Below are 70876 nucleotides of genomic sequence, written 5' to 3'. Positions count from 1 at the left end.
GAACAAAACTTGTAACCCAGGGATGAATCCCACCTGGTCATGGTGGATAATCTTTTAAATGTGCTGCTGGATCCTGTTTGCTAGGATCTTGTTGAGAATCTTTGCATCCATATTCATCAGTGATATTGGTCTGTAATTCTCCTTTTTGGTAGGGTCTTTGTCTGGTTTGGGGATCAGGGTAATGCTGGCTTCATAAAAAGAGTCAGGAAGTTTTCCTTTTGCTTCAATTTTTTGTAACAGGTTCAGGAGAATTGGTGTTATTTCTTCTGTGAAAGTTTGGTAGAATTCCCCAGGGATTCTGTAATGTCCTAGGCTCTTGTTTTTTGGGAGTTTTTTGATCACTGTTTCAATTTTGTTACTACATATCGTTCTATTCAGGTTGTCAATTTCTTCCTGGTTCAATTTTGGGAGTTTATAGTTTTCCAGGAATGCATCCATTTCATCTAGGTTGCTTAGCTTATTGGCATATAATTTGGTAATAATTTCTGACGATTGTTTCTATTTCCTTGGTGTTAGTTGTGATCTCTCCCTTTTCATTCATAATTTTGTTAATTTGGGCTTTCTCTGTTTTCTTTTGGATTAGTGTGGCCAATGGTTTATCGATCTTATTGATTCTTTCAGAAACCCAGCTTCTAGTTTCATTGATACATTCTACTGTATCTCTGGTTTCTACCTCATTGATCTCTGCTCTAATCTTGATTATTTCCCTTCTTGAGTTTGGAGTTGGTTTGATTTCTTGTTGATCCTCAAGTTCTTTAAGGTGTAGAGACAGCTGGTGTATTCTGGATTTTTCAATTTTTTTTTTTATTTGCCAGAAAGAGAGATCACAAGTAGACAGAGAGGCAGGAAGAGAGAGAGAGAGGGAAACAGGCTCACCGCTGAGCAGAGAGCCCGATGTGGGGCTCGATCCCAGGACCCCGAGATCATGACCTGGGCCGAAGGCAGTGGCTTAACCCACTGAGCCACCCAGGCGCCCCAGATTTTTCAATGTTTTTGAGGGAGGCTTGGATGGCTATGTATTTCCCCCTTAGAACCGCCTTTGCTGTATCCCATAGATTTTGGACTGAAGTGTCTTCACTCTTATTGGTTTCCATGAATTTTTTAAGTTCATCTTTGATCTCCTGGTTGATCCAAGCATTCTTAAGGAAGGTGATCTTTAGCTTCCAGGTGTTTGAGTTCCTTCTGAACTTTTCCTTGTGATTGAGTTCCAGTTGCAAAGCATTGTGATCTGAGAATATGCAGGTAATAATGTCAGTCTTTTGGCATCGGTTGAGTCCTGCTTTGTGACCCAGTATGTGGTCTATTCTGGAGGAGGTTCCATATGCACTTGAGAAGAATGAGTATTCTGTTGTTTTAGGATGGAATGTTCTATATATGTCTATGAGGACCATCTGGTCCAATGTTTCATTCAATGCTCTTATTTCTTTATTAATTTTCTGCTTCGATGATCTGTCTATTTCTGAGAGAGGCGTATTAAGATCTCCTACTATTATTGTATTCATATCAATATGACTCTTTATCTTGATTAATAGTTTTCTTATGTAATTGGGTGCTCCCATATTGGGGGCATAGATAATCACAATTGTTAGATCATCTTGGTGGATAGTCCCTTTAAGAATTATGTAGTGTCGGGGCACCTGGGTGGCTCAGTGGATTAAGCTGCTTCCTTCAGCTCAGGTCATGATCTCAGGGTCCTGGGATCGAGCCCCGCATCGGGCTCTCTGCTCTGCAGGGAGCCTGCTTCCTCCTCTCTCTCTGCCTGCCTCTCTGCCTACTTGTGATCTCTCTCTCTGTCAAATAAATAAATAAAATCTTAAAAAAAATTAAAAAAAAAGAATTATGTAGTGTCCTTCTGTATCTCTGACTACAGTCTTTAGTTTAAAATCTAATTTATCTGATATGAGAATCGCTACCCCAGCCTTCTTTTGAGGCCCATTGGCATGAAAGATGCTTCTCCATCCCTTCACTTTCAGTCTGGGTATATCCTTAGGTTCAAAATGGGTCTCTTGTAGACAACATATGGATGGGTCCTGTCGTTTTATCCAATCTGCAACCCTGTGTCATTTTATGGGCGCATTCAGGCCATTCACATTGAGAGTGATTATTGATAGATACGTTTTTATTGACATCGTGTTGCCTTTGAAGTCTTTCTGTCTCTAGATTGTTTCTATATTTCTGTTCAATGACATTCTTATGATTTTTTCTCTTTTATAGGACCCCCCCTTAATATTTCCTGCAGTGTCAGCTTGGTGGTTGCATAGTCTTTTAAGCCTTGCTGGTCTTGGAAACTCTTTATCTCTCCATCCATTTTAAATGTCAGTCTTGCTGGATAGAGTATTCTTGGTTGCATGTTCTTCTCATTTAGTACTCTGAATATATTTTGCCCACCCTTGCTGGCTGGCCACGTCTCTGTGGAAATGTCTGACGTTATTCTAATGGGCTTTCCTCTGTATGTAAGGAGCTTCTTTGTCCTAACTGCTTTTAAGAAGGTCTGTCGTGAAACATAATTCCTCATTTTAACTATAATGTGTCATGAGGACTTTCGAGAATCTAAAATCTTGGGAGGAAATCTCTCTGTCTCTAGTACATGAATGTTGTTTCCATTCGTGAAATTGGGAAAATTTTCATAGACAACTTCTTCCACTATATCTTCTAGACTTCTTTCTTTTTCCTCCCCTTCAGTGATTCCAATAATTCTGACGTTGGAACATTTCATGGCATCATTTATTTCCCTGATTCTGTTTTTGTGGCTTCTGAGCTGTTTGTTCCAGGCTTCCTCCTGATCCTTTCTCTCTATCTATTTGTCCTCCAGATCACTAATTCTATCTTCTGTCTCAGTTACTCTAGCTTTTAGAGAATTTAGATTAGATTGGAACTCATTGAGAGCATTTTGAACATCATCCCTGGTGGCTTTCAGTTTTGCCCTAACATTGTGAACATCATCCCTGGTGGCTTTCAGTTCTGTCCTAATCAATTCTGTTTGGTCATCCATGGCTTTCTCCAACCTAGCTATTGCCTGGATAATTGTTAGTCTGAATTCCTTTTCCGATGTATTGTCTATTGTCGATAGCTCTGTTTCAGAAGGTCCATCCTCTGAATTTTTCTTCTGTTGGGTGTTCCTCCTCCTAGTCATTTTGGTAAGAGATGATTGAACAGATGCAGCTGGATTTATCGATTGTGGTGCAGTCAAGGTGCACCCCGGAACGCTTCTGTGCAATCAGTGTTCCCCACCCAAATGAGAGAAAAAAGAAAAGAAAAAGAAATAGAGAAGAAGAAAAAAAAAAGAAAAGAAAAAAAAAAGGAAAAAAAAAAAGAGACAGAGAGAGACAGAAAAAAAAGGGAAGATAAAAGAGAAGGCTCAGCCTAAATGGGCCCCAAGGTAAGATTTATGAAGTATACAAACAAAAAAAAGACAAACAAAAAGACTGATAAATGTATATGACAAGAGAAAAAAAAAGTATATATATATATATATATATATATATAAGCAAAAAAAGGAAGAACCTCATCAGAAAGAGTCCCAAGTATAAGATTTATATACTATTAGGACAAACACAAATACACTAAAAGACTGGCAGAAGGAAAAGTTGGGAGAGTGGTTATAAATTCTCAGTGTGGGCGAGGAAGGTTATTTTGATTCTTCCTGGATGTATCTTGATGTTTTTGTTAAGGGACTCAACTTTCCTAAGATACAGGGGATTAAAAATTGGTTTGCCTATAGGGGTAGCATTGATTGGGGAAATGAGATTACTTGCAGTTTAACTCTATATGTATATTAGAAAATAAAAATTTAAAAAGAATTAACTAGACTAAACTAAGTTAAAATTTTAAAAAAATTAAAAAATAGAAAAGCAAAAGAAATACACGAGTGTATGTATCAAAATGTTCAGGTTAGAAGTTTATTAAAGAATTTGATATACTGGACATCTCAGTGTGGTGGTAAATAGGTTAAAAATTATCTGTATGTATAAAAAAACAGAATATTGGTAAAGAGTTAAAAATAAAAGTCGAATTTATGAAGTAATGGTGGTTGTTCTCTTGTAGTCTTCTTTTTTTTTTTTTTCTTCCTTCCTGGTTGGTTTTCTGGGGGAGGGCCTGCCACGTGGGTTTTCAGACAATGATGTTCCCTGAGTTAGGTCCTCCCACTCCCCTCAAGGGGTGGGCTCTGAGGAAACTGATTTTTTCAGGCTTTTGTTCTCTGGAGGTTTTTATGTTCTTTCATCTGTTTTCTCTTGCCTTGACAGCTTTTGATGGTTTTTGGAGGTTTAGAGGACAGCAATCAGCACCCTGACCTCCCTCTCAGACAGAAGCCTCAGAATGCTCTGCAAAGCTGCTGGCAGAGTAGGTTCTGAGTCATGGTCCCTGGGGATGCAGGATCTCCTCGTTGTACCCAACCAGGACAGTGGTGGCTGTCTGGGCAGCTCCAGACAGCCAGAGAGTTTCCAAGCATCGATCAGACACTGAGATTTTCCTGCTGTCCCAGGCTGGGAATGTCTGGTTTTTCAGGATGCCAGAGCTCCAGGCTATTACCTGTGAGCACCTCTTCCAGGGAGGGTATGGGAAGCATGAATTTCAGGATTGATGTCTGGCCAGGCTCCCAGCCCCTCACGGGAACCGGACCCCACCCATTCTCATTCTCGGCTGTGCTGGTGGCTCTGGCATGCTGGCGGCTCAGGGACCAAGACCTGATTTCTCTGCTGAACTCTCTCTGGCTCAGCGCCAGGGGAGGCTGTCCTGGCTCCTGGGACTTAGGCCCCTGTCCCTAACTGCCCGGATTCCACTATTTCCGCCCTCAATCCTTTGCTCTTTTTTTTTTTTTTTTGAGTGCTTTCAACCAGACTCCAAGTTAATGCTGGTCCCCAGACACAGGGCACTCTCGTATTGGTGTATTACTTTCCAATGCGTCACCTCTGGTGGCTCCCTCCCCCTTTTATTTATCTTCCAATATCAGTCCTATGTTCCCACTCTGCTTTACCTGCCACTGGCATCTTCTGCTCCTGTAGAGGTCCAGATGTGTATAATTCTGATCTCGGGCTGATTTCATGGGTGATCGGAGTTCTTTGGTAGGTAATCAGCTCACTTTAGGGTACAGGTTGAAAGGGTGCCTCCTCCTACTTCCCCTCCATCTTGACTCCCCTTACTTACTTATTTTTAAAGAATTCATTTATTTACCTGATAGAGAGATCACAGGTAGGCAGAGAGGCAGGCAGAGAGAAATGGGGAAGCAGACTCCCCACCGAGGATAGAGCCTAAAGTGGGGCTCGATTCCAGGACCCTGGGATCATGACCTGAGCTGAAGGCAGAGGCTTTAACCCACTGAGCCACTCAGGTGCCCCTGAATTTATTTTTTTAATCACAAGAGTATTTACCTACATTTGGAAAACAGGGAAAAATATATATGGCCGACATATTTTTTATTCTGCCCCAGACAATGCTTGAAAAGACTATGGTTACATGGATGACTCAAAAACAATTCACTCAAGTAAAAACCAAGTCCCTAATTCACTCAAGTAAATAACAAGTCCCTGTTATGAAATATCTGTCCCCACGAATTTGCAATATGTATTAAAAGGGACCCATCAGAAAATATATTAAGACATAAACTAAGGTTTGAAGGACTAGTTAAGAAATGCTGCTTGTGATCCATTATAAAAGGGTAATAGAAATTACAGTAGTTTGGAGATGACTGTTTAGAAATCTTGAAAAACCTTGTATGGTTACATATTAGTTGCTTTAGGAGTTATGGCTTGATGATGGTAGATTAGGGCTCATGATGAATACATTTGTCATGATTAAGAAAGAAAGCTCCTACATTAAAGGAAGGAGAAAATGCCTTTGTTGCAAAATGCTTGAATAAATTAAGATAATCTCTCTTTATTATTACTTTAATTATACCAGCATCACTTCTATGGCTTTCTTTCCCTAATTTTCTTGTTTCTCTTCCTTTTTTTTTTCTTTCCTTTTTTATTATGCTCCATTAGCCACCATATAGTACACCATTAGTTTCTGATGTAGTGTTCAATGATTCGATAGATGCATATAACACCCTGTGCTCATCACAACACATGCCCTCCTTAATACCCATCACCTGGGTACTCCATCCCCCTAACCCCTTTCCCTCTGAAACCCTCAGTTTGTTTCTCAGAGTCCAGAGTCTTTCATGGTTTGTCTCCCTCTCTGGTTTTTTCCCTGATTTTCATTTTATATTTTAATTAAGGCAGGTATTTGTTGTTTAAGTCCCTCTTTTAATAATTTTTCACAAAGTAAAGTTTTATTTGTTATTAGGATTTATGTTGTGGGAGACAATATATTATATGAGTAGGTTCTTTTTTAAAAATTATTTTTATTTATGTGAGAGAGAGAGAGAGAGCGCACGTGAACCTGCACATGAGTGTGGGGAAGGGGCAGAGGGAGAAGGAGACTCCCCGCTGAAGTGGGTGCCAGACTCAGGGCTCTATCCCAAGACCCTGGGACCATGACCAGAGCAAAAGGCAGACACTTAGCCACCCAGGTACCCTGGAATAGGTTCTTACCATGCCAATAAGTATTCAAATTTTTGGTTTGGGGAATAGAAAGAGGATAAACAGTGAATTTAAGATTTCTAAAAACTATGATTTCATATGTTGGATTGTAAATAGTAAGAACGAATCATATCATGCATGTAATATTGTGCAACTTCCAAAAGGTTTAGTCCTAGATACTTTCAAATTTTCTTTTCATCCCTTTATCTTATCTTTTTTTACTAATGTATGTAATACATTATATATGTAATATATCTAATTAATATTTGTGCATCTAGAATGGCCTTGATCTTAATAAATATATCTTATAACACGTCATCTTTTCTGCCCAACAGATGATTCTCTTAGATTTTGCAAACATATAATCATATTATGAGCATATTATAATAATTTTTCCCTGGATTCACTGATGGGATTTACAATACCTTAGAGTTGTACTGCTGAACAATTTTTAAATAAGACTTATTTAAAAAAAAATCTACCATGCATACAAAACAGTGCATCCTTATAGAGGTAACCACAAACTAGTTTAAGGAACAGAACATTACCTGTATCTTAGAAACCTCCCCTTTGTCCATCTCTGATCACATTCTTTTTTATCCCTAATAGATGAATTCAAGGGCCACTTAGTTTCTGTTTGTACTCTTCTTCAGCCTGCTGTTTGTATGAGAAGGCTGACCAGAATACACTGCATGCAGGAACTCCTTTTTCTGTGGATTTGATTTTTGGTTCAGCCATTGAAAGCCCCTTATAATATCATCATCAACTATTGCATCAAGATTATGCAATTCTCATTTTTTACAATGTGTAGGTACTCCCTTAGCTATGCCCTGAAATGTCTTTGTAGAACTGGTATACATTTCTTAAATATTTGAACCAGTTGTGGAAGTTGTATTTTTTTGCAGAAATTTCAGCACTATTTATGAATTTATTGGCAGAAAAATTTATTTTGGTTTTATGACTGCATTATGTTTAGTCATGTGCATTATATTTCCCAATATAATGGTTGAATTCCTTTTTCCTTTTTCCTTTTTTTTTTTTTCCTTTGGTCACCATTGGGAGAGTTTTAATGATCTCATTAGTCCATTTATTCATTCTTTTGGCATTGCAGGTTTTTAAAAATTTTTTTGCTCATTCTCTATTTGAATATTAGAACACTAGAATATTAGAATATTAAAATATCTTTCTTTCTTTCTTTCTTTCTTTCTTTCTTTCTTTCTTTCATTTTGGGAGTGGGAGAGGGAGAAGCAGTCTTCCCACCTAGCTGGGAGCCAGATATGGGCTCGATCCCTGGACCCTGGGTTGGTGACCTGAGCTAAAGGCAGAAGCTTAACGACTGAGCCACCCAGGTGCCCACGTTATGTTTTTCTTTTATCATATTTTCTGAGCATAAAATCCCTACTGCTGGTAGAAATTATTGATCAACTCAGCCCTAATTAATATTTTCCAGTGAAAATGCTAAGTGTTATTTTTGGGAAGTAGTGAATACTACCTCTATTAGTTTATTTATAACTGTTTTCATTATAAAAATTCAAAAACCAAGTCATTTTACTATTGCATTATGAACTTTTATTTGTATTAAACAACAGTATATAAGTAGTATCCATATTTTTTTCAAGCCATTATACATTCTATTTCCAGATACACATTGAGTGTTTGGACTCCTATCTTTATTCTTGATTCTTTAAAAAGTGGTGTCTTTCTAAACCATGAAACAGACTCTTAACTATAGAGAACAATCTGATGGTTACCAGAGGGGAGGTGGAAGGGAAGATGGGTAAAATACATGAGGGGGATTAAGGGATGCACTTGTTATGATGAGCACTGGTTGATGTACGGAATTGTTGGATCACTGTATTGCACACCTGAAAATAATATGGCACTGTATGTTAACTATCTTGGAATTAATATTTCAAAGAAAGGTATTTCTAAGGGTGCCTGGGTGACTCAGTGGGTTGAAGCCTCTGCCTTCGGCTCCGGTCATGATCCCAAGGTCCTGGGATCGAGCCCCACATCAGGCTCTCTGCTCAGTGGGGAGTCTGATTTCTTCTCTCTCTCTGCCTGCCTCTCTGCCTAGTTGTGATCTCTGTCAAATAAATAAAATATTTAAAAAAAGAAAAGTATTTCTATATGAAAACAATTAACTTTGTGATTTTCACTTTATTATTTCAAGATTCCTAATAAAATAAATTTTAAAAATCTATTTAATAGTTGAACATCAAAAAATATGTTCACAAAATATTGTTAATGAAGTTCAGTAGTACTCATATGTAGAAATTAGATACAAACCCCTTATTTATATTATTTAGAACTGTCTTGGACACCCACACCAGGAATATCCATCAAGTCTTTCTAAAAATGTATTGATATTAAGGAAAGTTTGCCATATTCCACATATTTCAGTTAATTGGTAAAAATTACCATTTGAAATATTTTTACATTTCCATTTATTGAATATTATTGAAAAATATATATTGCATATATATATATACACTATTGAATAATATATAAATATATTATTTTATATATATTGAAAGAGAGAAACACACATGGGTAGTCACTGGTATATAGCAAATAGAATAGAAACTGAAACATCAGATAAATACAAAGAGATAAACATAAATATAAATATGTATAATATAAACAGAGGATACTTACATATTGTCAAAAGATTGATAGTGTGAAATACTGAATGCAAACTAATGTATTCAATTATGTTAAATCAAAAGACAAATTTTAGGCTAATGTTTCATGGAGAAATAACTGTTTTCCCTGTCTTCCCACAAAGCTATACATTTCCTCATAAAAACCTTGATGTTTCATCTCAAAGTATTTAATAAGACCATTTTCTCATGTTTTTCACCACCATTGTCCCAAATCTGGAATCCTGAAATATCCCACCTGCCATATTTCTAGCATATCTTTAGATAAAAGTCGTCAAAGAAAAACAACCTAGAATTATTTTTTGATAAGCTATTTTTATATTTCAGAGATGGACATTTCCATTTATTTTCCTGAGGAAAAAAGTAAACCTAGCACCTTTAATGTGTTTTGCTACAGAAATATATTTCTTTTTACTTTAGAAAACATCCTTTGAGATAAATTCTTAATGACTTTTGGGAAAATAGTAATAGGGTACTGATGAATCATGGACAAGATCAACTTTGGGAGTATATTTTAATTGGTTTATTATAGGACCTGTGTCCCAGGAGAATTCTAAGTAAATTATCCAGCAGGAGATGACCAGGTATTTGGGGGAGGGGGAAACTTCTTAACAACAACAACAAAAAAAAACAATATTTTTAATGTTCAAATTCCTATGACCTGTGTTATCATTTTTAACACTGTGGGGAACCAGTTTACAGCATGAAAGGCAAACTGGTAGAGACTGTGGAGGAAAAAGCACTTAGTTCCACTGCTTGTAAAATAATTTTAGAATTATTGAAGACTTTTGAGATATATCATTTCAACTAAAATTTACTTAAAGAATATTTCTTTTAATTGAACTAAATAACAATTTTACATATAGGGGCATCTGGGTGGCTCAGTTAGGTAAGTGACTCTTGGTCTCTGCTCAGGTTTTGATCTCAGGGTCATGAGTTTAAGGCCCATGCTGGCATTCATGCTGGGCATGGAGCTTCCTTAAAATAAAATAAAAATAAATAAATAAATAGTTTGTATCTAAATTAGAAGCAACTCAAATTTCACCTTTACACTTCTATGTTATTTTCAACATGTTGGTATAAAACCCAAGACATATTTTATTATATAATGTGCACCAAAGCTATTCTTTCTTAGTGAGGAAATTAATCACAGTTTATTCCACTCTGAATAAATATAACACTAAAAATCTTTTTTGAAATAATGTCTTCTTGTTGAAACATACTATATAAATGAAAACTGGGGTATTAAAGTTACTTTTGTATAGCCAATCATGGTACTTGACAGAGATTTAGTTAATAATTTGATTAGAGACTTTACCATTATTGTAGAGACAAGCATAATTGAAGAAAAATCACAACATGAGTATTTTCATTTTAAAAGAGTTGTTTTCATGTGATATATATAATTTAAGCATTTTAGAACTAATTAAGAAATCTTCAGTTTATTTTATTTTGTTTATTTTTTTTATTTCTTTTCAGTGTAACAGCATTCATTGTGTTTGCACCACACCCAGTACTCCATGCAAGGCGTGCCCTCCCTACTACCCACCACCTGGTTCCCCAACATCCCACCCCCCCGCCCCTTCAAAACCCTCAGGTTGTTTTTCAGAGCCCATAGTCTCTCATGGTTCATATCCCCTTCCAATTTCCCTCCACTCCCTTCTCCTCTCCATCTCCCCATGTCCTCCATGTTATTTGTTATGCTCCACAAATAAGTGAAACCATATGATACTTGATTCTCTCTGCTTGACTTATCTCGCTCAGCATAATCTCTTCCAGTCCTGTCCATGTTGCTACAAAAGTTGGGTATTCATCCTTTCTGATGGATGCATAATACTCCATTGTGTATATGAACATCTTCCTTATCCATTAGTCCGTTGAAGGGCATCTTGGTTCTTTCCACAGTTTGGCGACTGTGGTCATTGCTGCTATAAACATTGGGGTACAGATGGCTCTTCTTTTCACTACATCTGTATCTTTGGGGTAAATACCCAGTAGTGCAATTTCAGGGTCATAGGGAAGCTCTATTTTTAAGGAAATCTTCATTTTAAACAATAGTTAGCCATTTGGTTTTCAATAAACATTTCCGGTGTCAATTTTAATGGCTGAATATAGTTTCAGTTTATGGATATGCCATGAGGAATCAAATCTCTCTTTGCCTAGCCTTTAAAATTTTCCCAGGGGACGCCTGGGTGGCTCATATGGTTGAGCGTGGAATCTTGGTTTCCACTCAATCTGCCCCAATTTCATGGGTCAATGAGCCCTGTGTCAGGCTCCACAGTCAGCAGATATGTGTGCTTGAAGATTCCCTCTACCATGGCCCTGCTCTCTCTCTCTAAACATAAATAAATAAATAAAATATTTGAAAAAACATTTACCCAGTATAAATAATTTTAGAATGCATAGACACACATATACCTTTCAGCCTTGTTGTCCTATTACCTTTTGAGAGTTATTTGCAAAAAAGGATTTACTGATCATAATTTTGCATACTTAAAATGTTCATACATATTTACATATTTCTCTAGAGTAATGGTCATTTATGTTTTCTACTTTAATAAATAAGAAGGGCCATTTAACACAAACTCACCATGCAGAAGATTGAATACTTTCAACTTTTATCATGTGGTAGAGAGTAAATGCTACTGCCCCTACTCTTGGATGCAATTGTGTGTGTGTGTGTGTGTGTGTATGTGTGTATTGCCATATAATCTTACAAATCCACTTCTGGATGTATACCCACAATAATTGAAATCAGAAACTCAAAGAGAAATCTTTATTGCAGCCTTATTTGCAATAGCCAAGGTATGGTAACAACCCAAGTGTCTGTTGATAGATGAATGGATAAATAAAATGTGGTGTACACATACAATGTAATAGTTTGCAGACTTAAAAGGGAAGGAAATTAGATCCATAAAGTGCAACATCATATTATGCTAATTTCCATAAGCCAGACACAAAAGGACATATATTGTATGATTCCACTTATAATCAGGTACCTATACCAATCAAAATCATAGAAATAGAAAGTGGGGTGGTTGTTGCCAGGGGCAGTGGGGAGGACATCTGCTATATAATACTGTGCCTATAGTTGACAATACTGTATTGTGCACTTAAAAATTTAAGAGAATAGATCTCATGTTAAGTGTTCTTACCACAGTTTTGAAGAGGGGGCCTATAAACTCTATAGAAGCTCTATAAACAGCTGCACTACAGGGAAAAGGAAGGAAGGAGTGGTGCCAGGGGCCTGAGGATTTTCAGCAAAAGTCATATCTGGATGCCTGCAAAGGAGTGCATACGAGATAGAGAATAAGGCTGAGATCCAAGAAAAAGGATGTGTGTGATTAGTTTAGGATGAGGTTTGGCTCTCCAAAAACATTGTATGGTGATTGGGAGAGGGATGCAGTTTTCTCAACTAGGGGGAATATACATACCACGAATCTCCTTGCTGCGTTTGATATTTTATGTGCTCCCATAAAGTGCTCCTAGTTTTGGCACTCATGCTTTGCTTGGAGAGCATTAATTAGTTTAGGAACCATGACCAGGAAAGAAACAAGCAAGTAGGCAACTTTGTGTATGGGAAGTTAACTGAACTGGGATATAGATCTCGATTTTTTCTGATTCACTGAGTCACCTTGAAGAATGCCCTTCCCTTTCTGGGTTTCCCTTTCTTCATCTCACAAGTGAAAAAGTTCAGTCTATCAGGGATACAAATAAATCTCACCTCTTAGGTCAACACTTACGGTATTAGCACCAAGTTGAGAAGGATTCTGAGGTTATACCTCACTCTTTGAGAGAAAATTATCCAATTTATTTGCAATGATTTCCTATAGCCATGGGAAAGGGAATTTAGTGGCACATCTCTTTCATTTGCTACCCCTGCAGGAGAATGTATTAACAATCCCCTCTACATGGAGAATTCTGTTATTCTAAATATCTTAATAGTTACCCTGATGCTTGAGGTTAGAAAATTATTTTTAGCCCTTCTCAATCATTTTTAGTGATACCCCCTACCAATCTTCTACAGAAATATGGGAATACAGAATCTGTTTTTAGGTATCAAAAGTCAAAATGTGTATAAAGCACAGAGCCTAGTCATTCAAAATTGAGGTTTTCAGGTCCTTCCACTGTGTGCTCTGGTAAGTAAACTTGGCCATACACTAAAATGTACAGTGTGTGAAATCACACACACACACACACACACACACACACAAGCACATACAGACACATACTTTACATGAATGACTTACTCATCTAAGGTTCATGGACCTAACAAGATATTAATAAAATGTTGGGAATTTTTGAAAGCACAACTCTTAGAACTTTGCATATTTTTTTCTGCAACCTCTTCCATAGTTAAAACACATATTCAGATTATCTGTTGTTTTATGAATATTTGCTAATTAATACTGTATCCTAACAGTTTAAGAATAGGAGTGTTTTTATATAATTGCTCATAGTACCATAAATGCATTAGTATCATGTAAGGATATAACTTTTGTCAGTATTTGGAATATTACAATCTTAAAATATTTATGTTTGTCTCATGTTTTTATATTAGAATTGCCCAAGTTTTTTTAGTAATTTTAATTTTTATCAACCTTATTATTTATTTTTATTAATTTCCGTATCATCTCTATTTTCTTTGGTTTTCCACATATTGAATTTTTTTGTTGTTGTTTTCAGGGTTCTGAATTTCATGTAATTCCAGTATTTTTGATCCTATTAATTAAATAACATGAACCTTAGTCTGATTGTTTAAAAACAGCAAAGGCAAGTGGTTTGTCTTTAACTCCCCTTATTTATCAAAGTAATAATAAAATTGTGTTCTCTGACCTTTATGGGCATGTTAAATAGGTGTGTACAAATCCTGGATTGATTTTTAGTAACTTCATGGACTGATTTTTATGATTTCCCAATTCTGTTTTCTGATTATATATCTCTATATATGTATATATATAACATATGTATATATATATATATACATATATATTATATATGTATATATATATACACACACACATATAAATGATTGATTAATTAAGGTCACTGAATGTGGTGCAAAGACAGGCATTCCTAATTACCCAGTTTATAGCACTCATGGAAGGAGATCACCCTCCCCATCAGCTTTAGCCTTTCAATATTCCTGTTTGTTGGGGCGCCTGGGTGGCTCAGTGGATTAAGCCACTGCCTTTGGCTCGGTTCATGATCTCAGGGTCCTGGGATCGAGCCCCACATCAGGCTTTCTGCTCTGCAGGGAGCCTGCTTCCTCCTCTCTCTCTGCCTCTCTCTCTGCCTGTCTCTCTGCCTACTTGTGATCTCTCTCTCTGTCAAATGAATAAATAAAATCTTTAAAAAAAAATCCTGTTTGTTGTTTAACAGGAGTCGTATAGTCTGAAAAGTCATAAACTAATATTTCCAGTGGAGCCTATTAGGTGGAAAAGTAACCTGACAGCTTGAAATAAATCATTTTCACAGTTGAAGATAACTATCAGCTATTTTTTCACCTATGCAGATTTTGACTATCTGATTCAAGAGCATAAGGGGACAAGAGAGGGCAGGAGACAAGAGTTCATTGCTAGAAGTAATCATAAAGCATAGTTATCTAAGCCCTAAAGTTAGGTTCCATCTCATTCATTAACTGTGGATTGCTAAGCATTGAACTTCTGACCATTTCTTTTCAAGTAGAATTTGGCTTGATCTTGTTACTTTCGAAAGTGAAGAACAATGCTTATTTAGATTCATTTCTCATGGTCTTCCTATGTTTGACATGCATGAGACAGATGGCTGTATGGACCTGGGAAAACTACAGAAAAGACAAAAGGAAGAGAATATAGAAAAATATGTTTGAATGAAGAAAAATGAAATAAATAGGAGCTCTAAAATGACTGAAATCTTGACCATTTTATTTAATTTATTTATTCATTTATTTGTTTATTCCTTTATTCATTCATTTATTTAGAAATCCTGTGTGTGAATGGGTCAGCGGGGAGGCAGAGCAGAGGGTAGAAATAATCTGAAGGGCCTATTTCATGACTTGAGCAAAAACTAAAGCCAGTAGCTTAACCCACTGAGCCACCATTGACCACTCTATTTAATTTGGAATCTCTTCTCCTTTCCTTGAAGTATTACATTTCTTCCCCCCACATCACTTGTCATTTACTTAAGTACTAGGAAATTTATTTTTCTATTATGTTGCTTGTTTACTGTGTGTGTCTCCTCACTAGAAATAAGTGCTGCAATGGCAGGAACTTTTGTATCTGTGTGTATACCTACCACAAAGAACAATGATTTGCATTTATGTGTGGTTTATTTATTATTTTAGCTACAGAGTTCAAAATTATGAGTGCTTGTTTGGTAGCATTTTTTTGGTGAAGTCCTTAAGGGCCTGTTTCACCTAGTTCCTTAAAGTGTAAATAAAGTGATTGAGAATGGGAGCAACAGAGGTTTAAGTACTGCTACACCTTTGCTCAAAGGCATACTTTCACAGATGTTTTTACATACATGAAAATGCAACTCCCATAAGAAATGGCAACAACAATCACAGGGAGGAAAAGGTGGAAAAGGCCTTTTTACTCTGCTGGGCTGAAGGGATCTTCAGAATTTTTCTAAGGATGAGTGCGTAAGAATCACCAAGGCCAATGTTACTATGAGTGTGAGTACTGCTAACAAAAGTGCCATGAGTTCTATAAATGTTATGTTTGTGCAAGTAATGAATAGCATAGAAGTGTCACAAGTAAAGTGGTCACTAATATTGGAGTCACAGAAATCCAGTTGGAGGCTCGTCATCACAGGGGGAAAGATAATAAGGAAACAGGCCAGACAGGAACAGATTACGAACCGGTTGCAGATTTTGTTACTCATGACAGTTGTGTAATCTAGAGTTTTGCAGAGAGATTTCAGGGTGCCATTTCTCTGTAGTTTCACTTCTACCATGGGTTCAAGTAAAGTTATTGACTTTTATAAGGGAGAATTGATGACTTTCAAAATCTAAACGAGGGAGTTGATACAGGAAGTTAATAGGATTTTTTTTTGAAGGTACTTATATTGTCTGCATAAGTAAAATCAGTTTTGTTTCTTCCTTTTTAGTATGCATACTTTTCCCTTCTTTTAACTTATTACATAAATTAGAACCATACTATACAATATATATTTTTTAAAGATTTATTTATTTTAGAGAGGCAAATTTAGTTACCTACTAATTTTATTTTATTTTATTTTATTTTTTGACAGAGAGAGAGATCACAAGTAGGCAGAGAGGCAGGCAGAGAGAGAGAGAGAGAGGGAAGCAGACTCCGCGCTGAGCAGAGAGCCTGACGCGGGACTCGATCCCAGGACCCTGAGATCATGACCTGAGCCGAAGGCAGAGGCTTAACCCACTGAGCCACCCAGGTGCCCCAGTTACCTACTTATTTTAGAGCTGAGGTGGAGGAGCAGAGGGAAAGAGTGAGTGTGGAGCCCAATGCAAGGCGTGATCTCATGACCTTGAGATCATGACCTGAGCCAAAGCCGAAATTCTGATGCTTAACTAACTGAGACACCCAGGCACCCCAGAATCTAAGTACATTATTAAGTAGATGTAGCAAGAGTAATAATCCTGGCCTTACTCTTTTTCTTAGGAATAGATGGCTCAGACTTTCATAATGAAGGAAGTTGTTAGCTATATAGCTTAATTATTTTTTTCTTTTTTCTTTCTTTTTCTTTTTATACAACTATATTTTGGACGACCTTTGGTATTTTCCATTTATTAGATCTGCTCACTGGGAGTCTTTTTGTTTCATTTACAGTGTAATATTAATTTCAGATGTACAATTTAGTGATTCAATACTTACATACAACACCCAGTACCCATCACAAGTGCACTTGGAGAGTTTTTATTAGAAATGTATGTTGGATATTTTTCTGCAGCTATTAAGAAAAACTCCACTTGACCAAAATTAATTTAATTTTATATATTCTAGATATATTTGCCTTTTATTTTAAATGCTTGCAGTTTACTCATGAGTGAGATTTGTTATCATATTTTCCTAACAATGTCTATTTCCTCATTTTGCTCTCAGGATAATACTATTCTCATGGGTTGAGTTGGAAAGTATTCTCTACTCTAATGCATTCTGGGACAGTTGCGTATAATTATTAGTATTGCTTTCTTAAATATTTCGTAGCAATCACTGGTGAATGTGGAATTTTCTTTGTGAAATATTTCCTAATTATAATTTCAATTTCCACACTAGATATAGACCTATCATCTATATTTTTTTCTAGAATGGGATTTTATTGTTTTTTTTTCTTGAATGAGATTTTGTTGTTTTTCCATTTCATGTTTTTTAATTAATTGACATAAAGTTGTTAAAAAATTTCCATATTATTTGTTTATTAACTAGAATATCAGTGATATGACTTTGGTATTCTCTGATAATGATAATTTGTATCTTCCCTGTATTTTCCTCATCAACCTGCCAATAAACATCAATTTTGATGATATTTTCAAGAAATCAGATTTGGTTTATTGATGTATTTTTCTTTCTTTTTTTAAAAAATTATTTTATTTATTTATTTGACAGAGAGAGATCACAAGTAGGCAGAGAGGCAGGCGGGGGCGGGGGGCGGGGATCAGGATCCCTGCTGAGCAGAGAGCCCTGTGTGGGGCTTGATCCCAGGACCTTGATCATGACCTGAGCCGAAGGCAGACACTCAACAACTGAGCCACATGGGCGCCCTGATGTATTTTTCTAACAATTTTTTTATTATGTTATGTTAGTCACCATACAGCCCATCATCAGTTTTTGATGTAGTGTTCCATGATTCATTGTCTGCGTATAACACCCAGTGCTCCATGAAATATTGATATTTTCTTATTTTTCTGTTTTCTATTTCACTGATTTCCTCATTGGTTTTTATTATTCCCTTTCATCTTGTTACTGTGTGTTACATTTGCTTTACTATTTTGATGGTTGATTGAGGTGGAAGCTGAGGTCATTGATTTTAGGATTTTCTTCTTTTCTAAATTTAGGCTTAAGTTTCTTTTTTAAGTAATGCTTTAGCTACATCCCACAAATTTTGTTATGTTGTAATTTTATGTTTATTTTGTTCACATAGCATTTTCATTTTTCTTTGATTTCCTTCAACCCAGGGATTATATATATGTTAGTTTCTAAATATTAGTAGATTTTCCAGATATCTTTCCATAATTGATTTTGAAGTTAATTATATAGTGCTCAGTAAACATACTAGGCATGACTGAAATGCTGTAAACTTATTGAGATGCTTTTGTCCCTCAGATTATGACCCATTATGATAATGTTTCATGTAACACTGGAAAGAATGAGTATTCTGTGGATGCCAGGGTGGCTCAGTGGGTTAAAGCCTCTGCCTTTGGCTCAGGTCATGATTCCAGGGTCCTCAGATTAAACCCCGCATGGGCCCTTCTGCTCTGTGGGGACCTGCTTCTTCCTCTCTCTCTGCCTGACTCTCTGCCTAACTTGTGATCTCTGTCAAATAAATAAATAAAATCTTAAAAAAAAAGAATGAGCATTCCGTTGATGTTGGAGGAAATGTTCTAAAAAATCTCAATTTGGTCAATTTGGTTGATAAGATTGTTCAAGTCTTCCATATCCTTACTGTTTTGTGTTTTTAACCTTTTATATTAATTATTGAGTGTATTGAAAAACTTCTGACTCTAAATGTGCATTTGAGTGCTACAGTATTAAATTCAACTGCATTTGTCAAATTGTGGTGGATATGCAAACTTAGATTAGTTATGGAGATGAGTTTGGTAAAAATCAATGAAATCGTTCTGTGAAAATCAACTTGGGACATAGAATTTCCAATTCAGTTTAATGAATGTTTTATTATTATTTGCAAATTATATTAGTAAAATGTATAATATGTCTGTGTATTGTTTTCTGATAATTGTTTTTAAACACTAGCATGCTACTTTTCTCTGCCTATATGCATCGAACATCAAGACTTTATTGAACATCACACTGTTGGAGTTGTACCTGCATCAAGAGATGCAAAGCAAGTATTTAGGTTTATGCAGAATCTCCAAAACAATGAGTGGAAAAATGAAAAGCTTTGTAAAAGAAAGAAAGAAATAAGAACACAATTCTGGAATAGGTGGAAAATTTACATCTATGATGCCTAAGAAGAGAATCTACTGTACTTCCCAATTCTAACTAAAGTTACTGTCAAATTGAGAAAAACACTTTTTATAAGCAGATATAGTAAATATTTTTGCTGAGGCACACTTGTAAATATCACAGACGCCTCAGACATTCGTGCTTTTAGAATTTAATTTTAGCCTGTTATTGATTCATCTAATGAGTGAGAAAGGGAACCAAAGCACGGAGAATTCAAATAAATATTAAAGAAAAATGTTCTGATGGGAAATTATATGATTTCATGTGTTCATACATTGTTTGTGGGAGAGGACAGCAAAGAAGCAAATGGGCAAATACTAAATTGAGTTTCATTCTTATAAGTGTAGAGCAGTAATTAAGAACTTCTTGTAGGAAAGATTTATGTCAAGTTTTGGATAGTGAAAACACACTTAAATCCACACCCTCCAATGTCCATAAAACTCTGAAAGAGCTATTTTTCATTTTTAAGATAATGAAATCCTATGAACACTGGAGAACATTTTAACTTACCATCATCATGCCAGAAATTTTTAGAACTACCTGGGAGATAGAAAACATTTAGTTTTAAGTTCCAAAAAAAAAAAAAAAAAAAAAAAAAGAAGAAGAAGAAGAAGAAGAAGAAGAAGAAGAAGAAAAAAGAAAAGAAACAAAGAAAAAAAGTAAAAAAAAGAGGAAATTGGATCATAGGAAACCAGGTTCCTTCCAAGGGAGTGTCTGATAAGCTCCAGGCTCAGCATCAGCACATTAAAAGAAAGTAATGGGCTGTGGCATAATCATCAGTGTAGTTCACTCAAAATGCTTTGTGTTGAAACTATTAGGATTTTACAGAAATGGCAATGACATACTTGTAGTAACATTGGAATTTAGCCCAAAAATGGCATTAAACAAGCTTTGTTGTAATATTAAAGGATTAAATTCACACTGAAGATATAATGCCTATGCCCCAAATAGCATAGATCAACATTTATAATATACAAACCCTAGGAGATATAAGGACATTAATGGCACACTAGACATAGGAGACTTTACCTCACAGATGAAATTACTTTAATACTGAATGCTTAAGCACTGGGAGAAATAGCTTTTCAGGATTGCTTAGGATTCTACCTAGCTTTGATTGGTGTGCAAAGAAAAAGTTCTCCCAATGATAGTTGAAATTACGTTCTGGCATTCTTATTAAGTGTTATCCTCATTTATGTGACATCAAATCATTCATGCTTAGAAAATTTTTAGGGCATGTAAATGGAAAGGATAGTTGAACTAAGTGAGGTCAAAATAGAATAAATGGAGAATAAGAGTTGAAGTAATGGAAGTTGAATATCATAGTGATTGGAGAATATAACAATGTTAATATTGTGTTAAATATAGGTTCTATTTAAAATTGAGGTCATTTTTCTGCATGTGGCTGTCCAATTTTCCCAGCACCATTTATTGAAGAGGCTGTCTTTTACACCAGACACGAAAATAGACTCAAAATGGATGAAGGACCTCAATGTGAGAAAGGAATCCATCAAAATCCTTGAGGAGAACACAGGCAACAACCTCTTCGACCTCAGCCATAGCAACATCTTCCTAGGAACATTGGCAAAGGCAAGGGAATCAAGGGCAAAAATGAACTATTGGGATTTCATCAAGATCAAAACCTTTCGCACAGCAAAGGAAACAGTTAGCAAATCCAAAAGACAACTGACAGAATGGGAGAAGATATTTGCAAACGACATATCAGATAAAGGGATAGTGTCCAAAATCTATAAGGAACTTAGCAAACTCAACACCCAAAGAACAAACAATCCAATCAAGATATGGGCAGAGGACATGAACAGACATTTCTGCAAAGAAGACATCCAGATGGCCACAGACACATGAAAAAGTGCTCCACATCACTTGGCATCAGGGAAATACAAATCAAAACCACAATGAGATATCACCTCACACCAGTCAGAATGGCTAAAATTAACAAGTCAGGAAATGACAGATGCTGGCGAGGATGTGGAGAAAGGGGAACCCTCCTCCACTGTTGATGGGAATGCAAGCTGGTGCAACCCCTCTGGAAAACAGCATGGAGGTTCCTCAAAATGTTGAAAATAGAACTACCCTATGACCCAGCAATTGCACTACTGGGTATTTACCATAAAGATAAAAACATAGTGATCCGAAGGGGCACGTGTACCCGAATGTTTATAGCAGCAATGTCTACAATAGCCAAACTATGGAAAGAACCTAGATATCCATCAACAGATGAATGGATAAAGAAGAGGTGGTATATATACACAATGGAATACTATGCAGCCATCAAAAGAAATGAAATCTTGCCATTTGTGACAAACGTGGATGCAACTAGAGGGTATCATGCTTAGTGAAATAAGTCAATCGGAGAAAGACAACTATCATATGATCTCCCTGATATGAGGATATGGAGATGCAACATGGGGGGTTAGGGGGAAAGGAGAAGAATAAATGAAACAAGATGGGATTGGGAGGGAGACAAACCATAAGTGACTCTTAATCTCAGAAAACAAACTGGAGGTTGCTGGGGGAAGTTGAGGTTGGGAGAGGGGGAGGAAGTTATGGACATTGGGGAGGGTATGTGCTATCGTGAGTGCTGTGAAGTGTGTAAACCTGGTGATTCACACACCTGTACCTCTGGGGATAAAAATACATTATATGTTTATTAAAAAAAAAAAAAAAGGATGAATACCCAACTTTTGTAGTAACATGGACGGGACTGGAGGTGATTGTACTGAGTGAAATAAGTCAAGCAGAGAGAGTCAAGTATCATATGGTTTCACTTATTTGTGGAGCGTAACAAATGACATGGAGGACATTGGGAGATGGAGAGGAGAAGGAAGTTGGGGGAAATTGGAAGGGGAGATGAACCATGAGAGACTATGGACTCTGAGAAACAACCTGGGGGTTTTGAAGTGGCAGGGGTGGGAGGTTGGGGGAACCAGGTGGTGGGTAATAGGGAGGGCATGTTTTGCATGGAGCACTGGGTGTTGTGAGAAAACAATGAATACTGTTACACTGAAAAAATAAATAAATTAATTAAATAAAAAATAAATAAAATAAAATAGGCGTCATGAATTTCTTTATGATTACAGTTTATTTGAGAAGCATTTGTTGCTTAAGTTCTTAAACGACTGCTTTACCTGCTGGTTCCTTAAGGAGTAAATAAAAGGATTTAGCATTGGGGCAACAGAGGTATTGAGCACAGCTATACCGTTGGTCAAAGCCACTCCTTCTTTTGCAGAAGTTTTGACATACATGAAAATGCAACTTCCATAAGAAATAGAGACAACAATCATGTGTGAGGAACAAGTGGAAAAGGCCTTTTTCCTTTGTTCGGCAGAGGGGATTCTCAGAATCGTTTTAAGGATGAATACATAGGAAAGAACCACTAATATTATGGTTACCATGAGCATGAATACTGCCAGGAAGAATGCCATGAGCTCTAGGAATGTTGTGTCTGTGTAGGAGATTGACAGTATAGGAGAAGAGTCACAAGTGAAGTGGTCAATGATGTTGGAGTCGCAGAAATCCAGTTGAAGTCCTATGATCACAGGTGGAAAGATAATGAGAAATCCAGCTAGCCAGGAGCTAATTAAAAGCTGGTTGCAGACTCTGCTGCTCATTATTGTTGTGTAATGCAGTGGCTTGCAGATAGCTACATACCGATCATAAGACATAGCAGTCAAAAGATAAAATTCTGTTGAGCCAAGGAGTATGAAGAAAAACTCCTGTGCCATGCAAGAATTATAGGAAATGGTCATATCTCCTGTTATAATGCTGACCAGAAATCTAGGAATACAAACTGTTGTGAATGAGATTTCTAGAAAAGAGAAATTCCTAAGGAAGAAATACATGGGAGTTTTAAGGTGAGGAGTTATCAGAGTGAGGGTTATAATTGTCATGTCCCCAGTTATACTCAGTATATATGTGAAAAATAGAAATAGAAAAATCAAAATATTTAGTTTTGGGTCATTTGTTAATCCCAGAAGAATGAACTCTTTCACAGATGTTTGATTTTTCATTTCTTATTGCTGACTTCTTCCATGTCTATAAATGAAAACAAAAAGCAATGATTTTTGTGAGTTCAGGATTTTCTTTTTTGGCACTTCTGCTGGTTTAAAAAACATGTAAGACATATAATGGAGCAACGAATTGTCTGTCAAATTGTATTGTATTTTGAAAATATATTTGAGCCAGCACAAAGAAACTTATGCCTAGTACCTTCCTTTTAGACCACTAGCCATTTAAAGTTGAGTAAGTCACTTGGTAGGTCTCATGAACACATCTCTATATGAAAAATATGCTTATCAAATGTTTTACATTCTTTAAAAATTTGATCATATTTTTTGAAAATTATAATACATAAGATATTATTTTATTTCTATTAAAATATTTTACTATGACCACATGTTATAAAGAATTTTCTTAAAAAAGAACATTTGAAATTTGCTTTTAAAATAGTTTCTACAATTTATTCGAGATGTTTCATATTAGTCCTGCCTAAGTAGAGAATTAATCACATAAGAAAAGAATCAAGGCTACAAAATCTGAAATTTATATAATCCTAAACAAACCAAGAATTAAAACTTTTCCTTTCTGAATTAAATAACAATCTACTACATTTTAGAAAATATTCAAAGAGAAACATTTCAGTGATTTAAGTTACAATTTGATTAGAAAATGGAAAAAAGTAAATCAGGTAAGAAATGAAAAATATATTTACAGTTAAATAATCTTCTGTGGTAACAGTTTGTCTTCTCAAATCCAAATGTTCTGTTGCCTTAGTTTGAGTGTCAGTTTTTGAGGCTTTCCTTCTGGAACATTTTATAGACTTCACAATTTGCTTCTGCCTTTAATTTCATTATGCAAGAAGCTATTTCTGTAGTGTGCAGGTGGAATTTGGCAGGATGATCCTGGTCACATAGGGAAAGATGAAACATATGGAAGAATACGTTTAGGAAAAAGTTTATTCCTGACGTTGGGGAAACCCTCATAGAAAGTTGCACAGCCCCAGGTGCTGGTAGAACCTGCAAGCAAAGTATTCAAGAGGTTCTGTAACTGGTGATCCAGGAAACAGTTGGTGACACAGTGGAAACAGGTTTACAGACTGTTTCATGTAGTCAATCCATGTTTAGTTTGAAAGGCTGAGACTCAAATGGTCTTGCAAAAGTTCTTCATTGGGTAGCAGTATCTCTGGCACTATGCCATTATTTAGGAGTCAAGCCTGAGGTATGGAGAGGGGAGGCCAGCAGCAAAATGGACCTCTGCTCTAAATTTCTGCCTGGTCACATGGAGAACTGGAGACTGAGCTTTCCTGGAATATGGGTAAGACTCCCAAAATAAATAAAAAGTAAAAGAAGGAGAAAAATGTGGGATCGAGGCAGTAGTTACAGTGAAATAGGCAAGCAGAGATGACTAAGTTGTATATTTTGCTGGTTAATGAAGTGAAACTCTTCGTTCAAAAGAAGGAAAGGCTCATGCCATGAGTGATAATCAAGAAATAACAGGTATAAGAAAGAGTTGATCTGCATAAGAATGAAAAAAATTTTGAGAGAGAAAATCCCTGAAATGTAGGGAACTATCCTAAGTTACAGAGTCCAAGAACCAGCATTTAGTATCCCTAATTTTCCAAAATTTCCATAAAAATAAAAATATCCTAACTCTAGATGCTAGGGAGACCTATTAATATAACATTTTACCTGACTCTCAGTAACTTTGGTAAAATAATGATGAATTGCAATTTTGTTAAAAAAAAAAAAAACAACTTATTCTTCCCTTCCAGTGGGAAAAGTTAGTTTTCCAACTCTTGTTACCAAAAGCAGACTGGTTTTATCTGCCCTCCCCCCCTCAAAATAGTCACAGGAGATTCTTGCAGGAAAGCAATTAAATGTCTCTAGAGAGAGATGTTCCTGAGGAGTATATTCTAAAGTTTAGTTGAATAATTTTAATTAGGTAGCCTTGGGAAATGTTTAAAAAAACAAAACAAAAAGAAATGAAATCTTTCCATTTGCGACGACGTGGATGGATAGAGGGTATCATGCTTAGTGAAATAAGTCAATCAGAGAAAGACAACTATCATATGATCTCCCTGATATGAGGACATGGAGATGCAGCATGGGGGCTTAGGGGGGTAGGAGAAGAACAAATGAAACAAGATGGGATTGGGAGGGAGACAAACCATAAATGACTCTTAATCTCACAAAACAAACTGTGGGAAGCTGGGGGGAGGTGGGGTTGGGAGAGGGGGAGGGAGTTATGGACATTGGGGAGAGTATGTGCTATCATGAGTGCTGTGAAGTGTGTAAACCTGGTGATTCACAGACCTGGTGAATCACAGTACCCCTGGGGATAAAAATACATTATATGTTTATTAAAAAATACATTATATGTTTATTAAAAAAAAAATCATCCAGTCCAGGCACTAAGTCCTTTTAATATCTTCTCCTAAAATACTTCTAAGACCTCATCACAGTGGAGTTATACATTACTGAACAAGTCTAATAAAATTAGTCTTGTTTAATTAAAAAACAAAACAAAACATTAAATGTCAGAGAGGTGTAGAGGTACAGAGAATAACAGTGAGGTAAAAAGCAGTCTTGGAATTTTCATATTGTCAATGTTGTGTTTTTTTAAAAGATTTTATTTATTTATTTGAGAGAGAGAGAGTGAGAGAGAACATGAGAGGGGAGAAGGTCAGAGGGAGAAGCAGACTCCCCATGGAGCTGGGAGCCTGATGCGGGACTTGATCTTGGGACTCTGGTGTCATGACCTGAACTGAAGGCAGTTGCTTAACCAACTGAGCCACCCAGGTGCTCAATGTTATTGTTTTTACCTGAGATAAATGTCTGCTGAGGCACTCTAATCCAATTACATGTAAACTTGTGAAGAAGCAGAAAATTGCAAGAAGAAGGGGCCACAAGGATATAAAATGTTCTATGCAAATATTTTGTTAATAAAAATCTATTGACAATAAACAAATAAACAATCTATTGGGATTACACACAAAAAAAAACGCCCACAACTTTTTGCACAGTGAAGGAAACCATTAACAAAATGAAAAGGCAACCTACTGAATAGGAGAAGATATTTACTAATGATATATCGATAAGGAGGTAATATCCTAATACATAAAGAAATTATACAACCTAACATGGAAAACCCCCAAATAACCCAAATAAAAATTGGACAGAGATTTTGAACAGGTGATTTTCCCAAGAGGATGTGCAGATGGCTGAAGGACACATGAAAATGTGCTCAACATCATTAATCATCAGGAAAATAAAAATCAATACCACAGTGAGATATCACCTTACAACTGTCAGAATGGCTAGAGTCAACAAAGCAAGAAACTGTGCTGGTAAGAATGTTCAAGAAAAGAGAATCCTCTCATGCCCTTTGATAGGAATCTAAATTGTGGCAGCCACTATGGACAAAAGCATGGGATTTCCTCAAAGAATTAAAAATAGAAATACCATAAGATTCAGTGATCTAACTACTGCATGTTTATCCAAAGAAAACGAAAACATTAAATCAGAAAGATACATGCACCTCTCACTTATTGCAGCATTATTCACTATAGCTAAGATATGGAAGCAACTCAGCGTCCATTGATAATGAATGGAAAAGAAGATATGATATATATACAGTGGAATACTACTCAGCCAAAAACAAAACAAAACAAACAAACAAAAAAGGAAAAATGAGATCTTGCCATCTGCAACCACATAGATGGACCTAGAGGGTATTAGGCTAAATGAAAGAAGTCAGAGAAAGACAAATACAATTTATATATGCAATCAAAAAAACAAAACAAGCTCTTAAACAGAAAAAACAGACTTCTAACTACAGGAAACAAACTAGTGGTTTTCCAGCCACGGTGGGGAGATGGATGGGGGGATGGGTGAAATAAATAAAGGGGACTAAGAGGTATAAATTTCGAGTTATAAAATAAATAATCCATGGAGAAGAAAGCTACATCATAGGGAGTACAGTCAGTATTATTGTGATAATATATAGTATACTACTTATAGTGATGAACACTGTGTAGAATTGTTGGATGTGTTGTAAACCTGAAACTAATATAACATGTATGTCAGATATGTTTCAATAAAAAATAAGTAAACCAATTCTTTGTGATGTAGAATTTTTAAAATCAGCATATAATTAAGTAGAAAGTTAGGAAATCCTCATGTTTTAGAAGGCTCAATATTTTTAAATTATCAATATTTAACAAATATATTGATAGATTTAACAAAATTCCAATTAAGAAATCATCAAAGTTCTTTTTTTTCTTTTTTGAATAAATTTTGTAGTTAGGACAGTTATAGAACTATGAAAAAATGTGAAGGTAGAGTTATTATATGTCCTCAACACAATTTCTCCTATTAACATGTTAATAGGGTAGATTCCTTGTGATTAATGAACTGACACATTTCTTGATATGTTGTTGGATTGATACATTATTATTAACTACAAAGAACCTAATTTATTCAGATTTTCTTGATTTTTACCTACTGTTTCTGTTTTGTTCCTGGATCTCTTCCAGAATACTACAGTACATTAATTGTCTCTTTAAGAGCCTTCTTTGGATGGGGCACTCTCTCAGAATTTTGACGATCTTGAGAATTTGATGAACTCTGATCAAGTAGTTTGTATAATAGACCTTCATGGGGATTTATAGGATGTTATGCTCAGATTAAATTAGGGTTATGTGTTTTGGAAAAGAAGCCCAGGGGGTTAAATTTGCCATTTTCATCACATCCATATCATGAGTTTTTACTATCAGAATAGTTTATGATTTTCATGGGAACTTTGATCACCTGATTAAGGCACCAATTGTGAGGGTCTTCTACAAATTTGCTGTCCTCCCATCCTGCACTTTCCACATTGTACTCTGTGGAAGGAAGTCACTATGAACAGCTGACATTGAAGGAGTGGGAATTATGCTCTGCATAGAAGATGGGGTATCTGTATAAATTATTTGGAATTCCTTTACATGGAAAATTTGTGTTCTTCCCCATTTATTAATTTACTGATAAATCTCCATTTATTTATATCCAGTATGGACTCATGGATCCTTATTTAATACTTCTGGGTTATATCCAATACAATTTATTTTGTTGCTAAATTTTTCTAGCTTTGGCCATTGAGAGGCCTTTTAATTGGCTACTCTTCCATTTGATATCCAACCACCATAGTATGTTTTTTAAAAATCACTTCCTTGTGTTCTGGTACTATAAGATGTTTCAGGGTCATCTTATATATCCCTTACCAGAGCCCTCTAATCAGACACTTATGCAATAATACTCGGTTATTATTATTGGACCAGGATGGTATTAGAAACCAAGATCTGGGCTCTAGGTGTGTTCATTGCTACCATGGCGTTATTTCTTCTAGACCCTCTAAGGGGACAGAGCCAGGAAATATATAGGATCCTAATAACTTGTATATAAGTACGTAAGTATTACTATATGCAACCTTCTTCCCTTTCTTCTCTGTAAACTCCCATTCCAAAAGTGAGAATCCTGGCTCCACTGATCACCACCCATTTATTTATTGTTGAAGTTCTGTAGTAGGTCTATGATCCATTTTGAGTTAAATTTTGTGAAAGGTCTGTGTCTAGATTTATTTTTTTATATGAATGTCCAATTCTACATTTGTGGAAAAGATTTTCTCTGTTGAATTGCCTTTGCTCTTTGTCAAATACTAACTGTATGAGTGTTGTCCTACCTGTGGAATTTCTATTCTGTTTCATTGATCTTTATGTATATTCTATTTTCAATACTCTGCTGTCTTCATTAATTTATCTTTACAGTGAGCATATTATATTTTTACCTTTAATAATTTCTTCTTCCATGTTCATCCTTTTCTTGTGTATGTAGAGTAAGTTTTCTGATAGGTATAATATTTTTCTGCCTGAAGAACTTTTGAAAAATCCCTTGCAGTTCAGACCTGCTGATAATGAATTCCTTCAGTTTGTTTCTCTGACAAAGTCTTTATTTCTCCTTGACCTTTGAAGTATAATTTAACTGTGTATGGATTAGTGGTTTTTCTCTTTAAACACTTGAAATATTTCATTCTATTCCCCTCTTGCATGCATATTTTCTGACTAAAAGTGTGTTGTAGTTTCACCCTTGTTCTTCTCTAGATAAGCTATATTTTTTTCCATCTTTTATTTAAGGATATTTTTCTGTGTTTTTTTTTTGTATTTTTCTCTAGATAAACCGTGTATTTTCCCATCTTTTATTTGAAGATTTTCTTTGTGTTTTCTGAATTTGATGATGTAATTAGTTCAATTTTGTGCATGTAGTTTATCCTGTTACGTGTACTCTAATTTTCCTGTGTCCGTGTTTTAGTTTCTGTCATTAATTTTGAAAGTTCTGCAACCACTATTTCTTCAAATATTTCTTTTTCTCATTTCTCTCTTCTCTTTCTGGTGTTCCAGTGATGCCTATTTTACAAGTTTGTGTTTGTCCCAAATTCTTGGATGCTCTTTTGTTAATTTTTTTTTCTCTTGGATTCAGTTTGGTAGGTTTTTATGAGCTGTCTTCAGGAATCACTGGTTCTTTCCTCTGCCTTATTCAGTCTACTTACATGACTATCAAAGGCACTCTTCATTTTAGTTATAAGTGGTTTTTTTCCATCTAGTACTTCCTTTGACTCTTTCTTATAGGTTTCATTTCTACACTTAATTTTATCATCTGTCACTGAATGTTTTCTACTTTTTCCTTTAGAGCCCTTACCATATTAATCATAGTTGTTTTCAACTCCTTGCTAGATATCTTTAGCATCTGTGTTATATTTGTTAAATTCTGTAGCTTGCTTTATCTCTTCAGATGGTAGAGTGGTTTTTTTGTTCATTTCATTTTTTTTTCTTTGCTATGCATTGCATTTTTTTATTGTTGAAAATAAGCGGTTGTAAATAGGCTATTAGTATGAAGATTTAGGATAATATTGCTAGGATAATTATGCTAGGATGTGTTTAATATTTGCTGAAGCTGAAGTTGTAGGTTGAAGATGTTTTCATATCTTTTAGTGTCTTTGCTTTTTATCTCCCTTTCTGTAAGTATTCTTTCCAAGAAAGAGAAGAGCTCTACAGCTCTAATCCATTGTAACACTGTATATTGTGTGGTGGTAGTTGTGGGAAAAGGGTAGTGTTTGGAAATCTTATGATTGCCTTCAACATTTTAAGCTTGTGGCTCTAAGATGCGATTTTCAGAAACATTTCTCTAGAGGTATAATTGTCCCAAGCATCCACTGTTGAGTGAGACATAAAGTTTAGAGAGAATTGGTTTGTGAGTAATGTGCTTTGCCCAGTTAGGATAATGATATAGTAAAGTTCACTGAAAAGTAGGTCTTTGTAATGGAGAAAACTCTTGGTGTGTCTTAAAATCTTTGTACGTGTGCATGCATGTATGGATGCTTGCATGTTATTGTCAGGCAGTTGTGGTCTAAATTTTCTGTTTCTTGAAGAAAATCTAAAAACTCTGGTTTCCTTATATCTTTTGTGTATCATATTTTTTTTCCACATTCCTGGTATTTATTTTCTTACACTTGTATTATTTCAATAATACTTAATATGTCCATTTAGAGTCTGTTTTAAAGCTTATTAAAATCTTAAAACAAAGATGATATATTTTTTCCTGTATTTCATATGTGTCTTTTTGAACATTTATGTATGTAAATTAAAAGGGTTTAGAAAAAGTATTGATCTAAAAATTTCCTGTACTCATAGACACTATATTTAATATGTTATGTAGTTTCTTTTTGAATAGTAAAGAAAAGCTTAGAGGTGAGAGAAGATTTTAGTTCTTGGAAACAAAATCTTATGTTCCTTTAATGGAAGAAACAGTTTTGATTGAGATTAAAGAGAGAAAGAAATTATTTGTCTTAAGTAGGTTTACAAATCAAGATTTAAATGATTCTGAGGTTAGTTAGCCTTACTGAACTAGTTAGGACTTCCGGGGAAAAATGTTATGGAACAAATCAATGCTTTCATTGATTTTTCAAATTCCATGTGCTGTTACTTGTGTAAGATAAGTGCAATTTTTTGATTGTGTCCTTCAAAGCTTGTTTCACTTGCTTGTTCCTCAAAGTATAAAAGAAAGGGTTCAGCAAAGGGGCAACAGATGTAGTGAGCACTGATACTCCTTTATTGATGTCCACTTCTTTGGCTGAAGGCTTGGCATAGATGAAAATACAGCTGCCATATGTAATGGTAACAACAATTATGTGAGAAGAACAGGTAGAGAAAGTTTTTTCCTTTGAGAAGCAGAAGGGAATCTTAGAATTGTCCTGATGATAAATGTGTAGGAAAGAATGACACCTATCAGTATAATAATGAATGTCAGCACTGCACAGATTATAGCCATCTGTTCTATAAACCGAGTATCTGAGCATGAAATCTTAAAAAGAGGAGATGCATCACAGCCAAAATGATCAATAGCATTGGAGTCATAGAATTCCAACTGGAGGCCCATACTGAGGGGTGTGATGATGATCATCAGTCCAGAGATCCAGCAGCAGAGGATGAGGATGGTACAGACTTTGTTGTTCATGATGGTCACGTAATGAAGGGGTTTGCAGATGGTCACATAGCGGACATAGGACATGGCTGCCAGGAGAAAAAATTCTGTGGCCCCCAAAAGCCCAATAAAAATATTTGACTAGCACAAGCATTATAAGGAATGGTTTTGTCTCCAGCTTATATACTGTACAGGAATCCGGGAACATATACTGTGGTGATTGATATTTCTAAGATGGAGAAGTTTCGAAGAAAAAAGTACATAGTTGTTTTAAGATGAGAGTCCATGAATGTCAGAATAATAATGGTCAGATTTCCAGTAATACTCAGCACATAGGTGAGAAATAGGAAGATAAAAAGGAAAACTTGCAGTTGGGGGTCCTCTGTTAAGTCCTAACAAATTGAATGCTATTATTGCTGTGTGATTTCTCTTTGCCACTTTTGATGTTTTAGGCAATCTACATGTAAAAAGTCAAAAAGAAATTATCTAAACAGAAGAAAGGAAACAATAAGGGAAATGCGAAGAAACAGAAAACAATAAAGCAAGAGAGAAGTTGAAAGGAATCAAGAGCTGATTCTTAGAAGGGATAAATAACAATTGATAAAACTGTTGTGGGACTGAGCTGGAAAAAAGAAAAGAAAAGATTTATCAGGAATAAGAGCAATAACATCATTAGAGATTATACAGATATTAAGAAGATTCAAATGAAATATTTTGAAAACATCTGCAGAGTAGATTTGGCAACTGAAATGAAATAAATTGTTTGAAAGATACAATTGACCAAAGCTAATTAAAGATGAAATATCTAACCCATACAGGCCTGTATTTGTTAAAGTGAACAAATACATAGTTAAGTTATCCTATAAAGAGAACTTCAGGCTCAGATGGCTTGATTGTAGATTTCTACTAAACATTCAGGACAAACAAAAACACCAATTTTATACAAATCCTTTCATAAAACTGATTGTTGAAAGCAAAAATTATAACATTTTCTGGTGGAGCTTCTGATGTATATAAACATAATATAATTATACCTGCAATAAAAAAGGAAAGAGTGAAGTGTCCTAGAGAGTAATACATTTTCTATATTCTACCTCCAGTGGTAAAAATTAATTCTAAGTGAAATGTTTACTGTGAAACATGTAAACTGTGAAATGTTTACTGTGTATACTATAATTCCCACACAAACTTTTAAGAAATAGTATAGTGAAAAACACATTATATAAAGTAAAATTAAACACTGGGGTTGTTAATGTTAAGGCAGGAAATGGGAAACCAAAGAAAGAACAAGAACAAAGAAAATCAAGTAAGAAAACGATTAACAAAAGTCCAAACGTAAAAGCTAATATTGTATAAGTGATCAATACATACATCACTGGTTAAAAGACGGAGATTATTAGAATTTGTTTTTTAAAAAATTGCGCACCTAAGTGCTATATTTGAACACTTCACTTCAAATATAATGGCATAGATTAACCAATCCACTGAGTTACCCGAGTGGCCCTCAGGAAAAAAAATATTTGACCAAATTCAGTACTTGTTTATGCTGACAATTTCTCATTAAAGTAGAAGCAGAGAAAATGGTCTCAATGTGATAAAGGACACCTAGTTAAAAAACAAAACGAAACTTCAGTTTATATCAAATATAAGAAGAAAAGCCTACAAGCTCTCCTCTAAAATCATGATCTATGCAAGGATGACTACTTCATAGCTCCTGTTCAACAATGTGTTGGAGTTCCTAACCTACAAAATAAGGTGAGAAAAAGATACTTACATTATGATTAGGAAGATAGGAGTTAAATCATCTTCCTTTGATAATAGAATTGGGTTGATAAAGAATCCTGAATGACCTACAAGATAATCCCTGAAAAAATAAGTGGTTAATTGGGTGATGGGCATTAAGTAGGGCACAAAATGTGATGAGCACTGGGTGTTATACAAAACTGATAAGTTACTGAACACTACATCTATGTATTATAAGTTGGCTAGTTGAATTTAAATAAAAAATGAGTTAGCAAAAGCACAAGAGTGTCAATATATATAAAAATTGTATTTCTCTATAACAATGTTGAGCATTTGAACTTGATAATTTAAAAACATCATTTACAACATCATTTAAACATGAAACACTTGGGCATTGATTGAACAAATTATTATAGTATAGCAATACAATGTAAACTTCAAAAAAACTGACATTGAGGTATGTGTGAACATATAACTCATTGGACTAGAACAATGTGTCCTAAAATAGACTAACATAAGGCAAATTGAGGGGAAAATTAATGCCTTCTCACAAACAGTGTTGCTACAATAAGATATACATATGGCTAAAAGTGAAAACAATGAAAAATAAACTTGAAATAGAGCATAGACCTAATTTAAAAATTGGGAGAGGGGGAGGGGGCTATGGACATTGGGGAGGGGAGGCGAACCATAAGAGACTATGGACTCTGAAAAACAACCTGAGGGTTTTGAAGGGTCAGGGGTGGGAGGTTGGGGGAACAGGTGGTGGGTGATGGGGAGGGCACGTTTTGCATGGAGCACTGGGTGTTGTGCAAAAAGAATGAATACTGTTACGCTGAAAAAAAAATAAATAAATAGAAAACATAAACTAAAAAAAAAAAAAAAAATTGGTTTTCAAAAGGTACCATTAAAAAGTGAAAAGGGGGTGCCTGGCTGGCTCAGTCAGAAGAGCGTACGAGTCTTGATCTTAGGGTCATGAATTCAAACCCCACGTGGGGTGTAGTGATTACCTAAATAAATAAAACTTAAAAAAAAAAACTTTTTGTGAGATTAAGAAAAAGTTTTTTTTTTTTAAGTTTTATTTATTTAGGTAATCACTACACCCCACGTGGGAGGTGGGATTGGGAGAGGGGGAGCGGGCTATGGACATTGGGGAGGGGAGGCGAACCATAAGAGACTATGGACTCTGAAAAACAACCTGAGGGTTTTGAAGGGTCAGGGGTGGGAGGTTGGGGGAACAGGTGGTGGGTGATGGGGAGGGCACGTTTTGCATGGAGCACTGGGTGTTGTGCAAAAAGAATGAATACTGTTACGCTGAAAAAATTAATAAAAAGGGAAAAAAAAATTTCAAAAAAAAAAAAAAACTTTTTAAAAGGAAGTGAAAAGAAATGCCCTATACTAAGAGAAGATATTTATAAGACAGGTATTTGACTAAAGATATGTATTTAGTGAGTGTATAGATATAATATGTATTATGGATATAGACGTGCACATATATATTATGGATATATTTCACTTTACATATATGAAATACATATTGATCTATGTTATGTGTATTATATAATAAAGATACAAAGTAACATGTATGAATAAGTATACATACATACTCATATACACACAATATACTAATACAAAGACAGACAGCCCAATAAAACTGGTTCAAGGTTTGAATATATACTTCACTTAGGAAGAAGCATGAATACCAAATGTGCACATTAAAAGATATTCAACATCATTAGTCATTAAGGAAATAAAAACTAAGTGATAATGAAACATTACTGAACATTTGTTAGAATGGTCAATATTAAATGTACTAACAATAGCATGGTGGGAAAACCATGAACCAATTGAAATTTTCATACATTGCTGGTGGAATTATAAAATGGTAAAGCCACTTTGGAACACAGTTTTGTTTCTTATAAAATTAAAAGTGTATCTGTGAAATAACATGTCAAATTCAACCCCAACACTTTACCTAATAGGAAAAAAAAAACTATGTCCTTAGAAAGAGTTGATAATTGCAACTTTATTCATAATAATCAAAAGAGGAACATAATGTAAGTAGCCATTGAGAAGTGATAAAAAGTGGTGTATTTGGTACATAGTAATAAAAGAATAAAGAATTCATCTATGTGACAATGTGATTAAATCTCAAAGTAGTATGCCAAGAGAAAATATACACATTTAAAAGGGAAAATACAATAAGATTTAATTTATTTAGAAAAGATAAACCAAATCTACTATGAAAGATTACCTGGGAAAGAATACAAACATTTAGAAATGATAGAAATTTATATATCTTGATTGTACTATTAGTAATAAAGATGTATACATACATTTGTCAAGACTCAATGGAATGCTATACTTAAAGTAAGTGCATTTTATTGTATGTTAAGTTGTACTTTAATAAAAGTGATTTTTTTTTTAAAGTAGGCTCAATGCCCAGCATGGAGAACTACTTGGTGCTTGATCCTTTGACCCTGAGATGAAGATGTGAGCTGAGATCAAGAGTGAGATGTGTAACTGATTGAGCTGTGCTGGTGCCCTAAAAGTAATTTAAATAAGACAAGTCATGGAGTGTAAGAAGATATTTTCAATTATCGTTAAGGACTGTAACCAGAATTTATAAAATCTACTACAAATCAATAAGAAAAGAAAAATGTAACCTATTAACAGACTAATGTCTTTGCTAAAGAACTTATCTAAAGACTAGCGAACAGAAGAAATGTGAACTTTTTGTACTTAGGGAAAAGGACATTAAATTCACAACTACCGTACAATCCTGAGAATAATGGACATTAAAAATAGATGGACCATCTCATGTATCTTGAAGATTAGAGTGTGCTTTCCTATAAACACTATGAAAACTTTTTGAATGTATTTATTAAGTTGATGTCCTGATATATTTGAAAGAGGAACTTATAACCCTAGGTATTTACCCAATCAAAATGTGTGTATATGTACACTAAATATATGCACGTTTAAGAAAGTTTTAGCCTCATTATTCCCAATAACCCAAAGAACTTGAAACATCAAAGTCCATCAGTGATAGGATCAGTTTTTAAATTGTGATATATTCATAAAATGGAAGGACCTAACAATGAAGGTAAAAATACTATTGCTAAATTCAATACTATGAGAAGTTCTCCCAAGCATAATTTTGAGTGAAGAAGGAAGACACAAAAGAATATATAGAATATGATTTCATTTACACACATTCAAAAATAAGTGAAACTGATCTATGGAGTTAGAAATCAGGACAGTCTTTCTATTCAGGGAGGATTATGAGACATGTATGGAACTGGCCTAGATATATATTTGGCTTAGATGATACAATTCATGTTCATTCTATTTCCATGTCTAGAACTGTGTGCTTAGTTTGTTCACTTTTCTATAATATTAAACTATTGCAAAATTTAACAATTAAAAAAACAGGGCAGACCCTAATACCAATTCATCTGACACTTTAGTATTCTATGATAGTTCCTTATTTCTACACTTCTTAGTAATGCACCAAACCCTTTTTATATATATTCAGTTTACTACAATGTGAAGTCATGCTTGGCACAGATTGTATTCATTAGAATATCTCAGGTGAACATCCAATCACTGAATTTCAAAGACCATGCCATTTCAATGAATTCTCCTAGTCAACATATATATTTTCATCTCATCTCTTCATCTCATCTCATTATCTCTTCTCTTCTCTTCTTTTCTCTTCTCTTCTCCTCCTTTCTCTTTCTCTTCTCTTCTCTTTTTGTACTATGTTAGTCACCATACAATACATCATCAGTTTTTGATGTAGTGTTCCAGGATTCATTGTTTACATATAACAGCCAGTGCTCCATGCAATAGGTGCCCTCCTCAATGCCCACCACCAGACTCACTCAACCTCCTATCCTCTCCACTCTAAAACCCTCAGTTTGTTTTTCAGAGTCCACAGACTCTCACAGTTCAACTCCCCCTACAATTTTCCCCAACTTCAATTTTCTTTTCCTTCTCCTAATGTCCTCAATGTTATTCCTTAATTTCCACAAGTAAGGGAAACCATATGTTAATTGACTCTCTCTGCTTGACTTTATTTCACTCAGCATAATCTCCTCCAGTCCCATCCATGTTGATGCAAAAGTTGGGTATTCATCCTTTCTTTTTTTTTTTTTTTAAGATTTATTTATTTGACAGATAGAGATTACAAGTAGGAGAGAGGCAGGCAGAGAGAGAGAGAGAGAGATGGAAGCAGGCTCCCAGCTAAGCAGAGAGCCTGATGTGGGGCTGGATCCCAGGACCTTGGGACCATGACTTGAGCTGAAGGCAGAGGCTTTAAACCACTGAGCCATCCAGGCGCCCAGGGTATTCATCATTTCTGATGGCTGAGTAATATTCCAATGTATATGTGGACCATATCTTCTTTTTCCATTCATCTGTTGAAGGGCATCTTGGCTCTTTCCACAGTTTGGCAATTGTGGACATTGTTGCTATGAACATTGGAGTACAGATGGGCCCTTCTTTTCACTACATCTGTATTTTGGGGTAAATACCGAGTAGTGTAATTGCCAGGTCATAGGGTAGCTCTATTTTTAATTGTTTGAGGAATCTCCACACTGTTTTCCAAAGTGACTGTACCAACTTGCATTCCCAACAATAATGTAAGATTCTCCAACATTTGTTGTTTCCTGCCTTGTTAATATTTGCCATTCTAACTGATGTAAGATGGTATCTCAATGTGGTTTTGTTTCTTTAAATTTTAATTTCTTTCTTATTTTTTAATAACCATATAATGTATTTTATCCCCAGGGGTACGGGTCTGTGAATCACCAGGTTTACACACTTCACAGCACTCACCATAGCACATACCCTCCCCAATGTCCATAACCCCTTCCCCCCTCCCAACCCCACCACCCCCAGCAACCCCCAGTTTGTTTTGTAAGATTAAGAGTTACTTATGGTTTGTCTCCCTCCCAATCCCATCTTGTTTCATTTATTCTTCTCCTATCCCCCTAACCTTCCATGTTGCATCTCCACTTCCTCATTTCAGGGAGATCATATGATAGTTGCCTTTCTCCGATTGACTTATTTCACTAAGCATGATACCCTCTAGTTCCATCCATGTTGTCACAAATGGCAAGATTTCATTTCTTTTGATGACTGCATAGTATTCCATTGTGTATACATAACAGCTCTTCTTTATCCATTCCACTGTTGACGGACATCTAGGTTCTTTCCATAGTTTGGCTACTGTAGACATTGCTGCTACAAAAATGCGGGTGCACGTGCCCGTTCAGATCACTACTTTTGTATCTTTAGGGTAAATACCCAGTAGTGCAATTGCTGGGTCATAGGGTAGTTCTATTTTCAACATTTTGAGGAACCTCCATGCTGTTTTCCAGAGTGGTTGCACCAGCTTGCATTCCCACCAGAAGTGTAGGAGGGTACCCCTTTCTCCACATCCTTGCCAGCATCTGTCATTTCCTGACTTGTTAATTTTAGCCATTCTGACTGGTGTGAGGTGATATCTCATTGTGGTTTTGATTTGTATTTCCCTGATGCCTAGTGATGTGGAGCACTTTTACATGTGTCTGTTGGCGATCTGGATGTCTTCTTTACAAAAATGTCTGTTCATGTCCTCTGCCAATTTTTTCTTTTTTTTAAGATTTTATTTTTATTTATTTGACAGAGAGAGATCACAGGTAGATAGAGAGGCAGGCAGAGAGAGAGAGAGGGAAGCAGGCCCCCTGCTGAGCAGAGAGCCCAATACGGGACTCGATCCCAGGACCTGAGATCATGACCTGAGCTGAAGGCAGCGGCTTAACCCATTGAGCCACCCAGGCACCCTGTACCTTTAGGTACATACCCTGTACCTTTATAGCATAGACATTTTCACAATGTTTATTCTTCCAATCCAGGAGCATGGAACATTTTTCCATTTCTTTGTGTCTTCCTCAATTTCTTTCATGAGTACTTTATAGTTTTCTGCATATAGATTCTTATCCCCTTTGGTTAGGTTTATTCCTAGGTATCTTATAGTTTTGGGTGCAATTGTAAATGGGATTGACTCCTTAATTTCTCTTTCTTCAGTCTTGTTGTTGCTGTACAGAAATACAACTGATTTCTGTGCATTGATTTTATATCCTGACACTTTACTGAATTCCTGTACACGTTCTAGCAGATTTGGAGTGGAGTCTTTTGGGTTTTCCACATATGGTATCATATCATCTGCGAAGAGTGATATTTTGACTTCTTCCTTGCCGATTTGGATGAATTTAATTTCTCTTTGTTGTCTGATTCCTGAGGCTAGGACTAATAATACTATGTTGAATAGCAGTGGTGATAATGGACATCCCTGCCGTGTTCCTGACCTTAATGGAAAAGATTTCAGTTTTTCTCCTCTGCGAATGATATTTGCGGTGGGTTTTTCATAGATGGATTTGATAATATTGAGGTTTATGCCCTCTATCAATACACTTTGAAGAGTTTTGATAAGGAAGGGATGCTGTACTTTGTCAAATGTTTTTCAGCATCTATTGAGAGTATCATATGGTTATTGTACTTTCTTTTATTAATGTGTTGTGTCACATAGCTTGATTTGTGGATGTTGTACCAAACTTGCAGCCCTGGAAAAAATCCCACTTGGTCATGGTGAATAATACTTTTAATGTACTGTTGAAACCTGTTGCCTAGTAGTCTGGTGAGAATTTTTGCATCTGTGTTCATCAAGGATATTGGTCTATAGTTCTCTTTATTGGTGGGATCCTTGTCTGGTTTTGGGATCAAGGTGATGCTGGCCTCATGAAATGAGTTTGGAAGTTTTCCTTCCATTTCTGTTTTTTTGGAAGAGTTTCAGGAGAATAGGCATTAGTTCTTCTTTAAATGTTTGGTAGAATTCCCCTGGGTAGCTGTCTGGCCCTGGCCTCTTGTTTGTTTGGAGATTTTTGATGACTGCTTCAATCTCCTTACTAGCTATGGGCCAGTTCAGGTTTTCTATTTCTTCCTGGTTCAGTTGTGGTAGTTTATATGTCTCTAGGAATGCATCCATTTCTTCCGATTGTCAAATTTGTTGGTGTAGAGTTGCTCAGAGTATGTTCTTATAATTGTCTGTATTTCTTTGGTGTTAGTTGTGATCTCTCCTCTTTCATTCATGATTTTATTGATTTGGGTCCTTTCTCTTTTCATTTTGATAAGTCTGGCTAAGGGTTTATCAATCTTATTGATTCAAAGAACCAGCTCCTAGTTTCATTGATTTGTTCTACTGCTTTTTTGGTTTTTATTTCATTGATTTCTGCTCTGATCTTTATGATTTCTCTTCTCCTGCTGGGTTTAGGGTTTCTTTCTTGTACTTTCTCCAGCTCCTTTAGGTGTAGGGTTAGGTTGTGTACTTGAGACCTTTCTTGTTTCTTGAGAAAGGCTTGTACCACTATACATTTTCCTCTCAGGACTTCCTTTGCTGTGTCCCACAGATTTTGAACCGTTGTGCTTTCGTTATCATTTGCTTCCATGAATTTTTTCAATTTTTCTTTAATTTCCTGGTTGACCCATTCATTCTTTAGAAGGATGCTGTTTAGTCTCCATGTATTTGGGTTCTTTTCAAATTTCGTCTTGTGATTGAGTTCTAGCATCAGAGCACTGTGGTCTGAAAATATGTAGAGAATGATCCTAATCTTTTGATACCAGTTGTGACCTGATTTGTGACCCAGGATGTGATCTATTCTGGAGAATGTTCCATGTGCACTAGAGAAGAATGTGTATTCTGTTGCTTTGGGATGAAATGTTCTGAATAGATCTGTGATGTCCATCTGGTCCAGTGTGCCATTTAAGGCCTTTATTTCCTTGTTGATCTTTTGCTTGGATGATCTGTCCATTTCAGTGAGGGGAGTGTTAAAGTCCCCTACTATTATTGTATTATTATTGATGTGTTTCTTTGATTTTGTTATTAATTGGTTGATATAGTTGGCTGCTCCCACGTTAGGGGCATAGATATTTAAAATTGTTAGATCTTCTTGTTGGACAGACCCTTTGAGTTTGATATAGTGTCCTTCCTCATCTCTTATGATAGTCTTTGGCTTCAAATCTAATTGATCTGATATAAGAAGTGCCACCCCAGCTTTCTTCTGATGCCCACTAGCATGGTAAATTGTTTTCAACCCCCTCACTTTTAATTTGGAGGTGTCTTCTCATCTAAAATGTGTTTCTTGTAGGCAACATATAGATGGGTTTTGGCTTTTTAGCCATTCTGATACCCTGTGTCTTTTGATTGGGACATTTAGCCCATTAACATTCAGGGTAACTATTGAGAGATATGAATTTAGCACCATTACATTGCCTGCAAGGTGACTGTTACTGTATATTGTCTCTGTACCTTTCTGATCTAATACTTTTAGGCTCTCTCTTTGCTTAGAGGACCCCTTTCAATATTTCCTGTAGAGCTGGTTTTGTGTTTGCAAATTCTTTCAGTTTTTGCTTGTCCTGGAAGCTTTTCATCTCTCCTTCTATTTTCAATGATAGCCTAGCTTTATAGAGTATTCTTGACTGCATGTTTTTCTCTTTAGTGCTCTGAATATATCATGCCAGCTCTTTCTTGCCTGCCAGGTCTCTGTGAATAAGTCTGCTGCCAATCTAATAGTTTTACCATTGTATGTTACAGACTTCTTATCCTGGAGTGCTTTCAGGATTTTCTCATTGTCACTAAGACTTGTAAGTTTTACTATTATGGGACGGGGTGTGGGCCTATTCTGGTTGATTTTGAGGGGGGGTTCTTTGCACCTCCTGGATTTTGATGCTTGTTCCCTTTGCCATGTTAGGGAAATTCTCTCCAATAATTCTCTCCAATAGACCTTCTGCTCACCTCTCTCTTTCTTCTTCTTCTGGAATCCCAATTATTCTAATGTTGTTTCATCCTATGGTGCGATTTATCACTCAAATTCTCCCCTCATGGTCCAGTAGCTGTTTGTCCCTCTTTTCCTCAGCTTCTTTATTCTCTGTCATTTGGTCTTCTATGTCACTAATTCTTTCTTCTGCCTCATTTATCCTAGCACTGAGAGCCTCCATTTTTTATTGCACCTCATTAATAGCATTTTTTATTTCAACTTGGTTAGATTTTATTGCTTTAATTTCTCCAGAAAGGACTTTTATATCTCCAGAGAGCGTTTCTCTAATATCATCCATGCCTTTTTCGAACCCGGCTAGAACCTTGAGAATCGTCATTCTGAACTCTAGAGCTGACATATTACCAAGGTCTGTGTTGATTAAGTCCCTAGCCTTTGGTACTGCCTCTTGTACTTTCGTTTGTGGTGATTTTTTCCACCTTGTCATTTTGACCAGATAAGAGGATATGAAGGATCAAATAAAATACTAAAAGGGTGGCAAAGACCCCATAAAAATGCACCTTAACTTGGGGCACCTGGGTGGCTCAGGGGATTAAGCCACTGCCTTCAGCTCAGGTCATGATCTCAGGGTCCTGGGATTGAGCCCCGCATTGGAATCTCTGCTCCGTGGGGAGCCTGCTTCCTCCTCTCTCTCTGCCTGCCTCTCTCTCTGCCTGCCTCTCTGCCTACTTGTGATCTCTCTCTCTGTGTCAAATAAATAAATAAATAAATAAATAAATAAATAAATAAATGAATAATCTAAAAAATGTGCTGTAACCAAATCAGAAGAGACCCCAAATAGTGGGGGGGAGAAAGTGGATAAAAAAAGGTTCAGAAAGAAATTTATAAAATAAAGAATAAAGAAAGAATATAAAAAAGACAGAAAAAATATATTTTAGATAAAGTAGTCAAAAAATGTTAAAAAAGAAAAGGGTAAAAGTTTTTTTTTTTTTCTTCTTATTTACAGCATAACAGTGTTCATTGTTTTGGCATCACACACAGTGCTCCATGCAGTACGTGCCCTCCCTATTACCCACCACCTGGTTCCTGAACCTCCCACCCCCACGCCCCTTCAAAACCCTCTGGTTGTTTTTCAAAGTCCATATTCTCTCATGGTTCATCTCCCCTTACATTTTCCCTCAACTCCCTCTCCTCTCCATCTCCCCATGTCCTCCATGTTATTTGTTATGCTCCACAAATAAGTGAGACCATATGACACTTGACTCTCTCTGCTTGACGTATTTCGCTCAGCATAATCTCTTCCAGTCCCATCCAAGTTGCTACAAAAGTTGGGTATTCATCCTTTCTGATGGAGGTATAATACTCCATTGTGTATATGTACCACATCTTCCTTATCCATTCATCCATTGAAGGGCATCTTGGTTCTTCCACAGTTAGGCGACCATAGCCATTGCTGCAATAAACATTGGGGTACATATGGCCCTTCTTTTCACTACATCTGTATCTTTGGGGTAAATACCCAGCGGTGCAATTGCAGGGTCATAGGGAAGCTCTATTCTTAATTTCTTCAGGAATCTCCACACTGTTCTCCAAAGTGGCTGCACTAACTTGCATTCCCACCAACAGTGTAAGAGGGTTCCCCTTTCTCCACATCCTCTCCAACACACGTTGTTTCCTGTCTTGCTAATTTTGGCCATTCTAACTGGTGTTAGGTGGTATCTCAATGTTGTTTTAATATGAATCTCCCTGATGGCTAGTGATGATGAACATTTTTTCATGTGTCTGATAGCCATGTGTATGTCTTCGTTGGAGAAGTGTCTGTTCATATCTTCTGCCCATTTTTTGATATGATCATCTGTTTTGTGTGTGTTGAGTTTGAGAAGTTCTTTATAGATTCTGGATATCAACCTTTTGTCTGTACTGTCATTTGCAAATATCTTCTCCCATTCCGTGGGTTGCCTTTTCGTTTTGTTGACTGTTTCCTTTGCTGTTCAGAAGCTTTTGATCTTGATGAAGTCCCAAAATTTCATTTTTGCTTTTGTTTCCTTGGCCTTTGGAGACATATCTTCAAAGAAGTTGCTGTGGCTTATATCGAAGAGGTTACTGCCCATGTTCTCCTCTAGGATTCTGATAGATTCCTGTCTCACATTGAGGTCTTTTATCCATTTTGAGTTTATCTTTGTGTACGGTGTAAGAGAATGGTCAAGTTTCATTCTTCTACATATCGCTGTCCAGTTTTCCCAGAATCATTTATTGAAGAGACTGTCTTTTTTCCATTGAATATTTTTTCCAGTTTTGTCGAAAATTATTTCACCATAGAGTTGAGGGTCCACATCTGGGCTCTCCACTCTATTCCACTGGTCTATTTGTCTGTTTTAAAGCCAGTACCACGCTGTCTTGGTGATCACAGCTTTGTAGCAAAGCTTGAAATCGTGTAAAGTGATGCCGCCAGTTTTGTTTTTGTTTTTCAACATTTCCTTAGCAATTCGGGGTCTCTTCTGATTCCATACAAATTTTAGGATTATTTGCTCCAGCTCTTTGAAAAATACCGGTGGAATTTTTATTGGAATGACATTAAAAGTATAGATTGCTCTAGGCAGTATAGACCTTTTAACAATGTTTATTCTTCCAATCCAAGAGCATGGAACAGTCTTCCATCTTTTTGTGTCTTCTTCAATTTCTTTCATGAGTGTTCTGTAGTTCCTCGAGTACAGGTCCTTTACCTCTTTGGTTAGGTTTATTCCCAGGTATCTTATGGTTCTTGGTGCTATAGTAAATGGAATCGATTCTCTAATTTCCCTTTCTGTATTTTCATTGTTATTGTATAAGAAAGCCACTGATTTCATTACATTGACTTTGTATCCTGCCACGTTACTGAATTGCTGTATGAGTTCTAGTAGTTTGGGGGTGGAGTCTTTGGGGTTTTCCATATAAAGAATCATGTCATCTGCAAAGAGAGAGAGTTTGACTACTTCTTTGCCAATTTGGATACCTTTTATTTCTCTTTGTTGTCTGATTGCCATTGCTAGAACTTCTAATATTATGTTGAACAAGAGGGGTGAGAGTGGGCATCCTTGTCGTGTTCCTGATCTCAATGGGAAGGCTGCAAGCTTTTTCCCATTGAGGATGATATTTGCTGTGGGTCTTTCATAGATAGATTTTATGAAGTTCAGGAATGTTCCCTCTATCCCTATACTTTGAAGCGTTTTCATCAGGAATGGATGCTGGATTTTGCCAAATGCTTTTTCTGCATCAGTTGAGAAGACCCTGTGGTTCTTCTCTCTTCTCTTATTGATTTGTTCTATCACATTCATTGATTTATGAATGTTGAACCAACCTTGCAACCCAGGGATGAATCCCACCTGGTCATGGTGGATAATCTTTTGAATGTGCTGCTGGATCCTGTTTTCTAGGATCTTGCTGAGAATCTTTGCATCCATATTCATCAGTGATATTGGTCTGAAATTCTCATTTGTGGTAGGGTCTTTGCCTGGTTTGGGGATCAGGGTAATGCTGGCTTCATAAAAAGAGAATGGAAGTTTTCCTTCTGCTTCAATTTTTTGGAACAGGTTCAGGAGAATTGGGGTTATTTCTTCTTTGAAAGTTTGGTAGAATTCCCCAGGGAATCCGTCAGGTCCTGGGCTCTTGTTTTTGGGGAGGTTTTTGATCACTGCTTCAATCTCGTTACTAGATATTGGTCTATTCAGGTTGTCAGTTTCTTCCTGGTTCAATTTTGGGAGTTTGTAGTTTTCCAGGAATGCATCCATTTCATCTAGGTTGCTTAGCTTATTGGCATATAACTGTTGGTAATAATTTCTGATGGTTGTTTCTATTTCCTTGGTGTCCGTTGTGATCTCTCCCTTTTCATTCATAATTTTATTAATTTGGGCTTTCTCTCTTTTCTTTTGGATTAGTGTGGCCAATGGTTTTTTGACCTTATTGATTCTTTCACAAAACCAGCTTCTAGTTTCATTGATATGTTCTACTGTACCTCTCGTTTCTACCTCATTGATCTCTGCTCTAATCTTGATTATTTCACTTCTTGCGTGTGGAGTTGGTTTGATTTGTTGTTGATTCTCCAATTCTTTAAGGTTAGAGACAGCTGGTATATTCTGGATTTTTCAATGTTTTTGAGGGAGGCTTGGATGGCTATGTATTTCCCCCTTAGACCGCCTTTGCTGTATCCCATAGGTTTTGGACCGAAGTGTCTTCATTCTCATTGGTTTCCATGAATTGTTTAAGTTCATCTTTGAAACCTGGTTGATCCAAGCATTCTTAAGCAAGGTGGTCTTTAGCTTCCAGGTGTTTGAGTTCCTTCTGAACTTTTCCTTGTGATTGAGTTCCAGTTTCAAAGCAGTGTGATCAGAGAATATGCAGGGAATAATGTCAGTCTTTTCGTATTGGTTGAGTCATGCTTTGTGACCCAGTATGTGGTCTATTCTGGAGAAGGTTCCATGTGCACTTGAGAAGAATGAGTATTCTGTTGTTTTAGGGTGGAATGTTCTATATATGTCTATGAGGTCCACCTGGTCCAATGTTTCATTCAATGCTCTTATTTCTTTATTAATTTTCTACTTCGATGATTTGTCTATTTCTGAGAGAGGCATATTACGATCTCCTACTATTATTGTATTCATATCACTATGACTCTTTATCTTGATTAATAGTTTTCTTATGTAATTGGGTGCTCCCATATTGGGGGCATAGATATTCACAATTTTTAGATCATCTTGGCGGATAGTCCCTTTAAGAATTATGTAGTGTCCTTCTGTATCTCTGACTACAGTCTTTAGTTTAAAATCTAATTTATCTGATATGAGAATCACTACCCCGGCCTTCTTTTGAGGCCCATTGGCATGAAAGATGCTTCTCCATCCCTTCACTTTCAGTCTGGGTGTATCCTTAGGTTCAAAATGGGTCTCTTGTAGACAACATATGGATGGGTCCTATCGTTTTATTCAATCTGCAACCCTGTGTCATTTATGGGCGTGTTTAGGCCATTCACATTGAGATTGATTATTGAGAGATAGGTTTTTATTGACATCGTGTTGCCTTTGAAGTCTTTCTGTCCGTAGATTGTTTCTATATTTCTGTTCAATGACATTCTTAGGATTTTTTCTCTTTTATAGGACCCCCCTTAATATTTCCTGCAGTGTCGGCTTGGTGGTTGCATAGTCTTTTAAGCCTTGCCGGTCTTGGAAACTCTTTATCTCTCCATCCATTTTAAATGTCAGTCTTGCTGGATAGAGTATTCTTGGTTGCATGTTCTTCTCCTTTAGTACTCTGAATATATTTTGCCAGGCCTTCCTGGCTTGCCAGGTCTCTGTGGAAAGGTATGACGTTATTCTAATGGGCTTTCCTCTGTATGTAAGGAGCTTCTTTGTCCTAGCTGCTTTTAAGAGGGTCTGTCTTGAAACATAATTCCTCATTCTAACTATAAGGTGTTGTGAGGACTTTCGAGAATCTAAAATCTTGGGAGGAAATCTCTCTGCCTCTAGTACATGAACATTGTTTCCATTCATGAGATTGGGAAAATTTTCATAGACAACTTCTTCCACTATATCTTCTAGACTTCTTTCTTTTTCCTCCCCTTCAGGGATTCCAATAATTCTGACGTTGGAACGTTTCATGGCATCGTTTATTTCCCTGATTCTGTTTTCGTGGCTTCTGAGCTGTTTGTTCCAGGCTTCCTCCTGATCCTTTCTCTCTATCTATTTGTCCTCCAGATCACTAATTCTATCTTCTGTCTCAGTTACCCTAGCTTTTAGAGAATTTAGATTAGATTGGAACTCATTGAGAGCATTTTGAACATCATCCCTGGTGGCTTTCAGTTCTGCCCTAACATTGTGAAAATCATCCCTAGTTGCTTTCATTTCTGCCCTAATCAATTCTGTTTGGTCAACCATGGCTTTCTCCAACCTAGCTATTGCCTGGATAATTGTTAGTCTGAATTCCTTTTCTGACATATTGTCTATGTCGATAGCCATTAGCTCTGTTGCAGAAGGCCCATCCTCTGTATTTTTCTTCTGTTGGGTATTCCTCCTCCTAGTCATTTTGGTAAGAGATAACTGAACAGATGCATCTGGACTTATCGATTGTGGTGCAGTCAATGTGCACCCTGGAATGCTTCTGTGCAATCAGAATTCCCCACCCAAATGAGAGAAAAAAGAAAAGAAAGTGAAATAGAGAAGAAGAAAGAAAAAAAAGGGAAAAGAAAAAAGGAAAAAAAAAGAGAGAGAGAGAGAAAGAGAGAGAGGAAAAAAAGGGAAGATAAAAGAGAGGGCTCAGCCCAAATGGGCCACAAGGTAAGATTTGTGAAGTATACAAACAAAAACAGACAAACAAAAAGACTGATAAAAGTATATGACAAGAGAAAAAAATATATATATAAATAAGCAAAAAAAAAAAAAAAGAAAAGAAAAGATAAATAAGAACCTCATCAGAAAGAACCCCAAGTATAAGATTTATATATTATCAGGACAAACACAAATTCACAGAAACACTGACAGAAGGAAAAATTGGGAGAGTGGTTATAAATTCTCAGTGTGGGTGAGGAAGTTTATTTTGATTCTTCCTGAAGGTATCTTGATGTTTTTGTTAAGGGACTCAACTTTCCTAAGTGAGAGGGGGATTAGAAACTGGTTTGCCTATAGGGGTAGCATTGATTGGGGAAAGGGGATTACCTTGAAGTTTAAATCTATATGTATAGTAGAAAATAAAAGTTAAAAAAGAATAAAGTAGACTAAACTATGTTAAAATTAAAAAAGAATTTAAAAAATAGAAAAGAAAAAGAAAAACACGGGCGTATGTATCAAAAAGTTCAGGTTAGAAGGTTATTAAAGAATTTGATGTACTGGACATCTCAGTGTGGTGGTAAATAATTTAAAAATTATCTGTATGTATAAAAAAAAAGAACCAGAATATTGGTAAAGAGTTAAAAATAAAAGTTGTATTTATGAAGTAGTGGTGGTTGTTCTCTTGTAGTCTTTTTTTTTTTTTTCCTTCCTTCCTGGTTGGTTTTCTGGGGGAGGGGCCTGCCACGTGGGTTTTCAGACAATGATGTTCCCTGAGTTAGGTCCTCCAGCTCCCCTCAAGGGGGTGAGCTCTTTTTTTTTCAGGAAACTGTTTTTTTCAGCCTTTTGTTCTCTGGGGGTTTTTATGTTCTTTCATCTGCTTTCTCTCGCTTTGACAGCTTTTGATGGTTTTTGGAGGTTTAGAGGAGAGCAAACTGCACCCTGACCTCCCTCTCAGAAAGAAGCCTCCGAATGTTTTGCAAAAGCTGCTGGCAGAGTCGGTTCTGAGTCACTGTCCCTGGGGATGCAGGAGCTCCTCGTTGTACCCAAAACCAGGGCAGCAGTGGCTGTCTAGGCAGCTCCAGACCACCAGAGAGGTTCAGAGCAGAGATCGCACACTGAGATTTTCCCGCTGTCCTGGGCTGGGAATGTCTGTTTTTTTCGGATGCCAGAGCTCCAGGCTAGCGCCTATGAGCACCTATCCAAGGGAGGGTGTGGGACGCGCGTTTCAGGATTGCCCTCTGGCCAGGCTCCCAGCCCCTCACGGGAGCCAGACCCCACTCGTTCTCGGGCACGCTGGCATTCAGGTGCACTGGTGGCTCAGGGACAGAGACCTGATTTCTCCGATGCACTCTCTCTGGCTCCCCGCCAGGGGAGGCTGTCCTGAGCCCGGGGACTTAGGTCCCTGACCCTAACCGCCCAGGTTCCCACTATTACCCCCCGCGATCCTTTGCTGTTTGTTTTTTGAGTGCTTTCAACCAGACTCCAAGTTAATGCTGGTCCCCAGACACAGAGCACTCTCGTGTTGGGGTGTTACTTTCCAATCGGTCACCTCTGGTGGCTCCCTCCCCCTTTTGTTTATCTTCTGATATCAGACCGATGCTCCCAGTCTGCTTTACCTGCCACTGACGTCTTCTGCTCCAGTAGAGATCCAGACGTGTATAATTCTGATCTCAGGCTGATTTCATGGGTGGTCGGAGTTCTTTGGTAGGTAATCAGCTCACTTTAGGGTACAGGTTGAAACGGTGCCTCCTCCTACTTCCCCACCATCTTGACTCCCCTGAAAACTTTAAAAGTTTTTTAAAAAATTAGCTGGAGAAGAAAAAGAAAGAAAAAAAAAATGAAAAAAAAAAGACTAAAGAATCATGGGGAGAAAGCCCTGAGTTCCGTGCTTTGCTTTCTCCTCTGGAATTTCGCTGCTGTCCTAGGTATTGAACCTGTTTTCCTTGATAGATGAACTTCATCCTGGATGGATATTTTGTTGATCTTCTGGGGGAGAGGCTTGTTGTAGTGACTCTTAAGTGTCTTTGCACAAGGCAGAATTCACTGCCCTTACCGGCGGGCTGGACTATTAATCTGCTCGGGTTCGCTTTTGGGATCTTTTGTTCCCTGAATGCTTTCTGTAGAGTTCCGGAGGATGGGAATGAAAATGGCAGCCTCCCAGTCTCTGGACTGGTGGAGCCGAGAGCCCGGGGCCCCACTCCTCAGTGCGCCACCAAAGAACAGCACCAAATCACTCCCGTATCCCCAGGATCCAGCCACGCTCCGAGCTCACCCAGCCTGCAAGGTAACCCTGAGCTGAGAGTTCAGTCCTCGGCTCTGTCTCTGTAGCCGGCTTCTCCTTTCTAATACCTGCGAGCTCTGCGACACTCAGACACCCCCGATCCTTCTGTAACCCTGTGGGACCTGGGGCCACGCTGATCCTGCATGGGCTTCACCCCAGTTTAGCCTCTGGAGCAATGTCCCTCAGTGGAACAGACTTTTAAAAGTCCTGATTTTGTGCTCCATTGTTCCGCCACTTGCCGGGAGCCGGCCCCTCCCCCCGCGGTCTATCTTCCCGTCGTTTTGGATTCTCTTCCCCGCCAGTCCTACCTTTCTGAAAGTGGTTGATTTTCTGTTTCTAGAATTGCTGTTCTTCTTCTCTTTGATCTCCCATTGGATTTGTCGGTGTTTGCAATGTTTAGATAAGCTATTGAGCTGATCTCCGGCTACCTGATGTAGTCTCAGCCTGCTACTTCTCCACCATCTTGACTCCTCCTCTCTCAATGTGGTTTTTTTTTTTTTTTTAAGATTTTATTTATTTATTTGACAGAGAGAGAGATCACAAGTAGGCAGAGAGGCAGACAGAGAGAGAGAGAGAGGGAAGCAGGTTCCCTGCTGAGCAGAGAGCCCGATGCGGGACTCGATCCCAGCACCCTGGGATCATGACCTGAGCCGAAGGCAGCGGCTTAACCCACTGAGCCACCCAGGCGCCCTCTCAATGTGGTTTTGATTTGAATTTCCCTGATGGCTAATGATGATGAACATTTTTTTCATGTGTCTGTTAGCCATTTGTATATCTTCTTTGGAGAAGTGTCTGCTCATATCTTCTGCCCATCTTCTGACCTGATTATCTGTTTTTTGTCTAACCCTCTATCCTTCATTCATTACTCAGGCTACTGAAAGCTGGCATTTTTATCCACTAATCTACAATCACTGCTCTTCCTTAATTCATTGTTGTTACTCTTCTTTTAGAAGGCCTCCTTCTACCCTATTGCCCACATCTGGATAAGGCCAATCTGTTTAGACTCTACACTGAAATTTTTTTAATTTAATTTTTTAAAAATTTTAATAAACATATAATGTATTATTAGCCCCAGGGTTACAGGTCTGTGAATCGCCAGGTGTACACATATCATAGCACTCATCATAGTACATATACTCCCCTAGAGTCTACATTTTTAATGTATTACAAATAGTCCATCTTTTCATTCCATCTGTTTCTACCATACTTCAGATCACTTTGATCTCATTCTCAATATGAAAACTTCATACTCTCACTGGAATTCCTATCTCCTGTTTTGATCATTTTAATACATTTTTCTCAGTGAATATAGAATAGGTTCTGAGATACCATCTCAATTCCTGTAGACTAGGCTTGCTACTTCTCTACTGTGTTCCTATATCCATCATCCCTACATCACAGCTGTACTGAATTGCTTCTTTACAGTTTGTCACCCAATTAGACTGTGACAATCTTGAGAGCAGGGGCCATCTTACTCAGTAATAGACTCAGATCTTATCAACTCAGATCTTATTGCATTTTTGGAATATGATAGTTTCTCAGTATATTAATTAAACACATAGATATTTACAAAGACCAGAATATATTCTTTAGTTCTATTTCAAAATTCCACTTAACAAAAGTGCTGTTATTCCTGTGGTTCATCTAGAAGATACTATACCAATGTTAAAAGTTCTTCCTTTAAAAACAAAAAGGTTCTTCCTTTAATATAAGAATTTGTATCATGCTCCCCTGACAGTTTGGTGGCCTAATTTTTGAGTATTATATTCATCAGTCTGGGTGTTTAATCCTCTCTAGTGATCACAACACCACAGAACTTTTTCATTTAAAATATAATATAGACAATATGAAAAAATTGAGATCATAACAAATAACTATAAGCTTATGAAGTCTTTAAAAAGCTCAGATATGAGGTATTGATAATTTTCTGTTGTATTATATTTACCTGAACCTGTTAGTAGAAAGTCTCTTAACTTTGTGGGGGATTCTCTTCGATTTTACTAACAGCATATAGGGCAAACTTGTTAGACTGTAGTCCAGGTAGACTGTAAATAGCATTTCTATTGGATGATGTGGTATTAGATGGCTAGTTTCAACCAAAGTCTGTTCTTGCATTCCTTGTTTGACAGAATGGTCTCAGATGGAAACTTTGTTACAAAAAGCAACCTTCTGAATTTCTAGACATTATCAGAGAGGACAAACACTGAAATACTCTCATGGGCAAAAAAATTTGTAAATGTTCTGCAGTTGCACACTTGAAAAATTTGCGGTAGCCTACATGAGAAACATGGAACTGTTACCCAGAGCCCACCCTCCTTTCTTCTTACAGTCATCTTCCTTTCATTCCCTATTGTAGCCTCCAACAAAAGTTCCTGCTGATCTTAGGTATTATCTAGGAATGCAAAGCAACCTTTTGTCCTTCTAGCTACTTTCTCAGAAACATGCCTCAGAAACATTCTGACAGGGCGCCTGGGTGGCTCAGTGGATTAAGCCGCTGCCTTCGGCTCAGGTCATGATCTCAGGGTCCTGGGACGAGCCCCGCATCAGGCTCTCTGCTCCGTGGGGAGCCTGCTTCCTCCTCTCTCTCTGCCTGCCTCTCTGCCTACTTGTGATCTCTCTCTCTGTCAAATAAATAAATAAAATCTTAAAAAAAAAAGAAACATTCTGACAAATAAATTATATTGCAGTTGTAACTTACTAATTTTTGTTTAATATAACTAGACAGTAAAAAGCATTTGTTTAAAAAAAGGTTTTCATGGGTGAAATGTCAACCAAAATTTATTAAGTGAAAAGGTGTAATTGTATAATTTAGATTACATGTGTGAGTGTGTGTGTGCACATATGTTGGCAATTAGGGCAATAGATACTGCATTATATGCCTATCAAGTCTAAACATTTTATTGCTCACATATGAACCAGTTCATAAAGCAAGCTTAGAAACTTCTTCATTTGATTCCATGATTAATATTCTTGGAAAAGAAATGGGATTCTTTAAATGAAGTTAATTACTCATATCATTATGAACTGTCTAAATTTTTAAAACTGCACACACATATATAAACATGTGTTTGTATATAAATGTAGAAAGATAGATGACAGATCAATCGATAGATAGATGATATGCACACTTAAGAAAGTGACAAGAAATAATTATTTTTCCAAATTTCATAAAAGAAAATAATTGATTTGAGAAATATGAACATACTTATACTTTGGTGTCTCGTTCATGCTCCAGTTTTTACCTACACCGATCCTTAGTAGAACTCACAGTTAAATAATAAGAACTCTCAGGAATGACATGGATATAATGTAGCCTCACTTTCTCACTTAAATTTCAATCAAAGGTAGCAGTGGAAATGCATACACAAGCTATATAAATTTTTATATCTCTAGGGCTAACATTTATCATGAATTATAATATCTGTCTAAATTGAAAAAGGAACCATTTCTGCATAATCTGATTGCTATATAGAAAGAAAGACTAGTAAATGTCAAAGGAAAACTAGAAATTCTCTTTAATTTTTGATAAGTTGATGGTTTGACCAAGGAATTTTAGCATGGGGAGGGGTTCTGAAAGTTTCACCATGATAGGATTGAGGATGATTTACATATTCAACCTGTTATGTAGGTAAGATCAACTAAGTTAAAAGGAAAAGTGTCTTTGGTAACCCTAATTTAAAGACACTCAAGGATGTAAAATGTAACTAATATAGAAAAATAAGACAAAGCAAAAGCTAGCTGATGCATGTGGGAATTGGGATAGTGTCCTTGGAGATTAGAAGATGCATTAATAATACAAGAGTCATTATCAATGTATTGTCTTTGCCAATATGATGATCCAAATAATATTTTGTTCTTTTGTTCACTTTAATTCACATTTTTGATTGCTAACGATATACAATAATTTTTGATGTGTTTATTGGCTATTTATGTTTTATTTATGAGCATACTATTACTCTCCTTTCATTATTTTTGAATAAAAGTGATTCCTTATCCTTTTCTAAAATATTCACATATATTCAGGATATTAAGTCTGTGCAAGTCTTATCTATTACAAATCCTATTTAATGATTTGTTATTTGACATTTAATATAATTTAGGGTGGTGGTGGTATACAGAAAATTTGGTTACTGTGTGCCAAAATATATTTCTTTTATCTTATTATTTCTGAATCTGTTGCCATTACTTGAGAAACTTTACTTATTCTGATCTTGTCATATATTTACTTGTATTTTCTTTTTTTTTTCTTTTTTTTTTTGCTTCTTTTTTTTTCCATTTTATTTATTTTTTCAGCGTAACAGTATTTATTCTTTTTGCACAACACCCAGTGCTCCATGCAAAACGTGCCCTCCCCATTACCCACCTCCTGTTCCCCCAACCTCCCACCCTTGACCCTTCAAAACCCTCAGGTTGCCCCAACCTCCCACCCCTGACCCTTCAAAACCCTCAGGTTGTTTTTCAGAGTCCATAGTCTCTTATTTTACTTGTATTTTCTTCCAGTAACTTTATATCTTACTCATATTAGTATTTATACTGTTGGATTATAGTTGGCGTAAGGTATGAGCATATACAATTTCCCCCCAAATGATTAGATAGTTGTTTTAATGCCATTTTAGAGACTGAGAAATATACAATCTGGGCAGAAAAACCTGTGGTGATATAATTGCATCTATTACATAAAATGTTTATTTGTATCAAAATGTTAATAGTCTATTAACTAATGTTGAAAATTTGACCCCCCCCACAAATTACATAGACTGATGTTCTAATTTCTCATATGGTAAGTGTTTAATCTCAACATGTTTGCCTACTGAAATAAAATGTCAATAAATATAAGGGTGATTTTAACCAGAAAAGTGGTCATGGAAATAGTGAGATGTGATTAAATTCCAGCAAACAGGTTCAGTTTTAAAAGACGAGACTGAATAAGAGGACTTTGGGAATAAGCAGAAAAAGAAGAGAGAACAGATCCATAGACTGAACTTGGACCAATCCAGTATGCAGAAGTCAGAAAAATAAGGTGCGATCAGTAGAATATTTTGGTTCCTCTGTTATTTTGGAATGTTCCCCTTGGTTTTAAGCATAGTAATGCTGTCAAAAATTTTCAAGGATCTTTCAAAGGACACAGTTAGGGAAAAAATTCATTAAGAAATCATTAGTTGACATTGCTACCTCTAATTCTAATCCACCACTCTGAATTATTTTCTCATTTATATTTGAGTCTCTTCCCTCTCTTTTTCTCTATAGATTCCTAGTTGTCAACATCAAAATATTTACTGATTTGCCCAATGTTAAAATTTGTATAAAGTGAAATCATAATGACTCTATCAGGACCACCATCAGTAACAGATAAACTAAAGTTAAAGATTTTTCATCCTTTTACTCTTTAGAATATATCTCATGGACAGTCAGTGATCAGAGCATGACAGTTTAAAGAGTTACACACTAATTATTTCTGCATCTTAGATTATTACCCCTGTGGTTTGTTAAGTGTGAATTGCTGTTACTTCATTTATTTCTATTTTTGCTCAATTGTAGGCTGTTTCCCCTTTAAACTTTGAAATACATAAAATATGGTTGAAAAATCAAAATTTTATTTTAAAGGTATATTCAAAATCTTCATGGGTTCATTTCTTGAAAAAGCTTTTGCATTTATGAATTAAGAATGACAAATTTTCAATCATATTTATTTATTCATTCAAAAAAAAGTTCAGCACTTATATCTTAGGTGTGGCATCAGGCATTAGATTGTTGATTATTTTCTAAATTAGCCCTTTCATCTATCATCTATCTATCATCATCTATCATCTATCTACCATCTAGCACCATTTATATCTTCTTTCTGTCTAATTATCATCATCTGCCTGCCACCAACTATCCATTTACTTAATTAGAAATATTTCATAATGGTTTAACAAACTGCACTTTGGAATTAAAGATCTAATTACAATTCTGTCTCTATATAATTTCTAAACTTTGTCATTAGTGTGAGCATGTAAACTGATTTCCCTAATTCTTGTTTTTTCCAATGGCCAAAAAAGTTAATAATCATGTATACTTTGCCTATTATTATGATTAATTGAATAATGTGTGTATGTCAGTCATCATAGTAGTTCATTCATAGTAAATATTCAATAAATGATAGGTGTTATAATGATTAGTAAGTACTATTTCAAAAAGGTTGAACTTAGGTGTACATTCTGAAATTACTGAAGAAAATATTCATTCTCTAAACATAATATTTTATTCTATTTCTTTTCTTAACTTTGAGCACAGCTGCTTGTAAAAAAAAAATAAGAAGGAGAAGTATTAGAGTTAGGTTCCCATATGCTGTTCTTCCAGTGATAGATTCACATGTTGCAAAATCCCCTCAAATAACCTCAAAAGGAATTATCTTGGCACATATTAGTGGTATCTTGGCACATAATATTATGTATGATCCAAAATATTCTGCTAATTTACAGCACGTCTTGCTGATTGTTTACATGATTGTCATGAAATGGACAGTTTTTAATGTGACAACTCTAACAATTGTTTATCATCATGCTTGAAACAATAAGCTTATATTTAATTAAAGAACAAAGACAAGATCAACTGGTGTTTTGTAGGTTCTTTGGAATGTTTTGTCATCTTTCTTATTTCTCCTTAGGGAGAAATCCTTAGGGACATCCTCCCCTTAGATTTCCTGTGGAGATGCCTTAATTCCGTTTAGATAATTGGAAACTAATATATATTTCCCAAGTTGCAATCTAATCATCTCAGCTTTGATAATCTTCATGAATGTTTGTGAGGTAGGATTAGTTGGACACACATTTTATAAATTATAGAGTATTAAAGGAATTTATGAGAAATCTTTATTACCCAAGCCATAGATACTAACATATATTCAGATATATGTGATTAGGCAGACAAATCACATTATTAACATTTCACACTTTATCTCTTTGGTTCGAATTAACATAAGATTATTTTAGATTAACTTGCTGCCTACAAAATTAAATATTATTTTCCAGTGAGTATGTTTGCCTTTCATTATTGTTGAACTTTGCTCATGTAAACTACAGGAAAAAAAAGACCAACATAAACTGCTCATGGTAAGTAATATAGTAGTGTTATTTTCTTTCAAAAAATGTAGGAGTAATTACAAATATCATGAAGTTATGTAAATAAATAGCAGTGATAAAGAGATATTTTATTATTACTCCTTGTATAAAGCACTAACTGTTGCTCATTTTCTATTTTCTAATTCCATAAGTGGAAAAGCTTGAAGTTTGATTTATTCATTTCCACCTGTTTTTCTAATACTTAAGTGGTTTAAACCAGACACTGCACTGCAAAACTGTGGGGGAAATGAGGATTATCCTAGTGCTCTCTAGATAAACAGAGTGCCTGACAACTCTACAAGTCAATTAGACATGACAAGGTCAGAGGATTTTTTTTTTTTTTTGAGAATTGGCTTTATATATTTTAATACATTTTTTAAAAATAGGAAAGACAGCTCTTTAGAGGTGCTAATTCTTATTAATACTTTGAGCAATTAAAAACTTAAAATTGATAATTAGTGTGGTTTATGAATTTGTATATGAGGTGATGGGCTAAATCATGTAAATGGAAAAATATTATGCATTCAATAATAAAAAGAAGAAAAACTTCAGAATAGGCAAAGGTAACTGATTGACAAAACTAATAAGGGATGTAATTTAAATATTTTTTTATTTAAAGGAAAGAAAATATGCACTATATTATATAGTTTATTTTTTCTCTATGCCAGTGCTTATGTTTACTTGGAAATACCTTATTTATTTGGCAAATTGATTACAGTTCCTCAGAGTAATAGGAAAATGAAGTGCATCACTGATCTTTTTTTTAAGTTTATTTTATTTTTTCAGTGTTCCAAGATTCATTGTTTATAAACCACACCCAGTGCTCCATGCAGTGTGTGCCCTCCTTAATACCCACCACCAGACTCTACCCAGTCCACCACAGCCTCCTTCCAAAACACTCAGTTTGTTTCTCAGAGTCCACGGTCTCTCATGCTTCATCTCCCCCTCCAATTTACCCCAATTCACTTTTCCTTTCCTTCTAATGTCCTCCGTGTTATTCCTTATGCTCCACATTAAGTGAAACCATATGATAATTGACTCTCTCTGCTTGACTTATTTCACTCAGCATAATCTCCTCCATTCCCATCTATGTTTATGGAAAAGGTGGGTATTTATCCTTTCTGATGGAGGCATAATATTCCATTGCATATGGACCATATCTTCTTTTTCCATTCATCTGTTGAAGGGCATCTTGGCTCTTTCCACAGTTTGGCTATTGTGGACATTGCTGCTATGAACATTGTGGTTCAGATGGCCCTTCTTTTCACTACATCTGTATCTTTGGGGTAAATACCCAGTGGTGCAATTGCCAGGTCACAGGGTAACTGTATTTTTAATTGTTTGAGGACTTTCTATACTGTTTTCCTAAGTGGCTGCACCAACTTGCATTCCCACCAACAGTGTAAGAGGGTTCCCCTTACTCCACATCCTCTCCAGCATGTGTCTGCTAGCCATTTGTATGTCTTCTTTGGAGAAATGTCTGTTCATCTCTGCTGCCCATTGTTTGGCATGACTATCTGTTTTTTGGGAGTTGAGTTTGAGGAGATCTTTATAGATCTTTGGTATCAGCCCTTTGTCTTTAGTGTCATTTGCGAATATCTTCTCCCATTCCATGGGTTGCCTCTTTGTTTTGTTGACTGTATTCTTTGCTGTGCAGAAGCTTTTAATCTTGATGAAGTCCCAAAAGTTCATTTTTGCTTTTGTTTCATTTGCCTTTGGAGACATATATGGAAAGAGTTGCTGTGGCCGATGTCAAAGAGGTTACTGTCTTATGTTCTCCTCTAGGATTTTGATAGATTCCTGCTTCACACTGAGGTCTTTAATCCATTTTGAGTTTCTCTTTGTGTATGGTGTAAGAGAATGGTCGAGTTTCATTCTTCTATACATAGCTGTCCAATTTTCCCAACATCATTTGTTAAAGAGACTGTCTTTTTCCAACTGGATATTTTTTCCTTCTTTGTCAAAGATTATTTGACCATGGAGTTGAGGGTCCATATCTGGACTCTCTATGCTGTTCCATTGGTCTATGTGTCTGTTTTTGTGCCAATACCATGCTGTCTCAGTGATTACAGCTTTATAGTAAAGCTTCAAATAGGGCAACTAGATTTTATTGAAAATATGGCTCTAAAATATATGACCAATAAGTGTTCTGAGTTCAGTTTATTTTTATTTTGCTATTATAAAATAATAAATTAGAGAAATTAGAGAAAGCATGTTCCATTGTATAATTTCTTTGGTAGGATATTATTAAGAATGGCTGAATTTTTAAAATAATTTTTATTTTTAAATTAACATATAATGTATTATTACCCCCTGGGGTACAGGTCTGTGATTGCCAGGTTACACACTTCACAATGCTCACCATAGCACATACCTTCCCCATATCCATAACTCAACCACCCTCTCCTGACCGTCCTCCCCCTGGCAATCCTCAGTTTGTTTTGTGAGATTAAGAGTCTCTTATGGTTTGTTTCTCTCCCAATCCCATCTTGTTTCATTTATTCCTTTCCTAGCCCCCAGGCCCCCCACGTTGCCTCTCAACTTCCTCATATCAGGGAGATCATATGATAATTGTCTTTCTCTGACTGACTTGTTTCTCTAAGTATATACCCTTTAGTTCCATCCACATCATTGCAAATGGCAAGATTTCATTTTCTGATGGCCAATTTTCTGATGGCCGATTATATATATATATATATATATATATATATATATATACACATATATATACACCACCTATTCTTTATCCATTCATCTGTTGATGCACATCTAGGTTCTTTCCATAGTTTGACTATTGTGGATATTGCTGCTATAAACATTTGGGTTCACATGCCCCTCCAGATCACTACATTTGTATCTTTAGGGTAAATACCCAGTAGTGGGATTGCTGGGTCAGAGGGTAGCTCTATTTTCAACTTTTTGAGGACCCTCCATGATGTTTTCCAGAGTGGTTTCACCAGCTTGCGTTCCCACCAACTGTGTAGGAAGGTTCCCCTTCTCCGCATTCTCGCCAGCATCTGTAATTTCCTGACTTGTTAATTTTAGCTATTCTGACTGGTGTGAGATGGTATCTCATTGTGGTTTTTTTTAAATTTCTTTTCAGCATAACAGTATTCATTGTTTTTGTGCCACACTCAGTGCTCCATGCAATACGTGCCCTCCCTATCACCCACCATCTGGTTCCCCCAACCTCCCACCCCCGCCCCTTCAAAACCATCAGGTTGTTTTTCAGAGTCCATAGTCTCTCATGGTTCATCTCCCTCTCAATTTCCCTCAACTCCCTTCTCCTCTCCATCTCCCCATGTCCTCCATATTATTTGTTATGCTCCACAAATAAGTGCTTTTGATTTTTATTTCCCTGATGCCGAGTGATTTGGAGCACTTTTTCATGTGTCTGTTATTTGTTCATGTCCTCTGCCCATTTCTTGATTGGATTATTTGTTCTTTGGGTGTTGAGTTTGGTAAGTTCTTTTTAGATTTTGGATACTAGCCCTTTATATGATATGTTGTTTGCAAAGAAGAATGGCTTAATTTTTAATAAAAAAAATATAAAGACCCTATAATTTAACAGCTCATTGTAAGTGCTTTATTTTTATTTTTATTTTTTATTTTTTTTAAAGATTTTATTTATTTATTTGACAGAGAGAGAGCACAAGTAGACAGAGAGGCAGGCAGAGAGAGAGAGGAAAGCAGGCTTGCTGCTGAGCAGAGAGCCTGATGCGGGACTCTATCCCAGGACCCTGCGATCATGACCTGAGCCGAAGGCAGCGGCTTAACCCACTGAGCCACCCAGGCGCCCTGCTTTATTTTTAATTACTCTTATTTTTGTATACATTAATGGAAATCATACCTTAATGTATCAGATACAGACATTTATAAAATTGGGGTCAGTTCGTATAAAGATTTTTGCAATTTTGTGTCTAAAATACATTTAGAATATTTTGAATCACTTCAAAATGTAATTATCTGAATGACTAAAATTACTTAAAGAATTGCTTATCTTTAAATATTTAGATTATTTTCTACTCTTCACTCATGGCTATATGCCATGACATATAGCTTGTATGTAATATGAAAATTTAATTGCCTTTTGAGAAGGGTAAATATTCCATTATATACTCTAAATAGTTTTTTCCTTTGTAAAGGAAAACCATTTTTTCACATTATTGAACTTTTTGTTACAACAGTTTCAATTTATAATTTTGATATTCTTTTTTTGGGGGAGATATTCTTTATTCATCTTAAACAATAAAATACCCATCGAAACTTCAGTCTTAAGAACAGGTTGTCCTTTTCCTCAGTAGCCATTAGTATGTTCTTATTGCTCAGATCCATTACTGGACTTTTGTAAATGTGGTTATATTTGCTTCAGATTATTTTAGTTATTTTTTCTGATTCAATTAGTATTTATTTTGTTGTGGTATTGCATTCTTACACTCTTTTTCTTTTGTCATTTTTTTTCCTTCATCAGTAGTTCATAGATAAGTTGCAAGAGGCTATAATGGGCTGTAAAGAAATACTACTTTAATATGAAACCTAAAATTTCAGAATTTAACTGTAGGTCTTAATTCATTATACTGGCATATTCTATTTTGGTGAAATTAATAATTAAAGATGAATGAATTATTTTTGAATCTGGAACCAAGACATTATCTAATGTATTTAAGAAAGAACAAATTTGGAATTAGTTACAGTTAGCTGGAATTTTGTAAGTAATGGTGAAAAAATAAACTATTATGGATTTTGCAGGTCAATTTTCAAAACTAATTTGACTTCTATTGTGCTTTTTAAAGATACTGTCTTTTGCATGGTTCTAGATTGTATCTTCAACTTCCTAGAGTATTTCCTCATATATGGGCATATATGTGAATATGGATCTCTTTGTATATTATTTCCTGGATGTAAAACTTCTCATATAGTTTCTTATCATTGTACCTTTTATTTCTAGGATTTATTTGAAATCACAAAAGAGAAATGAAGAACCATACAAAACAGATAGAGTTTATCCTTCTGGGACTGACAGATCATTCTCTGTTACAGATTGTAATTTTCATATTTCTATTTCTGAATTACATGCTGGGTATAATAGGAAACTTAACCATCATTGCCCTTACTCTACTGGATTCTCATCTCAAGACCCCAATGTATTTTTTTCTCCATAATTTCTCTTTCCTGGAAATTTCTTTCACAAGTGTTTGCATCCCCAGGTTCCTAATCACCATTGTAACCAGAGAAAAGGCCATTTCCTATAATGGCTGTATATCTCAGGTGTTTTTTTACGTATTCTTGGGGGTTACAGAATTTTTCCTTCTGGCAGCTATGTCCTATGATCGTTATGTTGCCATCTGCAAACCTTTGCATTATGCATCCATCATGAGCAACAGAATTTGTCATCAGATTGTACTCAGTTCTTGGGCAACTGGATTCCTGGTCATTTTCCCTCCACTGATTTTTGCTCTTAACCTGGATTTCTGTGATTCCAGTATCATTGATCATTTCATTTGTGACATTTCTCCTGTCCTGCAACTTTCTTGCTCAGACACACATTTACTAGAACAGATTGCCTTTTTCTTGGCCATGATGATCCTCATTGTCACATTGTTATTAGTAATCTTTTCTTACTCTTAACATCATCAAGACAATTCTAAAATTCCCTTTGGTTCAGCAAAAGAAAAAAGCCTTTTCGACCTGCTCTTCTCACATGATTGTTGTATCCATCACTTATGGTAGTTGCATATTCATGTACATAAAGCCATCTGCAAATGAAAGAGTCACTTCAAGCAAAGGAGTAGCGGTGCTCAATACTTCAGTTGCCCCTATGTTGAATCCATTTATTTATACTCTGAGAAACCAGCAAGTTAAACAAGCCTTCAGAGATGTGTTTAGTAAGATATTTTCTACTTTGAGTAAATAATACTGCCTGTTGGAATAAGTAACATAAAAACATAAAAAGAACAATAAATAAAAATATCTTGAGTCTTCTAGTTTAGTATTGATCTTTAATATTTAATTATTTGGATCTCTTTAGTTTATCTGAGCTTAGAAACTCTCTCCATTGAACACGTTCTGACTTTAACTTTATGTAACATGAAGACATTTTTTGTAAAGTTATTGTTTGCAATACCAATAGTCAACATATTAAGAAAGCATACTTTTTTGAAAATTAATCATGCATTTCATTTGTGTCATTTTATTTTATTTTTTTAAGATTTTGTTTACTTATTTTAGAGAGAGAGAGAGAGCGCGGGGGAAAAGGAGAGAAAGAGGGACAGAGAATCTCCAGGAGACTCTCCACTGAGCACAGAACCCATGACCAGTCTGGATCTCATGACTCTGACATCATGACCTGAGCTGAAATCAAGATGTGGACACATAACAGACTGAGCCATCCAGTCACCTCTTATTTTATTTTGTATTTATGTTGGGAAAATTTTTTAAATTGCAGCAGAAAAAAAAATATGACTTAGGACACATTTAGTTGATTTCTCACACAATCTTTTTCAAAAACATAAAACGATCTTAATCTCTTTTTTTTTTATTTTGTATTTATTTTTTCAGTATTTCAAGATTCATTGTTTATGTACCACACCAAGTGCTCCATGTAATGCCATCAGGGAAATTCAAATCAAAACCACAAGCTTAATCTCTTCAACATGTCAATGAATCTATTGAATAAATGGGAATTTATGATTAATTTAATTCCTGGCACATAGTTATTAACATTTACTTCTGTACCAGTTTTCCATGGTAAATGATATCAAATATCTTTTTCCTAATTCAAATGACTTCTTGAGAGATAGAATTATGTTTTATTTTCTCTAAAACTAGGGTTACTCTAAGTGTCAGTTCTTAAAACACACAGATGCCACAACTCTATAGATCTCCTAATATTTATGCCATTATGCCTGTTGGTTTATACCATAGAGGTCTTAAGTTGTAAGCTCAAGATTATCTTCCATATGTGCCAGTGGTATTTGTTCTTGTCTATGCCTATAGTTACCATACATTTCTCTAGTCAATATTCTTGAAAATATTGATAAATTTTAATGAAATCACACCAAAACTAATCTATAACTCAAAGTGGAAACCACAATTGATAATTGATTGATCTTGACAGTTAATAGGAATATGGCTTATCTTTGTCAAAACTCATCAAATTGGATTTTTAAAATTTGTTCATTGCACCAAACAAAAAGTTTAATTAAAGGTTATGAAAAAAATGAATTCTGGATATTTGGTTTACTTTTCACAGTGATATGGATGATCTGTTCTGTAATTTCTTTGTATACTTTAGACTTATTCAAGTGTGGCATTGAAGAAAATGATATTGAGGCTTCTCGCAGTAGGGGAAACAAATTACAAGAAGTTTTTTCATAAGAAACCTGTATAGTGTATATCAGAATTAGAGGTATCAGTATGAATGCATAACACACAAACAGAAAGTCTTCTGAGGACTAATAAGCAATAATATACACGAACCAACAGAACTAATGTCCACATTGGTTTTTAAATATCACTAACTAAAGGAAACCTTGGGTCCCTGGAGAAATGACAGTATTATTTTGAGACAATCAAGGAACGTATAAGAAAGGTAAAATCACTTTGTTGTAGAGAACTACTCAAAAAATGAAGAAGACGTATAAAAAAAGTTTAGAATCCAATTAAAAGAAGTTCCCAATCACTATATTTGTGCAATTTGGATATCAAATAAATGAAAACATTAATAAATTAAACTTATTGGTGAAATGAGTATCCTTAAATTAATATTGCTTTATAGTAAATGAATAATAAACCTGGGAGAAAAGAAAGACCATCTTTATAGTGAAATATACTTAACTACCAATATAGAAGTAACGATTAAGGTAGCAAATCATCAACGAATGCTAAAATTAGTGTATGACAGTTTCATGAAGAACAGGATATTTACACAGTCTCAAAATATCTCTTAATAAATTACTTATTAATGAAGAAAATAGTAACTTTGCAGTCTAGAGAGACTTGAAAGAGATCACCTTATCCAAGTGATCAGTTACCAAAACCAGTGGGAAATTCAGCATTATATGGCTCTTGAAAATGTGATTAGGAAAGATCTATCATCACTTCTGTTTTATTCCTGCAAAAAGAAACCCACCACCACCTCCACCAACAACAACAATAAAAAACAAAACCCAAATCTCAGTTTAACTTTGAAGAAAAAATCAAGTAAGAGCTAAGCAGAAATGACAACTAAATGCAATGTATAATCTTGAATTTTGCTGGATCTAGCAGGAATAGATATATAGAAAGATATAAAAGATATCACATAGAAAAATTTATAGAATTTTAATCTGGACTATGGATTAGATAACATATCAATGTCAAATTTTCTGACTTTGATCATTACACTTTGGTTATGTAACATAAGGATGTAATTAGGAAATATAACCTGAGATAGATAAAGAGGCACAATGTCCAACTTATCAAATGGTTTAGAAAGTAAATATATGTATATATATATATGCACTAGTATTTGTATATATAGAACATTATTTGTGTTTGTATATATAGAATATTTGTATTTGTATATATAGCATATTAAGTGCATGTATGTATATATGTAATGAGAATAACGAGACAAAACATACAAGATGTAAACAACTGTGACTAAATAAAAGGCTTTGTAATACTTTGTACTATTTTTGGAACATGTCTTTAAATTTAAATTAGGAAAAAGTTGCAAAAACAGGCTTGGACTGAAACCACTATTCTCAATATGATTCTTTATGGATTTGACTTACAAGGGGTGTCATGACAGAATATGGACTGTCCTAAAACAATCAAATCATTTCCTCATTTGAGAGTAGTTGACTTACAAATGACTGAAAACTATTACATACCTGAATAATGGATTTATTAAGAGTTCCTAGAATTTCATGTTCATATGCAAATGTTAGAATATTATTAGTTCATGGAAACCTAGTATTTGGTATTTATAAAGCTTGGATGTTGTACAATATATGGAATGACTTTGCCTCTGTGCTCCAACGTTTTCATAACTTTAGGAAATGATGCTATGTCTTCCATTCATTGACAGTATGATCTTACATTGATTGGTGTTTTCATTTATCATATTCTCTTTTTAATGTGAAACTGTTACTAAATTCACCCTTATGAGTTAATTCCCTTTGGAATTCTTGGGTAATTTTAAGAGCACATAATGATAATAATGTCATGTAGCAACAATATTATAATTATAAATTTCTTTTTTAAGATTTCCAGGTATTAGGCATGTGACTTCATTTCAAATAAAATGTGATTCATTTATATTTCTAGTGCTAACATGATACTGCTGGCTCAGAAAACAATGTATATCATCATCCCTCCAATTTTTTATGCCCCTCTAAAAATACCATCACCAGCTCTTTTAAATATTGAAAAGCACAGTAAATATGCTATGATTCAAACAATTTACACATGAATGTTCATAACAACATTGTTCATAATAGTGCCCGAGTGGAAACAACCTAAATATCCATCAGGTGATGAATGGATAAACAAAAGTGTTATATCTATGCAATGGAATAGCATTTATCCATAGAAAGAATGACATATTCATAGATTCAACCACATGCATAAACCTTGAATATATTATGCTAAGTGAAAGAAGCTAGTCCCAAAAGGCAACATATATTCTATGATTCCGTTTATATGACATGTCTAGAATGGGTAAATCCTAGAGACAGAAACATATCAATGGTTGCTAGGGGCTGAAGGAAGCAGGGAATCACTGCTTGATAGATATGGAGTTTCCTGCTGAGGTGATGACATTGCTATGAAAGTAGATAATGGTGATGATTGCACAACTGTGTGAGGGTATGACTAGCTACTGAATTGCACACAGTGAAACGGTTAAAGTGGTGCATTTTATGTTATGTAAATGTTACCTCAATAAAAAATGTAGTTCTGGAGAGGAATATAAAAACTGGATTGGAGCGCTGGGTGTGGTGCATAAACAATGAATCTTGGAACACTGAAAAAATAAAATTAAATTAAAAACAAAACAATACAAAAATTGGATTGGAAGACCCAATAGCCTTTAGAACTTTAACTTCATGATAGCCAATCTACTTTATGGAAACCCTTGTTAGCAGAGGAGACTAAAAGGTGAGATGACATGATAGAACCTGATAACTAACTAACTAACTAGCTTGCATAGCTGATGTACTTGGTGGTCGTGCCTTTTAATTTACAGGAATCACAGGGAATCAAATACTGAGAGGGCTCCGGGCACCTGAGTGATTTGGTTGGTTAAGGAACTGTCTTCCACTCAGGTCATGATCCCAGAGTCCTGGGATCGAGTCCCGCATTGGGCTCCCGGCTCCGAGGGGAGCCTGCTTCTCCCTTTCCCTCTGCCTGCTACTCTGCCTGCTTGTGCTCTCTCTCTCTCTGTCAAAAAGAAAAAGAAAAAGAAAAAAGAAAAAAAGGAAAGAAAAAGACTGAGAGGGCTTATTCCAGTTACTGTGCTAGCTCTTCTTCCAGCAATATGGAGTGATAGCCTGTTAAGCAAAAAGCTGAGAAAAATCCAATGTTAGCATCTAAACTGACTGATTTCCCATTCATCTCTGACAAACAAGACAGAGAACAACTAGAAAAAAAACTAGCAGAGAGAAAATAATGGAGGTACAAGAATATTGCATAAAGATCATGTGTAAGAGAGTGAGTTAACAAGAATGGCATCAGCCTGCATGAATTAAATACAATATTTGTATATAAAACAAGATAAAATAATTCTAGAAAAGTTGTGGTAAGCTTTAGATTTTAAATCTAGTTCCATAACAAAATCATTTGCTCAGACATCATAAAATATTTCCTTAATACATTTATTTTCTTTTTTAAAAGATATTTATTTGTTTATTTATTTATTATTTATCAGAGAGACAGAGCAGAGGGAAGCAGAGCCAGAGAGAGAAGCAGGCTCTCCGCTGAGCAAGGAGCCTGATGTGGGACTTGATCCCAGAGCCCTGGGATCATCACCTGAGCTGAAGGCAGATGCTTAACTGAATGAGCCACCCAGACATCCCCCAATACATTTGTTTTTAATAAAATGTTTAATTATAAGAGGAAAAGATTTTGTTTTAAGTTAATATCCTAGGGAGAGGAGAAGTAAAATGAAATTTTATAGTTACCATAGCTATTTAAGGCAATTATCTTTTTTAAAGATTTAGTTTATTTACTTACTTTAGAGAAAGAGAACATTTTCATATTACTCATGCTTGTAATAACACAAGTCAGGGGAAGAGCAGAAGAAGAAGGAATGGCACAGAATCTGAAGCAGGCTCTGTGCTGAGCACAGAGGTGTTGTGGGGTTTGATCTTACTACACCAAGATCATGACCTGAACTGAAATCAAGAGTTGAAAGTCCCACTGACTGAGCCACACAGGATCCCTGAAGACAATTAAGTTCAAAACAACAAGGTTTTATTTTAAATAAGCCTCAAGTGTTTAACAGTGATATATAAGTATCTCAGAGAAGTGTAAGGAATATACTATAAAACACAGATGAATGAATTTTCCTCTTCTAAATAAGGAGGTAAAGGTCATTTGCACTACAAAAATGCTCACAATCTTTGTTCAATAAATTTGAACTCAGAAAACTACCTTAACGTTTAGGACTAGGGTTTTAACCTTCCTATTTCAATATAGTTATATCATGTTAAAGATTAATAAGTGTGGAAAAAATCAATATTTGAAAATTACTTTGTTTCATATGCAAATTAAAGATTAAAAATGATCTTGATACAATGTTATCCTCACAGACTTCCTTACGAGAATGCATTTTCTATTGCAAAGAAAGGATTAGAATAACAAACAGTAACATGGGATTTTGAAAACCAGTATGATTTTTTCCATGAATAGCAGAGTATTTAAAATCTATTATATAAATTTTGAAGTGTTTAGACAACTTAATTTTTTTCTCTGATGTCAGTAATGCAATTTAATCAACAGAGAAAAGCAGACACATCAATAAACTGAGTGTATGATTGCAGAGAGATCTGAACCACTATGTCAGCTTACATACTTTCAGTGTCCTTTCTCATCCCTTCCCCAATAAAACTACACTACTACTTGAAAGGTCATTTATTGTAGTGACTTGATATCAGAATATAGGCTCCACTCTACCTAAGATATATGGGTGATTGTACTCAATCATCTTCTGTCTACATTTTGATACAACTAAAATGTATTTCTAGGACTGGCAAGGGCATTGATGATAATTTTTGAAAAGAGTCTGACATATCATTGGAGTTCAAAAAAGCAGTTACTTTAAAAATTATGTCAGTGGAAATTATTTATTTATTTAAAATGTTTTTTAAAAACTTTTATTTATTTATTTGACAAGAGAAAGAGCACAGCAGGGAGAGTGGCAGGCAGAGGGAGAGGGAGAAGCACGCCCCCATGGAGCAAGGAGCCTTATGCAGGGTTCCATCCCAGGACCCTGGGATCATGACCTCAGCTGAATGCAGATGCTTAACAGACTGAGCCACCCAGGTGCACTGCTGGTAGAAGTAATTTAATTTAATTTTTAAATTAACATATAATGTATCATTTGTTTTTGGGGTACAGGTCCCCTGTACACAATGTGTACACAATGTACACAATTCACAGCACTCACTATAGCACATACCCTCCCCAGTGTCCATCAACCAGACACCCTATCACTCCCAACCCCTCCAGCAGCCCTCAGTTTGTTTTCTGAGATTAAGAGTCTCTTATGGCTTGTCTCTCTTCCCAGTCT

General features: G+C 35.8%; 1 protein-coding gene and 2 pseudogenes across 1 annotated transcript; 1 reads left to right on the top strand and 2 right to left on the bottom strand.

The window, feature by feature from the left end:
• Positions 1–22421: 22421 nt before the first annotated feature.
• Positions 22422–23357, bottom strand: LOC123946908 (olfactory receptor 6C76-like). The gene has a single exon (XM_046012779.1). The coding sequence runs from the start codon at positions 23355–23357 to the stop codon at positions 22422–22424; it is 936 nt and encodes a 311-aa protein (XP_045868735.1).
• A 7972-nt stretch (positions 23358–31329) lies between these two features.
• On the bottom strand, positions 31330–54226 carry LOC123946427 (annotated as a pseudogene).
• An 8849-nt stretch (positions 54227–63075) lies between these two features.
• On the top strand, positions 63076–64015 carry LOC123947048 (annotated as a pseudogene).
• The last annotated feature ends 6861 nt before the right edge of the window (positions 64016–70876 follow it).

Source organism: Meles meles, chromosome 7 (genome assembly GCF_922984935.1).
Source record: "Meles meles chromosome 7, mMelMel3.1 paternal haplotype, whole genome shotgun sequence".
In the NCBI taxonomy this organism is placed as follows: domain Eukaryota; kingdom Metazoa; phylum Chordata; class Mammalia; order Carnivora; family Mustelidae; genus Meles; species Meles meles.
This window is presented reverse-complemented; position numbering and strand designations above follow the sequence as displayed.

Bases quoted from the DNA above. Each gene is read 5' to 3' on its own strand.
- LOC123946908 (XM_046012779.1), bottom strand. From the start codon at position 23,357: ATGAAAAATCAAACATCTGTGAAAGAGTTCATTCTTCTGGGATTAACA.